Source organism: Lygodium microphyllum, chromosome 4, assembly GCF_053477565.2.
Source record: "Lygodium microphyllum isolate KBCC chromosome 4, Lygodium_microphyllum_v1.1.10, whole genome shotgun sequence".
Classification (NCBI taxonomy): Eukaryota; Viridiplantae; Streptophyta; class Polypodiopsida; order Schizaeales; family Lygodiaceae; genus Lygodium; species Lygodium microphyllum.
In genome coordinates, this window is record NC_141138.1 from 1156930 (window position 1) to 1229018 (window position 72089).

At 41.0% G+C, this 72089-nt stretch overlaps 1 protein-coding gene across 1 annotated transcript; it reads right to left on the reverse strand.

Annotated features, from left to right (window-relative positions):
• Window positions 1-504: 504 nt before the first annotated feature.
• Window positions 505-40840, reverse strand: LOC148036726 (PRKR-interacting protein). Its single transcript, XM_087675607.1, has 2 exons — window positions 40422-40840; window positions 505-1135 (listed from the first exon to the last, which is right to left on the reverse strand). Exons 1-2 carry the CDS (start codon window positions 40677-40679, stop codon window positions 803-805), a joined length of 591 nt encoding a protein of 196 aa, XP_087531733.1. The 5' UTR covers window positions 40680-40840; the 3' UTR covers window positions 505-802.
• Window positions 40841-72089: the final 31249 nt, after the last annotated feature.

The window sequence follows — 72089 nt, forward strand, 5'->3', positions numbered from 1 at the left end:
ATAGAGTTTGAACATCAAACATGATTGGAATAAACCTAGGCACTTTAGTTTACCTTTCCACAACTAGCCACACAATCATACCCTCTCAATGTCCCAGATAATCCAAAAACAAAAGCAATTAAGATATACCCCATTTTCCTAGAATTCCATGAATAAAAGCTTGTTAGTGTGAGCAAGAAATTTAGGATTCTACAAGTACAAAGACAAGAATAAAAGACGTGTGAAGACCATGTTAATTGATGAGACATGGCAATTGTGGTTCTCCTTACCGTTATATACTTTCGTAACATCATGTCTACGATAATGCATGTGCTACTATGTGGAGCTACAAAGTTTGATGTGTATACCTTAACCTTGTCTAGTCTTCTGAATGAACCTTTAAAAGTCATTCATACACGAGTATGAACATCGTCCCGATTTTGTTGTGCACATCCAAATTGAAATTCAAGATGGGGTTGAGATTATGCATGTTGGATCTTTAATTTGTATGCCTATTATTGACTAAAGGCAAGTACATAAAGCACAATACATTACTTTATATGCATATATCCTTGACTTGCCAAGCTAATTGTCCAACTTTACTAGGTTAAGCCATTTACCGATCCGAAGGTATGAAGAAGTTTGTAATGAGCAAGATATTGACACGGAAATCAGCAAAAGCTTAACACTAGTTCTACAAACTCTGATAAATCTCTATAAAATGGCACACACCACCTAATATATTGTAATTTACATGTTGACCCAAAACTAGGAATTCCTTAAAAAACTCCCCTCTTGATGGTTGGAGTGTTATACAAGGCAGTCAATTGCTGTCCAATTGGACTCCTCTATTCTCATCACCTACTGTCCTCGCTTCTACTCCGCCGCCATCCTCATCCTCAGAAGAAGAGCCTTCACCCCCTTCATTAACTGTTTGTCTATCGTGTCCCTCTCCACCAACAGACGAAGGATTGGACCTGCGCAAACGCTTCTGCTTCTTTTTCTGACGCTTTGCCCTCCTCTTTGCAGTGCGTTCTTCTGCAACCTTCAGCCTCTCTTCTCTCCGAGCTAAAAACTCCGCTTCTTCCTTACGTTTTTTATGATCTGCCTCCATTCGAGCAAGTCGATCTTGTTCTCTGCGTCTCATTTGCCGGTACTGATAGCACAAAAGAGAGACCAACAGCAAGAACTTGAGGAAATATCAAAATCAAAGATAATTGCATAAGAAGAGAATTTAACAACCATGATATGATAGCAATCTATTTTACTAAATACCCTCGGAAGTTGCTTAGGTAATGCAGGGCCCCTTGTGTGAAAAGTTGTTTTTCCTTACTTTCTGAAGCATGCAGCAGAAACATACATTGGAGACAAGCATCCAGTCACAAATAACATTTATAACACCAAGAGCACCAAGTAGTTACTTTCTGAATCATTGTTGCAAGAGACAATGTTGCACTAACATCTTGCAGAAACTATAGAAGGCTCGGATGAATTACTTTAATAAGCCAGAACTTCAATGACAAGGAAGCGCCCTTTACAAATTCGCCAACCCCAGGACACGGAAACCAGCAGAGTTTGCAAAATGAGTGACCTTTTGGCTGTCCATGATGCAATAAACCCAGCCAAATGCAGAGACTATCAGCTGACAAAATATGGTCAACTAGTGACACAATACCACAACTATTAATGCTTTAGTATAGGACTTCTAGTCTTTGTTCACACATCACCACTAAAGGTATACAATCCCCTCCCTGCAGTCAAATGTAGCTAGCAACTGCTGCTTGAAGCCTTTAAGCACTATTCTACATGGGTGCATTTAGTGCAAAATGTGAAACATTTCACCGCTGAAGTGTTACTTTTCACCCCAAAACGTTTCACCTTAGAGCAAGTCCCAAGAGAAACACCAAGTGAAATGGTTGAGTAGTACATACAAGATAATTTTCTTTATAAATAATGAATTCCACCTAACACATTTATACTATCCAAATCCTTTCATGTCCACAAATGATGTCTTTTTTCCGGTACACAAGATCAATAAGGACGGTATCTAATATACAAAGTGTGCAAAACTCCTAAAAAAGCAAGATAATACAATTTTTCCCATTTAAAATCCATGTTTCAGTCAGCCATTTCACTTAGGTCATTTCATGTTTCAGTGAAACATTACAGCCATCTCAGGCATGTCACATTTCAGCCATCTCAAGCATTTCATGTTTTAGTGCTAGCAAAACGTGTTTCATGGTTACCATGGTGTAAGGGCATTGCGGAGTGATAATGCTCGTGAGGTTGTCTCACACAAATTTTCCAAGTTTTTACAAGAGCATAGCATCCAACACCAATTCATCTCTACCAACTGTCCTTCAAAGAATGAAGTGGTGGAGTGTAGGAACCGGACAGTAATGAACATGGCACACCCAATGCGCAGTAGAGGTCCATAAGCACCTTTGGTCAAAAGCAATTAACACTTTGGTGGACCTTGTGAACACATGTCCAACGGCGGTGGTCCTTCACAAGACCCCTTCTGAGGCATTCCATGCACTCGTCCATCTATTTCCCACTTTAACATCTTTGGGACTAGTGCATAAGTGCAAACTCCGAACGACAAGATAGATAAGCTCATGCCCAAAGGCAAAGCTCTTAATTTTGGTAGGATTCTCAGTTGTAATGATCCATCTATGAACCACATCCTAACAAAGAGAGGCATCATGCAGCCCCCTACACAAATAGAGACCTCTCTATCTACTTCTAAGAGCATGATATCATGTGGCCCCCTACACCAATAGAAACCTCTTTATCTACTTCGGAGAGAGGGATATCATGCAACCCCCTACACGAATAGAGACCTCTCTATCTACTTCTAAGCCTATGCTTCCAAATGTTGGGCTAACTAAGCCTAATATAAAGAGTTTTCAACCCCACAGTCTCCTCCCAAGGCCCCATTATGTCTCCAATACCAACAAACCATGCAAGCTTTGAGGATCCTTGCACTGAATATCATTTCGGAGGCAACGAGAAGATCTACTAGGCTCACGCCTACTACTTTATCCACATCTCCCTTTATGCAAATTATATCGTGCATTCTAAGCCGAATAGTTGGCAAGAAATTGTAAAGCACCATGAGTGTGATTGCTGGAAAAGGAGCTAGAGAGCATTGACTAGAATCAAGGTAACCGCGAAACGTTTCACCTTTGGGCAAGTCCCAAGCGAAATGCTAAGTGAAATGGTTGAACACTATATGTGATATAGTTTTCTTTATAAATAATGAGATGCAACTTGCATATTTATACCATGCAAACCCTTTCATGTCAATAAATGATGTTTATCATATATACAGAGTATTTAAAAACTCTCAAAAATGCACAAAAAAACAATTGTTTTTTATTCAAAAATCTTGTTTCAGCCAATCATTTCACTCTGAGCGTTTCGTGTTTCAGTGAAACATTTTAGTTGTTTCACGTTTCACTGCCAACGAAACGCATTTCACGGTTACCATGACTAGAATGGAACCTAGACCTTGGTGGAGCATCTAGACCACAAGAAGGTCATTGGGACCAATAAGATCTTTCGCACTAAACCAAAAGCCAATGGAACTTCTTCATGTCAAAGCTGCCATGAAGACTTTGCTTCATGGAGTCCAAGGTATGAGTATCCCTTCCAGCAATCAACATGTCATCAACATACAAAACCAAGATAATCAAGCTGTTATCTGCTGCATTCTTGGTGTACAAGCAGTGATCCACTTGACTTCTATAAAAGCCTTGAGACTACATGAATGTATGAAACTTATGATACCATTCTCTTGGTGCTTGTTTCAACCCATACAAACTCCTTTTGAGTTTACATACCATCTTTTCTTTCCCTCTTTCCACAAACCCTTCAAGCTCCTGCATATATATGTCTTCATGCACATCACCATGTAAAAATGCAGTCTTTACATCCATCTATATGAGTTTCATATCTTCAATTGCAACCAAGCCCAAAATGGTTCTCAATGTAGTCATCTTAACTATAGGAGAGAAAATTTCATCAAAGTCAATTCCATGCTCTTGCTTATACCCCTTTGCAACCAATCTTGCTTTGTACTTAGGTGAGAAACCAGAAGTGACCTTCATCTTGTAGGAATTGATTAGGTACGGAGATCGAGGCAGACTGTCGTATGCACAGTGAGTGACAGAGAGAGAGAGAGAGCGAGAGCAAGCAGTGTAGAGTGTGAGCACGTTTTTGTTACAATGACGAGTGTACCACTTTAGGTTTTAGATAGATATATATATGAAAGTACAATGTGCTAAGGGTGTGTTCACACCCGTGCACGTATAAAAGGCACGATGGCCCTTTATTCCCAACAACCTTCCATCTAAAGGCAATGTACCTTAAGAGGAAAAAAAAATCATCTAAGTCTAAGTATGTACAAAGCTGAAATAAACATATCTATCCAACTCCCATCATCTGTCGACAATGAGCAAACCGCTCTGCTGGAAGACCCTTTATGAGAGTAAACACATACCCAGAAGTGGACTTCCTACAGTCCGCATGACCAGCATAGTTTGCATCTGTAAAGCCAACAACAGATGCTTTCTGCTTTCCAAAGTAGATGCACAACTTCTTTGTGCCTTTGAGGTATCTCATAATATCTTTCATTGCATCCCAATGCTTCTTGCCAGGGGTTGCCATGTATCTGCTAGCCACTCTCACTACAAAGGCAATGTCAAGACGTGTAGCAAACATGGCATACATCAAATTGCCAACAACTGAAGCATATGGTATCTTGGCCATTTCAGCCTTCTCATCATCAGATGTAGGATTGTTCTTTACACTCAGTTTCACATATGGAGGCAATGGAACCCCAATTGTTTTCTCCCCCTCCATATCTCCAAAGCGATTTGCATGCCAATCTTTCTCTAAGTATTCGCATGCCAAGAATGCGATTTGCATCACCAAGATCCTTCATGTCAAAGCTGCCATGAAGACTTTGCTTCAATGAGTCCAAGGCATGAGTATCCCTTCCAGCAATCAACATGTCATCAACATACAAAACCAAGATAATCAAGTTGTCATCTGCTGCCTTCTTGGTGTACAAACAGTGATCCACTTGACTTCTATAAAAGCCTTGAGACTGCATGAATGTATGAAACTTATGATACCATTCTCTTGGTGCTTGTTTCAGCCACCATGGGCAATAGCTGGCTGATCATTTCCACCATCATTTTCTGCATTTACAAGTTCATTTACAGCAGGTATTTCCTGCTGTACAGCGGGCACATTTTACTGTCCAAAAGGTATTTCTTCCCGGAATACAACCCTACGAACCTTCTCAGTCTTTTCGAGTTGTTTAAGCATGTGATCTTCTCGAAAGATAACATCATTGCTGCGTACTACTTTCCTTTTCTAGGGATCCCACAATCTATACCCCATTTCACCCTCGTCACCATATCCTAGGAAAATGCATTTACAGGACTGTGGCTCAAGTTTGTTGTGTTTTCCTTTACGAATGTGCACAAAAGCCTCGCAGCCAAACACTTTCAAGTGAGCATATAAAGGTGGTTTGCCCAACCACGCTTCGTGGGGAAAACACCCCCCCCTCCAAAAGACCTATTTGGTGATCGATTAATTAAGTGAACGGCTATCATAATAGCCTCTGCCCAAAAACCATGGGATACTGCAACATGAGACAGCATCATACGGACCTTATCCTGTATGGTCCGATTTATACGCTCTACAACTCCATTTTGGGGGGGATTATGAGGGACAGTGAGCTCCCTCTTGATCCCTTTGCTATCACAAAATGCCTGAAAAGGCCTTGGACACATATTCCCCACTATTGTCAGAGCGAAGACACTTAAGTGTCTTATCTGTTTGATTTTCAGCCAATACCAAGAATTTTTTAAACTTGTCAAGCATTTTATCCTTGCTACGAATAGGGTAAACCCATAACTTCCATGTAGCATCATCGACAAAGGTGACAAAATATTTCTTTCCCCCTAAAGATAATCCTCGCATCTGATATACATCTAAATGTACTAACTCTAGAGAAGAAGATTTCAAAGAGAGAGACTTTTTATGAGACGTTTGTGCATGTTTACTATAAATACAATGATCACAATGCCCCAAACGAGAAAGCACTTTCATTCATGTTTGACTCATGTGTCCCAACCAGCCATGCCACAAAGAAACGCTTGGCTACACGGTCACGGCAACAACATGGTCACACACACTAGATGCATGAAGTGGATACAAGGTATCACTCTTGCAACCTCTTGCAATCACTCTAGATCCCTTACACATCTTCCATTTTCCATCACCAAAGGTGGTATGAAAACCATCATTATCTAGGTGCCCTCTACTAATCAAGCTCTTCTTGAGCTGAGGTAAATGCCGTACATGTTGAAGTGTAAAGAGAGCCATGCTGAAACTGTAACTACACACTACCAATACCTACAATCTCACATGCATAGTTGTCCCCAAGATGGACAACACCATGGCGACCCCCTGTATAGGCAGAGAACCACTCACGATGAGGGGTAACATGAAAGGAAGCGCCTGAATCGAGAATCTAGGTATGCATGTCATCATCTGTATCTACAAGTAAAGCATGTGCACCAAAGTGTGAAGAGATAAAGAGTACGTCACTCCTACTATCACTGTCATGAGTGACTATATTCACCTCTTCAATTTTACACTGCTCTTCTTAGGCTGACTGCCCTTTTTCTCTTTCTTGCTATCATCTCTCTTCTTAAACTTTCCTTTCTCTTTCTTCCATTTGTAGCAATCATGTTTAAAGTGATCCTTCTTGCCACAATGATGGCATTCAACATCTTTGCCACGTGATTTACTGCGCCCCTTGCTATCAGATTTTCCTTTCTACTATGATCTGCCTCTAGTGTGCAAAGCACTGGAAGACTTACTGATGCATTGTTCTGCCGATTCATCTCTTCCACAAGTAGAGCACTCTCTACATCCGCATACAAAAGAATCACATTAGAATTGCTCATAGCAGTCCTAAAGGTATCCCAACTCTTTGGTAGAGTACAAAGCAAAAAAGTAGCCTTAAATTCCTCATCAATCATGAACTTCAAGGCAGCCAGCTGGCTGAAAATGGAGTTAAACTCACTCAAGTGAGTAGACATTGCTGTACCTTCTTTCATACACAAATCCATAAGGTTTTTCAGCCAATACACTTTGCTTGCAGCACTCTTCTGTGCATATAGTTCTTCTAGTCTAGTCCATATAGCATATGCAAAGTCCAAACCTTCAATGTTGAAGAGCAAGGCATAAAAAATCGATAGCTCTATGGTTGAGCGTGCAAGCTCATTCGACTCATCCCAATCGTCCCGATCCATGTCCGCAAGCTTTGCCCCTTTGGTTTTGATCGGCTTTGCCTGCTTCTTTTGTAACAGGATATTGTAGCACTGTTTTTGCCACACTGCAAAATTATGTGCGCCGTCAAGCTTCTTTATGTGCATCAAATTACTGCTGTCATTGCCGCCAGCCATGATTTTCAGCCCAAATGTGACCAAAAAACCAGCAAATGCAGACCCAAACTGTCACCCAAGTGACCAAGGTACAAACAAGTACCAATCAGCAATAAATGACCACGCAGAAGTACAGATTTCAAATCTGTAATTAAGTTTTCAGAAGCACCAAACCAAGTGCTACAGCATTATCCAACTGATTACAGTTGTTCAAGGGCATGTGCATCACATTACATGAGAAATCCCAAAATTTCAGCTGCAATTTCTGTTGTATATGTACCCACGGGCATAAAACTTGACACGAACGGTCAAAAGCCCCAAAATTTTGTGCTCAAAGCATCAAACACACACTGCATTTCTCTGTCATGCATAGGACTGTCCAATTTTGCCAAAATAAAGCAATTTCAGCAAAACCCCCAAATTTTACCAAGTGTTGATGTCCAAATTGCACAGAATTCAACCTGCATGTACATAAAATGACCAAATGCTGCACAAATTTTGCCCAAATTGCATGGGGTCCAATGTGCCTCAATGTCGAGAAATTGGGTAAATTTCAGCCCAATTTGTGCATGTACATGAAAACCCCCAAATCTCGAGGGTTAGAATGTCACAATTTCCTGCAATTTCTGATTCCGAAACAGATTTACTTGTCCTGCATCAAATTTCCCAAATCTGGGAAAAGCCCCAAATTACAGGGCCTAAACTTGCCCAAAATTATGATTGTGCCTACACACACAAACGCCCGTCAGTGGACAAAGGCTTGTTTGCAGGAAACCTTTGAAAAAATTAAAAATTTTTGCAAAGTAAATGACGAATCTGCTCCTCTTGACTAGCCGCAGTCGTCGTGACATGTCGCCTTACAGTCGCGTTGCAGAAGAGAAAAGTGCTGCCTGATGCCACGAGAGCTGTCGCCTGCCAGTCGCCATGGGAGCTATCGCCTGCCAATCGCCTGCAGTCGGAAACTGCCACCAGTCAGTCGCTAACCTGCCACGAGCCTAAAAGTTGTCGCCTGGTTCACGCCTGCTTGCCAAATTACGAAACGACCTGTTGTCTATCTAGAGATGACGTTCTTGTCCTGCACCTGCACCCTGGAACCGTCGCCTGGCAGAGACGTGACCTATTGACCTGCACGAACTTCAAGAAGTACAAATGCCTTAACCACAGCTCTAATACTAGTTTGTAGAAATCGATTAGGCACGAAGATCGAGGCAAACTGTCATATACGCAGTGAGAGACAGAGAGAGAGCGAGAGCAAGCAGTGTAGAGTGTGAGCATGTTCTTGGTACAATGACAAGTGTACCACTTTAGGTTTTAGATAGATAGATATATATATATATGAAAGTACAATGTGCTAAGGGTGTGTTCACACCCGTGCACGTATAAAAGGCACGATGGCCCTTTATTCCCAACACATCTTGTAAACCCATTTGCATGGAAGTGTTTTCTGCCCTTTAGGCAATTGCACCAAGTCCCAAGTGTCAGAGTGCAGTGATGCGGAAGCGTAGGACAAAGACTGAGAGAGAGTGAACACAGAGAGAAGAGAGAGAGAGAGAAAAGGAGACAATGTAAACGCAGAAAATTTGCGATGTAGTATGCTGTATAAGAGTGCAGAAATATACATGGGGGCAAAGGAAATATCTACGTATGTCTCTGACTTGACGACCTTAATCTCCGTCAGCCCGAGCACAGTCTGTCTCAGTCAACATATCTCAAGATCAGAATCTGAAAGATGAATACTAGGCAACCATACCTTGGGGTGCAAGGTCTTTCCACAATGAGGACACACGGGATATCCTCTATGCTTCCAAAAAAATTGGTATTAGAGTCGGAAGATGACTCTAACTTCTTCCTCTTCCCTTTCTTCTGCTTGGTTTGTCCTATACCTAGAGATAAGGCTACATAAGCACGGCCATGTGCATGGGCTCTGCAAGAATCGGTCTCACTATGACACACATCCTACTTAAGCACCAATGGGACTAGCTCCTTCCAAGTGAGTGTCTCCCAGCTCAAGAAGTGAGAGACTAGTGTAAAACACATCATATGTTGATGATGGATGTGAGAAAAGTATGACAACTAGGTCCTTCGAAGAAATGTCTATACCAAGGTATGCAAGCTCATCCCAAAGCTCCTCCATCCTGTGGATACAATCCCTAATCATAGGGGAATCTACAACAAAAAATTGGCGTAGCTTCAACTCAAGAGATAATCGATGCCTAATTGTCTAGATCCTTATTGGTTGAGGTAGACATTCATAATTATCAAGAACATTCATTATGAGGCAAACATTCATTACTCACAATGTCTGGATTCTTGAAATGCACAAACTCAAGAGGACATTTGTAGCGGTGTGGATACATCTAACATGCATGAGCACAAAATCTGTACAACTCAAAAGGAGAAAAGAGCAAGCTCTAGCAGTCAACCAATCCCAATGCCGATAAAGCTGCTAAATCGGCCGTCACACCATTCTGAGGATCCACAATAGGTCGGGGTATAGAAACAATAACAAGATACTAAAGATCTACAACACAACCATAGAGAGTAGTTTGTCCCATCTAGCTTGTCAGAAGCAAGTAGAGAGGGTAGGACTAGCACCTGCTCAGGAGATACCATCAATGCCAATCAGGGACTAGAAGCCCTGAAAGAATATAGTAGGAAAAAGTGATAGGATGGTGGTCGATCTAAATAGTCCCAAACCACGCAATCCCCCAAAGTATACACGTTGGCCATATCTATCCTTCAAGAAATGCTTGCAAGAAAACAAAGAAGATGCAATTGGGATATCCTCCACTTGTACAGGGTCGATGTGCTAATCAAAAAAAACCGATGGACAGCAGTGTAGACGGGGAGTATCCGAGGTAATGAACACAAGTCTTCAACCTGTTAACGCAGCCAATCCAAGGGCTAATATCATACCAGGAGTGCCCAGAAGTACAATACCTGCAGTAAACGCAGATCTAACCTGCGTTAGGCCTGACAAAGAGGCCACCCAGTACCAAAAAGAAGTCGCCCTAGTAGGATGGTCCCAGCAGTGAAACACAGCAAAAAAATGATTCTGTCCACCTGTAAACAGGCCGCCCAACTGCACAACACTGGAGAGGATTGCCTACGGGAAAAGGCAGGGCAAAGACAGCTGCCTGCTCTATAGCACAAGCCTATACCTGTTGTAATGATGCTGCCCAACTCACAAAGATGCCACCAAGCTGTACCTGCTATAATTATGCTGCCCAGGCTATATAGTGGCCGCCCGGGTTGGAGAGGGTTGCCTGTGGGAAAATACAGGGCAAAGACAGGCCCAGCTCACAAAGATGCCATCCAGCCTTAAAAACTGTCACCCAGCAGAAAGGAAGCTTCCCTGCAGCAAAATGCGGATGCAGGGGGGGGGTTGCCTACAAAAAATGCAGGTTTGAACCTGCAACAAGTGTGCCAAGGGGCTACCTACAGAGAACACAGGTCTGTTCCTACATAAAGGGTGCTGCCCATCCTGATAGAAGTAGCAGAGTGCCAGAACGCAGATGCCCCTGTTGGATGCAAACTGAAATGGGCTGGAAACAGGCCACCCTATAAGGTTTGACTCCAAATGCAAGGTCTGCAACGCATATGGATGGTGTCTGGCAAGCTTCATCATGGACAGCATGCTTCTCTTCAAGATCTCTAGCTCCCATGCATGGCTTTGATACCATGTGAGAGTGTACAATGGAAAGAGGAAAGTGAACACGGAGAGGAGACAATGAGATAACGCAGGTGAGAGAAGGAACAATGTGACTACAATGGCTGAAACTACAAGACTGCAACGGTCAACCCCAACATGCAACTCTACACGTCAGTGTGGGTGCCAGACGGTAGCAAGAGGATGAGAGAATGAGCGGGACTTGGCTGATCACAAAAGATCATTGATGGATAATGAAAGTGGGAGGGCAGACTATTGGGAATAAAGGGTCATTGTGTCTTTACGGTGTTCAAGTGTGCACGTACCCTTACACATGTACTATATACATACATACATACATACATATATCTGTATATATCTACACACATACATACATGATATGTATATGTATATATATAAAATATTTTGTGTGTGTGTGTGCATATACATATACATGCATGCATACGTGTGTGTGTGTGTGTGTAATATTAAAAACCTAAAGTGCTACTTTGAGATTGTACCCACATGGAGTCTTGTGCTCTCTCTCTCACTCTCTACTCTGCACTCACTCACTCTCTCACTATGTGAACCACACCATCGCGTATCTCGATCCTAATGCACTCCGCTGTCAAAGCATTTGGGATCGAAAGTCTACCATGGGGATAAGAGACAGTAGGATGAAGGGAGATTCAAGGAGAACAATTGATGAAAGAGAAGGGGTTCAAAGAAATAGAAGATGTAGAAGAATACTCATAGAGGTGAAGCCAGTCATTTTATTTCTGCATCCTAACAAGATAAATCCCTTGTAGACCAAATGTCATGAGGACGTGAAAATTTGATGCTTTGCTTATGTTTAATTGACATTTGATTAAAGGATTAATCAAATGTGCAATTAAAAGATGCACATGTGTTGCACATGTGAGGTGCAAGCTACTTTTTCACAGTTGAAGGCCGAAGGACCGTGTGCAAAAGATGGGTATCAAAGGCAAAAGTTGTAACAAATTATACTTGTTAGATTCTAGGTGAATTTTGGTATCAGTTTTTCCCTAGGACCATTAATTGACCGTTAAGTGTCAATGGTGACACTAGGGACTAGGCATTAATTAATGGATTAATGCTTGTCCAAGGGTCAATTAATGCATGGGACCACTTTGGGTTGCAAATGGCCTAGCCAATTAATTTTCAGATGGGCAAAGTCAATTTTCTGGGCATGGATTAAGGGCTGAATTAATTAAATGGCTAGAAATTGCTGAAAATGGTTTAAGAAAGCTGCCACTTGGCAAAACTTTCCCATGCAAGTGGAGGAAAGGTTAAATAGGGCTGAAGGGAGAGGGAAATCTCGTTTTTTCATTTTGGAGCTGTTGGGAAGAGGTGTTGGACTGTTGCTGCCAGCTTCTGGGGCCATTTCCCAGCCATTGGAGACCATTTTGGTGATAGAGATTGCATATTCTTGACCTTGGGAAGCTAGCAATTGCTGCTGATGCACTTCCTCCTAAAGATCACAGTCTCTGATGCTCCTATTGTTGTTGAAGCATCCGTTTGGGGCTGGTACAGCAAGGCAGCAGAGCTGATTTTGGTCAGTTCTTCGCAACAAATCTCAAAATTTTCTCTCTATACAACATTCTCTCATCTCCTTGAGCCTATACTCAGCCATTCTCAGCAATTCTCAGTCATTTGGAGGAGATTTCAGCCATTGATCTGTAATTTCTGTAGTAAACCCTAATTTACAACAGAAGTTAGGGTTTAGTAACCACCTTGGGATCCGTGCCAGAGATTAAAAGCTCAAGGGACTGAAATCAATTGCTAATAATTGAAGATTATCAAGGGATTTTAGGAGCCAACCCATCCCGAATTGATTTGGGGCAACATTTGGCCAACCAAGGGTCAAATTGGAGAAGAAGTCCTGGGTGAATCAAGGGGCAAATGACCCAAAAGGCTTGCTGGTCATTTATGACAGCAAGAGCAATTGGTTAGCAGGAGGAGATTGAAGAATCTCAAGTTGTACTCCTTCCAATTGAATGAAGCTAAAGAAGTACCGCAAGGGGCACCAGTTTTGGGGCCAACAAGGAGTCTACTGTCCAAGAATGTTATGGTAAAGTGTGTATTTTATTTTATGTGCATTTATTTATTGCTGTAATTGACTCTTAAATCAGGTTATCACCACCCATTCCAAGAAAGAAGGCTAGTTTCACCAAAAACATGCATCAAACAATAGCTTCTTCTCTGCTGCCTAGACCGCCAATCCGATGCTTCCATTCGCTCCAAAAGGGAGGTAAAATACCAAGACACCTCGTTAGAATTCTCCCAGATCACTCCTCCACCCAATTCGGAGTGCTGTTTGCTGCCTATAAACTACGATCGCGCGTTGCGCAATTTCGCCAATCCTTCTTTTTGAATAAAATCTCCCAAATTTTGCTGAAAGCTACTTGCTTTTTTTACATGTCATCCTATTCTAGAAGTTTTTTACCGCTTTTGAATATTTACAAGAAATAATATTCAAAATATCAAAAATAGGCTAAACTTGTCCAAAAATCTAGTATTTTTAAACCATCCACACTACGGACACTGACACTAATGACTAATATAGCATTGAGACTCTAGATCAATAAGAAAGCCAAATGACAATGCACTCTAGAGTTTTTCACACTGTGTCCGCATAGCGACATGACATCCACCCCCTCTTAACCCACATCCTCCAACATGTGCCTAAGTCTTATGGATCTGCAGTGTCAGAAGAAATATCCTCTGCCATGTCAATGTCTTCATCTTCTACCTCTTCTTCTTCCATATTTTCATGTTCATGCTTAGTATCCAACTCCCTCAACTCATATGCTGAAGACTCTCTACGTTTAAAGAGAGTCTTCAGCCACTCGAATCCAGAGTTGTCCCATCCATCTCATTTAATGCATAGGTAGCATTGTCAAAAACAAACCTTACCACATATGAACCAAACCACCGCTTTGCCATCTTCTGACTGGCACTATGTTGATTTTCCAAGCTGCTATCATAAACTAGCACCTAGTTGCCTTCTTGTATAGCTCGTGGTCGAAGTCTATGTCGCTTGTCGAACCTCTTATTGTTCTTAATCCTTGTAGTCTTCAACTTTTTCATGGCTGTCTCAATGTCTTCAGGACTTCTTTCTAACTATCTAATGCGTAGGACCAGCAACTCTTCTCTATTCAAACCCTCTTCCCATGGTAGAACACTCCAAGTAGCAGTAGTCTCCTCAATAGGTATGATTGGTTGTTGTCCATACATTAATTCAGCAGATATATATCCTGTAACTGCACACTGAGTATTTCTATCAGCCCATAAAGCAAAGGGTAACATTCTTAGCCACTCTTTCATCCTACCCTTGCATAACTTTGCTAATGCCTTAATGATAGGCTGATGACCTCTTTCACTTTTACCATTTGCTTCAAAATTGTAGGCTAAAGTTTAAGCCAACTTGATACCCAATCGTGAAAAGAAGTCACAAGCCTCATCTGCATCCAATTCTCCTCTATCTACAACCACTTTACCAACACAACGATACCTACAAAAGACTTCTTCCAATAAGAACCTGCAAACTGCTTGAGTAGTCTTTGTACTAAGAGCTCGACCTTCCACTTGATTTGTCAAGTCTTCTCATGCAAGCACAAGATATCTCATATTCCATAAACCTGTAAGCACGGTAACCAAATCAACTACCCATTTGTAATGCATAGACAATGGATAGGTCGGTTGCAACCCATCTCTATGCTTTACCATGAAATACATCTGACAATCACTGCATGATTCCACATAATACTCCACATCTTTATGTGCCCCAAACTCCTCTATGTCCAGCTCATAAACTTTCATGAAACTCTTACATCACCTGTTGTTGAGAAGCCCTATCTCCCAATACACGTACTTGGGCTTCTCTCTTTCTATTTGCATACTTTCATAAATATCCGTCTTTCAAGAAAAACCCATAAGCTTTTCTTTTAATCTTTTTGAATTTAGCTTCAGACCACTCAGCCTTCTTTGTCATGAGGTTGAGATATTGGCCCATTTTTAGCCAATCATCCTCATACAACTCTTCCAAAAATTGTGTTCTCACTGAAGCATAACACTGATGATGCTTTCTCTCTACTGCCCATCTCTTCTCCATGGCTGTAAATTCTTTTCTTACTGCTGAAATCCCTGTTACAACAGTTATACCTGATGTATTTGCTGTTATGGCAGCTGTATATGCATTAATGACAGCTGTACTTACTATTTTCAGATCTGTATCTGCAAAAACAGCAGATACATACTCATTACCTGCTGTCATAAAGTTGTTTTCAGCACCTATCACATCATCCTCTTCATCTTCCATCAACTCCTCTTCATCTTCAAACCTTGCTTGTGAAAGCATATCAACCACGCGGTTTTCTCTACCTGCAATATGCTGAAAATCAGGGTTAAGTGACTTTATATATGTAATCCACCATAACATGGCAATATCGGGAGTTGAACAATTTACTATCATGCCCAATAGCGGTAGACAATCAGTCTCTATCACTACATGAGCTCCCATAAAATACTCCACATCGCACTTAAGAACTATCACTACACCCCAAAGCTCTCTTTTGACTTGAGAATACTACCGTTGCCATTCATTGAGGACCTTTGCTCCAAACCGAATGGCATACCTATTCCCATCAACATCATCCTAACCCACTACCCAACCAATGCCAATTAGGCTTGTATCCACAGTGAGAATAATAGGCTGGCCATTCTCATAATTTGCTCTCTTTAGTGTTGGGGCTGAAATCAATAAGCTCTTTAACTTCCGAATTGCCTTTGTATGTTGTTTACCCCACCGAAACTTTTGCCCTTTTCTCAAGAGCTAATATAAACTTTCAGCCACATAAGCAAAATGTGGAATCCATATCAAGTAAAAGACACATGCATCCAAAAATCTTCTCACCTCAGATACATTCGAACATGTCTCCCGCATCCTGCTCATGGCATCAATCTTTACTGGAGTGAGAGCTTTCTCCCATATGGTCCACACATGTGCCCAACAACTAATACTTCCGCCACTCCAAAAACCGACTTTTCTCCTAACAGAGTCAAATGCACTTCTTAAAGACGGCTCAAAATCCTGTCACAATCAGCAATATGATCAACCACAAATCTTCTACATCTATGATCATTCAACTCTTCATTCTTCTCATAGATATCATATCCTTTGATCAGCACATCATCAAGAAAGGGTAAAGTCAACTGAGGAATATACTCCCTCAAAACTATATGCATAGCATTCATCATATACGCCACTAAATTGGTTGCTCCTTGTGGAAGCATACACATCCAAACCAATCCAAGCCGTGTCTTCATGGTAGTAATATCCTGGCTTTCCAATGCAAGCTAAAACTGATCATATCCTAAATATAAATCACCCATAGAGTAAATTGCCTTGCCTGCAAATGCTTCTGCAAATTCATCCACTATCGGGCCTGATCTAACATTCCTTATGGTGACTTTATTAACTGGTGGTAAATCCTGTATAAACCTCAAAGCACCATTCTTCTTTGGAACAGTAAACCACCGATTCGAATATGGAGTTGAAGGAGGCTCCAAAACAAAATCTGCATTCTAATCTTCTCGTTCAAAAGCTCCAACAACTTAGGCAAATATGTGCGAGGCGTTGGAACAAGCTTTAAATTCCATGGCATATAAGGTACTATAAAGATCACCATGGGTGCAACTATGGTCGAATCAACACATCCAATTTTATCTCATTGAAACGCAAAGGCTTTCCCATGCCTTGCTAACATTTACAAGAAACAAGCTCTTTCTGTAGGCAAAATGAAGCTTGTATCACCAATTTTCAGCTCTTGTAAAGTTTCAGCAGTAAATTTATGTCATACTCTACGTGGATCCCGTAAACTAGGCTGTTGAGTCACTTTTTCAGCCAACCCATCCCTTTCAGGCGGTAAAGGCAAAGCCACAAGCTTAACCTTCTTTGCAAAACTATTTTGTACTTTGTATCCACCCTTGCTTCAGCCCTATTCTGCAGCCCATATTGCAACCCATAACATTCATGCTCAGCAAACTCTTGAATGACTTCATACATCTCTAAAGTAACAACATAAATAACCTCTTTTTCTGCCCTCTTTTCAACATTAATTGCCATAGAAATTTCAACCACTGTAAACATCAACCAGCCCTGAAAACAACCGTGAAATACCTTCCTTTACAGCCATCAAACCATATGTCTTCATCTCTTTTTCAGCCCATCCTACATATTTCTTTTCAGCCCTGCACATGGTTGAAGTATTCTTAAAACTGCCAAGACTATATGCTGTCCATTCCTGCAATCCAAACACAAACACAATTTCCCCCTTTCTTGAAGGCATAATCATCTTCCTAGAGACACTACCATAGCCTCCACTTACAGCAATGTTGTCTAAAAACCCTTAAACTCTCGTGCATTAGATGGCATGGGATTATCCCGCAACCTATCCCGATTGCGGAAATGGTTCACACAAACAGTGAGAAATTGTACTGCCTTTGTATTGTCTTTACTCCGAACCCAAGCATATGAAGAACCATCATCCAAGGCTTTTGTTTCCAACCTTGATTCTGAAATATAGGGTTGCCCCAAAATCACCGGATAGCTACATGAATCCTGCACACAAAAAATGATATTAACATCTCCAATAGTCACGGGTACATTCGAACAAGCTGCATAAAGATCCCCTGATGAATTGTTCGTTGCCCGCATGCGCCATCCTGAATCTACATCAATCGGCCAAGCTCCATTCTCATACAAGCTGTGTGCCATAACATTGATTTCGGAATCATGATCCAAGAGAGCTATGCAAGGTGTCTCTCTTTCTCCCACTTTAACAATTGTCTTTGTTGTATCACGAGCCCAATGCGTTCGTGAATAATGACTGCTTGGAATAAAATGAGCATCTTCTTCATGTACTTGTTGATGGACATCCCCATTATACATAGCCTTCTCTATATGCTTACTTGGAATAAAATGAGCATCTTCTTGGAATAAAATGAGCATCTTCTTCATGTACTTGTTGATGGACATCCCCATTATACATAGCCCATAAGACCAATTTCAGCCACAAGCTTGCTGTCTACTGAAACCAGCCTTCCTTCTTGGAATGGGCGGTGATAACCTGATTCAAGAATTAACTACAGCAATAAATAAATGCTCATAAAATGAAATACACACTTTACCATAACATTCTTGGACAGTAGACACCCTGTTGACCCCAAAATTGGCGCCCCTTGCGGTATTTCTTTAGCTTTCATTCAATTGGAAGGAGTATAACTCGAGATTCTTCAATCTCCTCCTGCTAACCAATTGCTCTTGCTGTCATAAATGACCAGCAAGCCTTTTGGGTCATTTGCCCCTCGATTCACCCAGGACTTCTTCTCCAATTTGACCCTTGGCTGGCCAAATGCTGCCCCAAATCAATTCGGGATGGGCTGGCTCCTGAAATCCCTTGATAATCTTCAATTATCAGCTGCTGATTTCAGTCTCTTGAGCCTTCAATCTCTGGCACGGATCCCAAGGTGGCCGCTAACCCCTAATTTCTGCTGTAAATTAGGGTTTACTGCAGAAATTACATATTAGCCCACCAAAAATGGCTGAAATCTCCTCCAAATGGCTAAGAATTGCTGAGAATGGCTGAGCATAGGCTGAAGGAGATGAGAGAATGCTGTAGAGAGAGAAAATTCTGAAATTTGTCGCAAAGAACTGATCAAAATCAGCTGTTGCCCTACTATACCAGCCCCAAACAGATACACCAACAACAATAGGAGCATCAAAGACACTGATCTTCAAGAGAAAGTGCATCAGCAGCAATTGTCAGCTTCCCAAGGTCAAGAATATGCAATCTCCATCACCAAAATGGTCTCCAATGGCTAGGAAATGGCCCTAAAAGCTGGCAGCAACAATCCAACACCTCTTTCCAACAGCTCCAAAATGAAAAAACGAGATTTTCCTCTCCCTTCAGCCCTATTTAGCCTTTCCCCCACTTGCATGGGAAAGTTTTGCCAAGTGGCAGCTTTCTTAATCCATTTTCAGCAATTTCCAGCCATTTAACTAATTTTCAGAATTAATTAATTCTTGAAAATTAATTTAGCCCTTAATCCATGCCCAGAAAATTGACCTTGCCCATCCAAAAATTAATTGGCTAGGCCATTTGCAACCCAAAGTGGTCCCATGCATTAATTGACCCTTGGACAAGCATTAATCTATTAATTAATGCCTAGTCCCTAGTGTCACCACTGACACTTAATGGCCAATTAATGGTCCTAGGGACAAATTGACACTAAAATTCACCTAGAATCTAACAAGTGTAACTTGTTACAACTTTTGCCTTTGACACCCATCTTTTTCACAGGGTCCTTAGGCCTTCAACTGTAAAAAAGTAGCTTGCACCTCACATGTGCAACACATGTGCATCTTTTAATTGCACATTTGATTAATCCTTTAATCAAATGTCAATTAAACATAAGCAAAGCATCAAATTTTTGCGTCCTCGTAACAAACCACCCCCATTTAACTCATTTTCAACATCAACCTGCTCCAAATCAGCATTACATGCATCATCATATTTTCTCTAAAGTTGTTCCTCTATGTCTTTGTCAACATGCATCAATGCTTGCAAAACTTCACTATCAAACTATCTTTTTCGTTTTAGCATATCAATGAGTGCATCATGAAATTCACGCTTCGCAATTCCAAGAACCTCGCCAAGTGTGAATTCCACTCTACTGCCAAGTATGCGATCTTTCAGGACCTTAGGTTTGTGGCAATCTCAAGATCCGATTGTAACCTATAATTGGGCTACTTGTCCCTTTTCTTCCCTTCTTGTCTCTTCTCTTGAGATGCATCCTAACATAATCAAGTATGGCTTTTTCAGCCTCTTTCTGCTGCTCCATTTTACTTCGTGTTATGCATTTAGATAGGCCTAAAGAGGAAGGACCAGAAGTGTCCTCATCTCTTTTTCTCTTTTCTTCCACAAGAACTTCTTGATTATAAACCTCAGCCAAATAAGCATAGGCTGAAAATGAATCCACTGGTGCACTCCATCCTGTTCTCCTTCATATAACTTGCATCAGCCAATTCAGACTTTGTTGTTTTGCCTTTTTCCATGCAATCTAATGCTTGCATTCAAACGCAAGATTTCGCTTCAGCCATGCCTCCTTTACGAGCTTCTTCGGTCCTTTCAATTCTCAACCCATATACGACTGCATCTATGGCAACAAATGTTGTCCTTATTGCCATCTCTTCCAACCTCTTTTGCATGCTACCATTTCCAAAATTTGGCTCTATTAGAAGACCAATTTCTGTTGCATGTATTTTGCCATCTTTCCAAAAGACTAACATTTTCACTTCCGCTTCACGATAGGCTGTACAATCTCGCTTTTCATGCTATAAATCATCACAACAAATGCATCTCCTCTTGTATCCTTCTTTGTACTGTCTTTGGGCTGTTGCCCGACCCTTCTCTTCTACCTTATCATCTAACTTTTCAACCTTTGCAAAGATTTCTATCAAATTCAACCTCAAATCACACATACCTTTGAATAATTCATCCATAGCATCACCTTTAAGAGCTGGACCAATAGGTATAGCCGATTGTTTTGCCATGGCCACAGGCGCCTTGGCTTCAATTTCAATCCCCCTTCTGAGCACTGGCAGGTGTGGTACCTGTACTCCATCTTAATTTCATCCACTCTCTATTCACCAACATATGCACTGCCTCAGTTACATTAGTCCAATCTGATTTCAGTCCCGTTTCAAAAGAGACATCTTCTAAAGGATCAATCAGCTTCTCTTGCAAGACAAGATCTACAGCTTTCAAAAACAAATCAATTTTCTAACTCTCTAATGATTGCTACTCATTGGCATCCAACTGCACATATCAACTTACAAATTCACAGAGCAAAGCTGTAGCAGTCAACCCTTTATTGGGCTTTTCAATCTAATTTGTAAATGTCTTTTTAGTTACCAATCCTGCATTTTCCAAGAAAAACTCTTCTCTCAAAGCTTTCTTAAATCTCTCAAAGCTTTCTTAAAAGCGGCCCAATCAGCATCTCTTCTATGTAGCTCATCAATCCAATCATGCAGCAATGCATGCATGGCCAAACGAGAGAAATACCGACTCCATGTATACTACGATAACCCATGAAACGATATCTTTTCTTTATACAACAGGATGAATGCCAAAACATTTTGACCCTTAAACTACTTCAATTCCTGTCCCATGGCCTGCAATACATTCACGCTAAGGAATCAATTATTTCTACTTTTTGCCGAGTTTGCATTTGTTGTTGTAACAACAACTACTATTATTGTTGTTACTGCAACAAAGCAATCGTATATTATAAAGCATCACTAGCACTTGAACCCGCGGAACCCCCCATCTTTACATACTTGCTGCCGACTTGCGTTGGGTTCACCACTGTCGGAGCGTTTGGGATTGAAAGTCTACCATGAGAGTAAGAGACAGTAGAGTGAAGGGAGATTCAGGGAGAGCAATTAATGAAGGGGTTCGAAGAAATAGATGTAGAAGAATACTCATAGAGATGAAGCCTGTCAATTTATTTCCGTATCCTGAGAAGATAAATCCCTTGTAGACCAAAAACGTGCATCAAACAGTAGCTTCTTCTCTGCTGTCTAGACCGCCAATCTGATGCTTCCATTGGCTCCAAAACGAGAATCAAATAGCAGGACACCTGCTCAAAATTCTCCTAGATCACTCTTTTTCCCAGTTTGAAGTTCTATTTGCTACCTGTAAACTCGATCGCGTGTCGTGCAATTTCGCCAATTCTTCTTTTTGCATAAAATCCCCTAAAAATGACTGAAAGCCACTTACTTTGTTTACATGTCATCCTATTCTAGAAGTTGTCTACAGCTTTTGGATATTTACAAGAAATAATATCCAAAATATCAAAAATAGACTAAACTTGTCCAAAAATCTAGTATTTTTTAACCATCCGCACTACAGACACTGACACTAATGACTAATATGGCATTGACTCTCTAGATCAATAAGAAAGCCGAATGACAATATACTCTAGAGTTTTTAACATTGTGTCCGTGTAACGGTACGACACCACTGACAAACTGGTAAACAGTCTATCAAGCTACATCAATCCATCAACACTGCATTAATCTGTCAGGCTGTGTCAAATACTCCCTCAAACTGCATCAGTCCGTCAGACAGCTCGCACTGTAGGCAACAGTCCAATCAAGGTACCGGGACAGATTTTTCATTATTTTCAAAGTTTCAAAGATTTTCTAAATTAAAGCTTTGGCCCACTGACAAGCTTCACATGCATAAGCATAGTGTAAATTTTTGAGCAAAAAATAGGGCTTTTCTCGGATTTGGGGATATTGATACAGAACGGAACAATTTGATTCAAAATTTGCAAATTTGGTGCACATTTGCCCAAGAAATTTGGGGCTTTCACATTTTAGTGAAATTTTGATAATTTCATTGAAATCTCCGCACACAAGACTCAAGAAATTGGAGCTTTTGCAAAATTTCATCAAATTGTGCAAGAATTGCCTGGTATATGCACTTGGGTACATGTACTGATGCAATTTGGATGGATTTGTCTTTGAAAATTTGGGCCTTTTGACTACAATCATTAAATTTGTGTCCGAGAATGCATTTGAAGCTGAAATTGCAGCAAAATTTTGGAAATTTCACATACAATTGGTGCATTGGCCTATAAATCTAACTGTAATTAATTATGGAGTGCAGTAGCAAACATTCTCTGATTTTGGAAATCAATTTGCAGATCTAAAATTTCTGCAATTTCTTGATTTTCACTACTAGTTGGTACTTGCAACGTACCATGGTCATCTGTGTGGCATTTGGGCTTGCATTTGCTAACGTTTGTGTCAATTTAGTGCTGCAAATTATGGCTAGAAACAGTAACAACAGCAACCTTTTTCACATCAAGAAGCTTGAGGGTGTATACAATTTTGCAATATGGCAAAAACAGTGCTACAATGTCTTGGTGTAGAAGAACAGGTGAAGCCCATCAAAGCGAAGGGAATAAGACCAGCAAGTATGGAACAAGAAGAATGGGATGATTTGGATGAGCTTGCATGCTCAACCATAGAGCTCTCAGTGTCAAATAACTTGCTCTTTAATATTGTGAAGTTGAATTTTGCATATGAAATGTGGCAAAGACTTGAGGAATTGTATGCTCAGAAAGTGTAGCTAGTAAGTTTTATTGGCTGAAAAAGTTGATGGACCTTCACACGAAGGAAGGTACAGCCATGTCTGTACATTTGCATGAGTTCAACTCAATTTTCAGTCAGTTGATTGCTTTGGATTTCCACATTGATGATGAGTTCAAGGCTACTTTCTTGATATGCACTTTGCCTGAAAGTTGGGATACTTTCAGGACAGCTTTGAGTAACTCAAATGCTCAGCTGTTATATTCTGATGTGGAGAGTTCTTTGCTAATGGAAGAACTCAACAAGCAAAATAATTCAGCAAACAAATCTTCTAATGCATTGCACACTAGGGGGCAGATTTCAGCAAAAGGGCAGTTCTGAAAATAGAGTACGCAGCAAATCTCATGGCAAAAATGTGGAGTGTCATCATTGTGGCAGGAAAGGGCACTACAAACGGGACTGTTTTCAATTGAAGAAAGAGAAAGGCAAAAGCAAAAACACTGAAGACAACAAGGCTGAGAAAAAGGACAGCCAACCTGCAAAGAAAAGCAGAGTGAAGATAGAGGAGGCAAATGTAGTCACTCATGAGAATGACAATGATAGTGATGTACTCCTTGCTGCTTCTTTGAGTACACATGCATTGATTGCAGATTCTGATTGTGAGAGTGTGCAACGGAAGAAGGAACACGAACATACACAGAGAGAGAGAGAGAGAGCAGAAAATGAAAGAAAAAATATTGCACTGACTGAAATGAATGTTGAATACAAAGCTGTGGACTGATCAGTCCTTGCACGCAGCCCAGGGCGTCAGTGAGGGCACCAGATCAGGCTGATGATGACGGCAGCACCGAGGACGGAGGAAGATGACAAAGTAGGAGTGTGCACCTGCCAAGGAAGGAGGAAAGATGATAATACAACTGACAGCCAAGTGGGAAATGGCTATAAATAGTCAAAAACCCCAAAAATTGGCCAACCTGAAATTTGAGGCCAAAAATATGTCCGCCAACCAGCATTTAATGCTGGTAAAAATGCCAAGAATGCTCAAAAAAATCCCGAAAAGGGTGGACAATGTTCGGCAGGTGTGGCAAAGGGTGTATAAACTACCCCGAGAAATGCACATAAAATCCCCACTAGAGAAGAAAATGCACTGAAAGGCAATAAACTGAGTGCTCTAGAATGAGCTATCTCCTCCGTCAAAACAAGTAATAGACAAGTCAGAGCTCCTAAAGTCCTCGTCTAACTCAGACTAAGGCTCACAGGCAAGAGATGACAAGGCATGACAAACATGACTGCTAACACCCCCTCTCAGATCTTGGATGTAGCGGCAGACCAAGGGAGAAACGAATCTTGGGGTGGCAAGAGGAATGCCAATGTCGATGAAGTTCATCAATGAAGATTGCCAATGAAGAAGCTCCTCACGATCCTGGAAAACCCCCTCTGAAAACCTAGGATGAAAGGGATGGGGGGTACGAGGGAACCACTGGAGGAGTGTCAGAGTGCAGCGGTGCGCAAGCGTAGGACTGAGAGAGAGAGAACGCAGAGAGAGAAGGGAGAGAAAGAGACAGTGTACACTGAAGATCTGCTGTATAAAGAATGCTGAATACAAAGATATACACGGGCGCAGTGCGCTGGACTGCGTGTCTCCACCTCGACGATGCGACCTGCTGTCCACCTCGAAGTCTGCTGCAGTCTGCACTGTCTGCTGTCTGAAATCTGTGAACAGAGACAGAAATCTGCACGGCACCGGTCTGTAATCTGCGACAGAGAATAGTGGCCAGACTGCTGAAAACGTCAGCAATAAATAGGCGAAAAATCACCTAGAACGGGGCGCCAAAATAGGGCGCAGCCTGGAATAAAATGGCTGCAGGCAGTCGGACTGCCACGTGGCAGTCCGACTGCTGCAGGTCCGACTGCAGCAGTCCGACTGGACTGCACCTGCCTGGCTGTACCTGCCTGGCTGTGATCCACTCTAACACCCCCTCTCAGAGCCTGGGCAGGGCAGAAGCCTGAGGGATCTGGAATGTTGCCGAAGTAGAGCCTGAGGAAGCGCCTTCGTAAACAAATCCGCAAGATTGTCCACCGTCTTGCAATACTCCACAATGGTGGTCTCATCCAAAAGCTTTTCTCGGATGAAGTGGTACTGGATCTCAATGTGCTTCGTCCGGGCATGAAAAACAGGGTTCCTTGCCAAGGCAATGCAACTCTCATTGTCACATCGCAGCAATGTAGGACGAGTCTGGGGGCACCCAAGCTCCTCCAACAATCTCCGAAGCCACACAACCTCGCATGTGGTGGAAGATGCGGCCCGATACTCCGCCTCAGTAGACGAAAGGGCTACCGTGGGCTGCTTCTTGCTACTCCATGAAATAACACCTGCACCCAAAGTAAAGCAGTAACCTGTTGTAGACCGCCTGTGGTCCACGTCACCGGCCCAATCCGAGTCGCTCCAACCTGCAAGTACAAGATCTGACCCATCTGTCCCTGCGGGGTAATGAATCCCCAAATCAAACATCCCCCTCAGATACCGAAGTATCCTCTGAGCAGCCTGCCAATGCACCGTCTTAGGTTCACTCATGAACCCTGCCAAGAGCCCAACAACAAAACATAGATCAACCCTGGTGTTGAGAAGCCAAATCAAAGACCCTATCAACTGTCGATAGCGGGAAGCATCCGCCAAAGGAGAAGCTGAGTGGGAAGTGGCCTTCCAGTTTGGATCCATAGGAGTAGAGAGGGCCCGACAATCTTCCATCTCAAAAGACACCAAGAGCTCCTATACATATCTCTGTTGGGAGAGAAAGATCCCCCTCTGAGACTGAAAAATCTCATGTCCTAAAAAGAAATGGAGTAGCCCCAAATCCGTCATCTCGAACGTCCGATGTAAAGCTGACTTTGTCTCCTGGACCTGCTGTGCATCATCACCTGTGACAATCAAATCATCAACATATAATACAAACAGCACACAACCATCCTCGGAAGTGTGAACATACAGCTGCGGATCGGCCTTGGACCGCCGATATCCCAACTGAGTCTGGAAGAACGAATCAATCTTCTCGTTCCAAGCTCGCGGGGCTTGCTTGAGACCATACAGGGCCTTCTTCAACCTGTAGACTTTCCCATCCGAAGAACCAAAGCCAGGAGGCTGCTCAACGTAGACCTCCTCCTTCAAATCACCATTCAGGAAGGCCGACTTCACATCCAGCTGGTAAACAGGCCATCTCCTATGGCCAGCCAAAGCAAGAACAGCTCTAATGGTTGCCATACGAGCTGTAGGGGCAAAGGTGTCATGGTAGTCAATCCCTGGGCGCTGGGCAAAACCCTTAGTAACAAGGCGAGCCTTGTGCTTATCCAAAGTACCATCACTGAGATATTTGGTCTTAAAGACCCACTTGACTCCAATCACCTTCTTCTTCGGGGGGCGTGGCACAAGTGACCAAGTGCCATTCCTCTCAATAGCCTCCAACTCAGCTTCCATAGCTTTCTTCCATGGGGCGGACTGTAAAGCCTCCTTCACGGAGGTGGGCTCTCGATCCTGCATAACTCGGGACATCAAACAATAATTGGAGCAAACAAGCTCCGAAGAATGCGCCTGGTGCCTCCGTGACCGCCGCGGACCATCCTGCGGTCCCCACTCCTCAGGAACCCCCTCGATCCCTGAATCACGGAGTGTGTCACGGGCCCAGCGAGGAGGAGGCCGAACCTCCCCTCGTCGTTCTCCATCAGTAGAAGACTCTGGAATGTCCACCGGTGGTAACTCCTCAGAAGGATCCGGTGGAACAGTAGACTCTGTGTCAGAAACAGAATCATAATCAAACGGCACAGGCTCCAGTGGAACTGTAGAAGGAGCCAAACTCTCCCCTGGATCTCCAAGAACGGGATGCTCCTCACCTGTTGAAGAAGCCGGAACCTCCACAAACCGCACATCACGGCTAGTATATACATCCCGCTTGACGGGATCATACAGTCGGTAGCCTTGGGACTGGGAGCTGTAGCCAACAAATACCTGTTTTCGGGAAGCCGCTTCAAATTTGTCACGGTGAGCCTTGGGAATGTGAACATAGGCATCACACCCAAAGACCCGAAAGTAAGAAACATCTGGCTTCGTCCCAAAATAAGCCTCAAATGGAGTCATCCCTTCCACGGCCGAAGTAGGGGATCGATTAAGAATGTGGACTGCAGTAGCCACAGCCTCGGCCCACAGAACCTAAGGGGTCTGTCGGTGCTCCATCATGGTGCGCGCCATCTCGATCACACTGCGGTTCTTCCGTTCTAGAATACCATTTTCTTGAGGAGTATTGGTATTGGCAAACTCCTGGTGAATTCCTCTATCTGCACAAAACCAAGCAAATTCATTAGACACAAATTCACCTCCCTTGTCGGATCGCAAGGTCTTCAACGTCCGGCCTGATCGGTTCTCCTCAAAGAGAAGCCAATCCTTGAAGTGCGAGAAAGCTTCTGACTTTAGTGCCAAAAATTAGGCCCATGTCATCCTGCTATAGTCATCCACGATCAGCATGAAGTACGAGCTCCCACGCAGGGACTCATTCCTCATAGGGCCACATAGATCCGTAGATACTAACTCCATCGGTGAAGTAGACCGCCGCGAAGCGGTGTGGGGAATGGCATCCCTATGCTGCTTCCCCCTTATGCAGGAGGCACATGGCTGCTGGCTCACCACTATATCCGGCAACCCTCGAACAAGCTGTCCCCGTGACGCCTTCCGAAGATAGTCATAGTTCAGGTGACCAAACCTAGCATGCCATAATTCAGACTGTGACTGTGAGGTAAGAAGAAGAGTGGAGAGGGCAGTGGAAGACTTCAGTTTGTAAATGCCGTTCTCCTCATATCCAGATGATAGAACCTTCCTCAATTCACGATCAAGGACTCGCACTGTAGAACTGTCAAACTCCACCAGAAGACCAAGGGAGCAAATCTTATGGACTGAAAGGAGATGGTACCCCAATCCTGGTACATGCAAAACCTCTGAGGTATGGGTGCCACCTCGTCCATCCGGAATAAGCTGCATCTTACCCCGACCTGCAATAGAAACTGAAGAGCTGTCTCCAATGAGAACCTGCCCACGCGAAGGTCGCAGCTGGGCAACACCATCTGATGAAGGAGTCATGTGCCGTGAGGCACCACTATCAATAATCCACTCTCGAGATTGGGAAGCCGCCATCGCAGCATCAGAAGCATTCGGTGAAGCGTCCTCAATGACAACTAAATGTAGAAATGCAGCTGATGAGGGTGCAGCCACCGCTCCAGAATCCTTGGTTTCCTTCTTCTTGGTGTCCTTCGAGTCTTTGTCAGGGCAATCCTTCTTCCAATGGCCAGTCTTTCCACAAATATGGCATGTGGAGTCTTTGTCCTTGTCCTTCTCCTTGTCCTTCTTGGACTTGTTATCCCCCTTCTTCTTCTTTTGTTCCTTCCCCTTCTTCTGAGAGGCTTGACCTGTCAACGCCTCCGTCTTGGAAGCATTCTGTCCCTTTAACTGTTCCTCTTGGTCCAAGACCATAGGAACCAACTCCTCCCACCGAAGAGTAGACTCTCGCCCCGAAGCAATAAGGGCAGAGTAAAATGTACCGAATCGTGGCGGCAACTGGGACAAGTCTTCGGAGGAGATCGGCTTCCCCGCATTCTGAACCTGCATCTGTAGCTGCCTTAGCTTGTTAATGTGTTCCCTTAGCGAAGAAGACTTATTGACGGACAAGGTCCGCATCTGTACCTCCAAAGAAACCCTCTTCATCAGGGTCATCCGATTGTACATTTGATCAAGCTCCAGCCATATCTCACGAGCCACCGTCAAGTGCTCGATGTGAGCGATCACGGCTGTAGTGCATGATAGAAAGAGAAAGGATCGAATCCTGGCATTCAGTTTGTCCCAATGAGACTAGGCCCTGGCCAACTCCGCACGAGCATCGGAAGAGAGTTTGGACTCATCTCTTACCGAAGGCCGATCAATATCTTCCTGTACCAACTCCGCCAAATCATAGGACTCCAGAATGGCCAACATCATAACGCACCAAATGCGGTAGTTGTCGCCGTCGAGCTTCTGATCTGTAGGAAGAGCCGGTAGGACAGGCACCTTCCGGTCCATAATCGCCTGGAACTCCAAGTCCATCTCTGTAGACATCTTCACCTGCAATGCCTTCTCAAACGCAAAAGCAGCCCCCTCTGACTGGGTAAACTCAGCCTGCTAAGGCTCTTCCGCGTCCCGAAGCTTCTTCACTCGCCGGAGGCAATGAAAAAGCAAAACCTGCACTTTTAGGTTGAAAACTCAAACTTTCTCCGCGTCAAACAGCAGTAAACAGCAGCAAATCCACCACCTGTACTCCTTTCCTGTGCGCCAACACTCGTTTCAGCCTTGTTCCAAGGCACAGCCCTCCTGTCTGCCCTTAAACGCAAAAAACGCAAATTTGTGTCGCGATGGAAACTCCTCTTCAGGTTGATTCTGCACTCAGTCAGCCCTCAAACACTGCTCTGATACCATGTCAGAGTGCAGCGGTGCGGAAGCGTAGGACTGAGAGAGAGAGAACGCAGAGAGAGAAGGGAGAGAAAGAGACAGTGTACACTGAAGATCTGCTGTATAAAGAATGCTGAATACAAAGATATACACGGGCGCAGTGCGCTGGACTGCGTGTCTCCACCTCGACGATGCGACCTGCTGTCCACCTCGAAGTCTGCTGCAGTCTGCACTGTCTGCTGTCTGAAATCTGTGAACAGAGACAGAAATCTGCACGGCACCGGTCTGTAATCTGCGACAGAGAATAGTGGCCAGACTGCTGAAAACGTCAGCAATAAATAGGCGAAAAATCACCTAGAACGGGGCGCCAAAATAGGGCGCAGCCTGGAATAAAATGGCTGTAGGCAGTCGGACTGCCACGTGGCAGTCCGACTGCTGCAGGTCCGACTGCAGCAGTCCGACTGGACTGCACCTGCCTGGCTGTACCTGCCTAGCTGTGATCCACTCTAACAAGGAGAGGGTGGGGGATGGGAAGGAACTTGTGGAAAATAGGGTGCACAAGCGGGAATGGGTGTAGCAGTAGATAACTGCCTCAGAGAACCCTGCATAAGAGAAGGGGAATGGAGCCTATAAAGCCCGCTCTCCTGCCAACCTATCGCAATAACAACCCCTGTAGAAGAATCCTCAATACAAACGGCCTGCTCGGTGACGACAACCCGGATACCAAGTCTAGTAAGGCCATAGACTGAGAGGAGTGGAAAGCCCACATCAAGAACATAAAGAGCCTGGGAAAGGGAGTTCGACGTGCAGTCGGGAAATAAAGGCAAAATGCCAACACCACAAATAGGCACTGAAACAATGTCACCAACAGTGACTGAACCCTCAGAAGGGTATAGATCCTACAAAAATCACCTCGTGGAATCATCTGACTAGAAGCTCCACTATCAACCAGCCAAGGCCTCTCAGAAGATGAGGCACCACTAAAGAAGGCTCCTCCAAGTCAACAATATGAAGGAACACTGACTCATGGGTAATCGTTGGAGTAGAGGTAGAAGGCTTGGATGTTTTAGCTCCATCCCTCGCTCCCAAACGAAGGTGAGGGTACTTCTTCCAACATTTCTCCTCTCTTCCCACAGTATGGGCATTTAGGCTTCTCCAAGTCGGAGTCAGAACCTGAAGAACTCTCCTATCTTTTAGCCTGTGACTTCCCTTTCTTTTGTGTACCCCCTCCCAAACCTGCAACAAAAGCTTTAGTGGAGGTGGATCCACTGGCTCCTCTTTGGCGCGCTTGTCATGCTCCAAAACAAGCGAGGCAAGCTCCTCCCAAAGAAGCTTCTCACGGGTCCTTGATGTAAGAAGGTTGGTGTAGAGGACATCAAAACAGGGAGATGGAAGCTGAGTCAAAAGAGTCATGGCCATATCCTTGGAAGAGATCATCCTGCCAAGGGATGTACGCTCATCCCTCATGTCCTCCAACCTGTTGATATAATCCTTCATGAAAGAAAAATCATCAACAACGAGCATCCGTAATTTCTTCTTGAGAGTAATCTGATGAGCAAATGTCTTCCAATGGTACAAAGAAGCAAGCTTTGTCCACAATTCTGCTGCTTTCCGCAACCTGCGCACATACACTAGGACAGAATCTTGCAAGCTCATAAAGAGAGAAGATCGAGCTCTCGAGTTGAGCCGATCCCATAAGGCCGCACGATCGATCGATGATCCAACGGTGGGATCCTCCACTGGACGGGGAATAGGATAGGTAACAAACTCCCAAAGATCGAAGGTATCAAAGATACACTCCACCTTACACAACCAAAGCGAGTAGTTGGAACCATCAAGCCAGTCTTCTTTGGGTAAAGAAGGAAGTACGGGCACCTGTATAGAGAGTGCCATGGAAGGCATATGAAGGCCAGCAGAACGAGTCTTCCGTGAAACATGGAGAGAACAGGGAATAGAGGGATACTGTACAAATGGGCTAGGTGACCTCCGGTCGTCGCGTGAACTAGCACAAAAGTCTCTCCGTTTCTCATAGGAAGGAATAAAGACCTCATCCTCTGAATCAGCAAAGGACTGGCGATAAGACATCTTCGTATATATCTGCAATCACCAAACAATCTGCAACCAACAGACAGTCAAGATGGAGCCGCCTGTGTCAGAAAAGACCCAAAAGATACTATCGCATGCTGCAAGAGGAGAGAGAAAATGCTGCCGCCTAGAGAGAAAAACTGATGCCTATCCTCCAGATGATGACACCTCCTCTGCTGATGTGAATGACCTCCTGTTGGCTGCGTTTGATGCAAAGGCAGGCTGCAAACACCTAGAAAACTGTCGCCTACTCCTCCTGATATTGCAAAACAGTAAAACACAGGTATGGAAGGCTGTGTTTTAGCCTGGACAGCACCACCAAGGGCTGGAAAGGAGGGAAGAAGGGATGCACTTGATGGTGTCCTCTTCTGCAATGGAAGCTCTCTTCCGATCTCTCAGGCAAGCTTTGATACCATGTGAGAGTGCGCAACGGAAGAAGGAACACGAACGCACAGAGAGAGAGAGAGAGAGAGAAAGAAAGCAGAAAATGAAAGAAGAAATACTACACTGACTGAAATGAACGCTGAATACAAAGCTTTGGACTGATCAGTCTCTGCACGCAACCCAGAGCGTCAGTGAGGACACTAGATCAGGTTGATGATGACAACAGCACCGAAGACGGAGGAAGATGACGGAGTCGGAGTGTGCACTTGCCAAGGAAGGAGGGAAGATGATAACACAACTAACTTTTGAGGCCAAAAATATGTCCAACCAGCATTTAATGCTGGTAAAAATGCCAATAATGCTCAGAAAATTTCCAGAAAGGGTGGACAATGTTCGATAGGTGAGGCAGGCTGAAGAATGCAGAAACTACCCCGGAAAATGCACATAAAATCCCGACTAGAGGAAAAAATGCACTGAAATGCAATAAACTGAGTGCTCTAGAATGAGCTACCTCCTCCATCAAAACAAGTGATAGATAAGTCAGAGCTCCTAAAGTCCTCGTCTGACTCAAACTGAGGCTCACAAGCAGGAGATGACAAGGCATGACAAACATGACTGCTAACACTGATGATGACATGCACACTTGGATACTTGACTCAGGTGAGTCTTTTCATGTCAAAGCTCTTAAAGTCCTCGTCTGACTCAAACTGAAGTTCACATGCAGGAGATGACAAGGCATGACAAAAATGACTACTGACATTGATGATGACATGCACACTTGGATACTTGACTTAGGTGCGTCTTTTCATACCACACCACATCATGGGTGGTTTTTTTACTACAATGGTAGTGCACATGGTATTGTCCACTTGGGGGATAACTGTGCATGTCAAATTGTGTGAAATTGGAATTTCAGCATGGCTCTGTGTTTGTTTTGCATAATGCGAGGCATGTACCTTAGCTCAAGAAGAGCTTGATAAGCACAGGGCAGCTAGATGACGAAGGCTATCATACCACCTTTGGGGATCGAAAATTGAAATTTTGTAAGGGCTCTCGCATTGTTGCCAAGGGCTCCAAAAGTGATACTTTGAATCCTTTATATGTATCTAGCATGCGTAACTATGTAGTCGCCATAACCGAGCAGTGAAGTCTTTCTTTGTGGCATAGCCAATTAAGACACGAGTCAAACTGAAATAAAAGTGCTTTCTCATTTGGGTTATTTGTCGTATTTGAGGTATGTTGATTTTGAACAATGTGATCATTGTATTTATAGTAAGCATGCTCAAACGTCACATAAAAAATCTCTTTCGCTAAAGTCTTCACCCTTAGAGTTTGTGTATTCAAATGTATGTGAGATGCTAGAGTTATCTCTAGGGGAAAAGAAGTATTCCATTCCTTTTGTTGATGATCCCACATGCAAAGTATGGGTTTATCCAATCCGTCGTAAAGACGAGGCCTTGGATAAATTTAAAAAATTTCTTGGCACTTACCAAAAATTAGACGAGCAAGACATTAAAGTGATTTTGCTCTAACAATGGTAGGGAATGTGTGTCCAAAGCCCTTCATGACTTTTGTGACAGCAAAGGGATTAAAAGGGAGCTCACCGCCCCTCACAATCCACCCCAAAATGATGTTACAGAGCGTATGAACAGGACCATTCAAAACAAGGTCCGTACGATACTATCACATGCTGCTTTGCCTCATGAATTTTGGGCAAAGGCTATTATGACAACCGTACACTTGATAATCGATAACCAAAAAGGTCTTTGGGGGGGGAGGGAGTCCCTGAAGAAGCATGATCGGGCAAGCCACCTTCGTATGCTCATTTGAAAGTGTTTGGTTGCTAGGCATTTGTGCACTTTCACAAGGAAAAATGGAGCAAACTTGAGCCAAAGTCCTACAAATGTATTTTCCTAGGATATGGTGATGAGGGTGAAATGGGATATAGGTTATGGGATCCCGAAAAAAGAAAAATTGTATGCAGCAATGATGTTATCTTCTGGGAAGATCACATGCACAAATAGCCTGAAAAGACTAAGGAAGTCAAAAGGATTGTATTCCGGGAAGATGTACCGATAGGACAGCAAAGAATGCCTACTGGACAGCAGAAAATACCTACTGTAAACGGCCCTAAAAATGCAGGGAACGATGTTGAAAATGATCAACAAGATAATGTCCATGATGTACCACAATCTCAGTAAGAATAGATACCTTTGGCACAACCAGAACTGGCTATATAGCATGCTGAATATGCAGAACAGAAAGCTGTTAACGCAGATTTGCAAAATGAATAGCCAGTAAATCTTGATCATTGAGTCCATAGGTCAACCAAAATGCAAAGACAGCCAGATAGGTTTGTTCATGGTGTCAATTATATGGCTGATTATGTCATGTTGACAGATTGTGGTGAGCCATCATGCTTCAAGGAAGCAATGGACAAAAAAGACAGTAAGAAATGGCAGAAGGCTATGCTGTCAGAGATGGAATCTCTCATGAAAAATTGCACTTGGGATTTGGTGCATTTGCCTAAAGGGCAGAAATTGCTACCATGCAAATGAGTTTACAAAATGAAAGTCACTTCTGGTTCTTTGCCAAGGTACAAAGCATGACTAGTAGCTAAAGGGTACAAGTAGGAACATGAAATTGATTTTGATGAAATTTTTTCTCCTGTAGTCAAAATGTCTACTTTGCGAACCATTTTGGGGTTGGTTGCATCCGAAGATATGAAACTCATACAGACGGATGTAAAACAGCTTTCTTTCATGGTGATCTGCATAAGGAGATCTATATGCAGCAGCTTGAGGATTTTGTTGCAAAGGGAAAAGAGCACATGGTATGTAAACTCAACAAGAGGTTGTATGGGATGAAACAAGCATCACGATATTGGTATCATAAATTTGATACATTTATGCAATCTCAGGGATTCCATAGATCTCAAGTTGATCACTGCTTATACACCAAGAAGGCAACAGATGGCAGCCTTATTCTCTTGGTTGTTGGGGTAAAGGCGCCTCCGCCGTGCCGCCCCGTGTATTACTACACTGACAGTACCCGCCACTGCACACTGCAGGTGGCGGGCACCCGTCACGTCACTTTACTCTTTACATTCATTTTTTAGTGACTAGTAAATAAAGGAAGGCCCGGTCACACATTGTGACTGTTGGAGTTCCCATTTCTTGTCTCTCTCTTTCTTGCTCTTGCTCTCCCGCCATAGCTCATGTGCAAGCTTCGATCCTTCTCACCTTTCAACTGGTATCAGAGCTTGGCTTCCTCTTGCTCGAGCTCGACTCGGTGCTTCTCTACCTTCACATCGACTCCCTTCACGCATTGGATCTCCATCCCGACAGCCATATCCGATCTCCCTGAGCTCCCGTCACTCCCCGGCTTCCCGAGCACCTTCCCGGCCTATTGAGGCACCTTCAAGGCATTGATACCGAGGTATTTGATCATTCTTTCAGCGTTTTATTTCAGTCTACAGGTTGCAAACATCAAGGGCAGCCATGGCTTCAAACCCTTGAAGCTTATTCCCCTCATATTGTGCCTTACACCTATCAAGGCTCAAAGAGGCTTGTCATAGGCCTTTGATAGGCCCTTCTTGAGCCCCCATTACCCCCTTTTCAGCCCATGTGGAGCAGCAGCAAGTTCAGCACCAACAGGGCAGATTGCACCATTTTTTTCAGGCTGTTAGCACTCGTCTACTTCAGCTCCACACTTGGCCATTGCTTCTTGCTCTCTACCTTGATCAAGAGGGCTATAGACTTCATGTTTGATGTCATTCAAGCTTTGGGCATTGGTCTTGATCATTCGGAGCTGATTTTTTCAGATTTGGGACTGTCATAAACTGTCATAACAGGCTGAAAACAGGGCAGCACCATTGGCATTAGCATTTGTTGCTTATACTCCATCCTAGAGCTCCTGCACAGCCAGTTGGACAAGCCTACAGCTGCAGCAGATGCTCATGGTCAGGGTGTTGGACAGGCAGCTGGGCAGGCAGCAGAGCCTGCAGTGAGACGGTCTGCTAGAGATAGACGTCCACCTGATAGATTTCAGCCCTCTATGCATTATATTTTGGTTACAAATGCAGGAGAGCCTTTCACTTATGATGAGGCTATGCGCAGGGGTGACAGTCAATCCTGGGAGAGGGCTATGCAGTCTGAGATCGACTCCTTGCATAAGAATGAGACTTGGGATTTCGTTGCCTTGCCTAAGGGCAAGAAGGCTTTGCCACGCAAGTGGGTGTACAAGCTGAAAAGTACCCCTGGACACCCCAAGCCGGCATACAAGGCTAGATTGGTAGCAAAGGGTTTTAAGCAGGAGCATGGTGTAGACTTTGATGAGGTCTTTTCTCCTGTGGTTAAGATGACCACCCAGCGCTTAGTCTTGGCTTTGGTTGCTCAGCTTGACTTAGATCTATATCAAATGGATGTCAAGACGGCTTTCTTACATGGAGACTTGCATGATGAGATCTATATGGAGCAGCCTAAGGGCTTTGCAGAACCTGGCAGGGAGCACCTAGGGTGCAAGTTGAAGAAAAGTCTTTATGGCTTGAAGCAGACACCTAGGGAATGGTATCATAAGTTTGATGCCTTTATGCAGTCACAGGGCTACAGCAGGAGTGCTATGGATCCGTGTCTTTACACGAAGAAAGCCCGTGATGGTTCATTGCTTATTTTGGTACTCTATGTGGATGATATGCTGATAGCAGGGAAAGCTCATGATAAGCTAGATGCTCTTAAATCTCAGCTGAAGAAGAGCTTTGAGATGAAGAATTTGGGACAGGCCTCACATACTTGGTATGCGCATTAGACGTGACAGGCATCAGGGACTCCTCTACTTGTCACAGAGGGAGTATATTCATAAAGTCCTTGAGCGCTTCCGCATGCAGGACGTAAAGCCTATTGGCTGTCCATTGCCTTCTTCTGTGAAGGTATCACAGGCCGATTGTCCGCAAACAGATGAGCAGAGGGCCGAGATGGCCCAAATCCCTTAGGCTTCAGCCGTGGGTAGTTTAATGTATGCCATGATAGCCACTCGTCCAGATATTGCCTTTGCAGTTGGTGTTGTGGCACGCTATATGGATACACCTGGTAGGAAACATTGGGATGCCGTGAAGGGTATCATGAGGTATCTAAAGGGCACCACAGATATGTGTATTTGCTATGGCAGCCAAGATACAGGGGTCGTGGGGTACACTGACTCCGATTATGCAGGACATACAGATAGTAGGAAGTCCACTTCTGGCTATGTATTCACCTATGCTGGAGGTGCTGTCTCTTAGATGTCCAGGGTTCAGAAGTGTACCGCTTTGTCTACCACTGAGGCCGAGTATGTTGCAGCTACTGAGGCTTGCAAGGAGGCCATATGGCTAGGCCATCTAGTTGCTGACCTTGGGATTGATGCTATACCTACACTGCATTCGGATTCTATGAGTGCCATTCAGTTGGCTAAGAATCCGGTCTTCCATGCGAAGACAAAACACATTGAGGTGAGGTATCACTTCATGCGTGGTGTCGTGGAGGACAAGTCTGTTGACCTTGTCAAGATCTCCATTGACGAGAATCCTGCAGATCTGCTCACGACAAGCCTCATTACTGAGCGCTTTGCCTTCCTCAGGAGATTAATGGGCGTTGGATGAGATGTTGCCTTTCCTCATCCCTTGTACCTATGTACAGTTGTACTGTCTTTTACTTTTCTCTCTCTCACTGGGGCAGATTCGCCTTTAAGTGGGAGGTTGTTGGGGTAAAGGCGCCTCCACCGTGCCGCCCCGTGTATTACTACACTGACAGTACCCGCCACTACACACTGCAGGTGGCGGGCACCCGTCACGTCACTTTATCCTTTACATTCATTTTTTAGTGACTAGTAAATAAAGGAAGGCCCGGTCACACATTGTGACTGTTGGAGTTCCCATTTCTTGTCTCTCTCTTTCTTGCTCTTGCTCTCCCGCCATAGCTCGTGTGCAAGCTTCGATCCTTCTCACCTTTCATTGGTTTAGTATATCGATGGCATGCTGATTGCAGGCAAGAATATTTGTGCTTTGGACTCCTTGAAACAAAGCCTACACAATCGCTGATATAAAGAAACTTGGTGAGGCCAATCATATTCTTGGCATACGTATACTCAAGGACAGATCGCGGAGTCTTCTCTATCAATCACAACAGGAGTATGTTACTAAGGTTTTGCAGCATTTCAATATGGACGGAAGGAAGCCATTGGTGTACCATTGCCTCCATATGTGAAACTTAGTGCAGATGACAGCCCTACATCTGATGATGGAAAGGCTAAGATAGCCACGATTCCTTATGCTTCAATTGTTGGTAGCTTAATGTATGCTATGGTTGCTGCACGCCCTGACATTGCATTTGCAATGGAAGTGGTTAGCAGGTACATGGCATATCCTAGCAAAAAGGATTGGAAAGCGGTGAAGGGTATCATGAGATACCTTAAGGGCACAAAGGACTTGTGCATTTGCTTTGGAAAGCAAAAGTCATCTATTGTTGGCTTCACGGATGCAAACTATGCTGGTCATCCTAACAACAGAAAGTCTACTTTAAGATATGTGTTCACGTTCACAGGGGAAGCAGTCTCTTGGATATCCAAGCTACAAAAGTGTGTTGCTTTGTCTACCACAGAGACAGAGTATGTGGCTGCCACTTAGGCATGCAAGGAGGCTTTATGGCTTGCACGTTTAGTGAGAGAACTTGGCATTACAAAGGTTCCTATTCTCCACTATGATAGTCAAAGTGCCATCATGCTAGCACGAAATCCTGTCTTTCATGCAAAGACAAAGCACATACAAGTGAAGTATCATTTTATTAGGAATGTACTTGACAGCAAAAGCATTGACCTTGTCAAGGTACATACCGATGATAACCCCACAAACCTTCTCATGAAGGGTCTTTTGGCAAATCGGTTTGCTCATTACTGCCAGATGATGGAGATTGGATTACATATGCGTATTTCAGCTTTGTACCTACATAGACTTAGCTAATTCTTTTCTCTATCTTCAAGCACATTGCCTTTAGACGGGAGGTTGTTGGAAATAAAGGATCAACGTGCCTTTTAAGATGTTCGGGTGTGCACACACCCTTACACATGTACTATATACATACATACATACATACATACATACATATATATATATATATCTCAAAAACCTAAAGTGGTACTTTGAGATTGTACCCACATCTCTCTCTCTCTCTCTCTCTCTCTCTCTCTCTCTCTCTCTCTCTCTCTGTGTGCTCTGCACGCACTCTCTCACTATGCGAACCACAATATCGCATGTCTCAATCCTCGTGCACTCCGCTGACACAGACTGCCCTATGGCCAAAAGTAGCAAAACCCTAAGAATGGCCAAAAGTGCCCAAAATGAAATGCACTAATGTGTCCTCCAACTAAAGTGTCTAAAACATATAAAATGACAAACAAATACAATGTCAGAGCTTCTAATGTCCTCGTCTGACTCAAACTGAGGCTCACAGGCAAGAGATGGATACACAAGAGATACATGACTACTAACAGTCACATGATCAAGAAGGTTGTGATTTGCATAGAGCATCCCTTTTAATGCTCTACTCTCTTAAAAGTGTTAATTGCCTAGCTGAAGTGGTGGTGGTTAGTGAACTAGTGTCTATTTTATTGCACCTCAGAGCGGAGCTCCATTTCCATAGCAGAAGTGATTTAACATATTTGTTTGTCTTGCTGCTACTTGCATCTCTATTTCCCTCTACTCTAGTACATTACAATATTTAGAAATCAATCCACATCATTGGTGGTTCCAACACTTCTTGCAAGTGTTATTGGTACTTGTGGCAACTTATAGTCAATGCAGGGAAGCATATGAGGTGTAGCAGAATGGACACATCGATGCTGGAGCAAAGGGCCTAGAATCTTGCAATTATAGATTCCCAACATAAATCTCCAATGTGTAAATTAAGAGTTTAGTATTCAAATTTCCTTGCATATCTTGGGAGTAGGAAAGCCGACAGAAATCATGAGCGCCAATGAGCTCTCATGAGCTACAAAAATTGAGTTCTATTGAGGCTAACCTAAGTAACCTTCTCTTAAGGAAATATGAAGGTGCTGCGTTATTTCAGCGTAAATTGAAGAAGGATTTCTTAACACTTCCTTGTACCTTGAAAACTGCAGATAGGTCAATGAGATCAACTGTCTTGTTGCCGTAGTAAAGATTGTGTGTGACCGTGCCTTTACCTGGTGGAAGTCTCCAGAGCCAGAGCCAGCAGAGCTGCCGGAGGTGTTGCTAATGCGGACAGGGACGTGCTCGAGGATGCGCCGGAGCTTGACTTCTAGCTCCTCGCTTTCTGGCTTGGCGGAGGAAGCAGCAGAGGGATCAGGAGCGGCCACTGCCAGCTGCATGTTGTCCGCTGCAGGCGCGGAGGAGGAGTCTGGCAACGCCACAATCTGCGTGTTTCCATCGGTGTAAGTTTGAGACGTCGTGTAGCGCGGCATGTCGGACGATCATGCGTTCGCGAGGATCGATGTAGCACAGATAGCTATGGCTGTTGCTGCACCTTCGTCTTCATGTTGTTAGCCATCTTTCTGCAAAACGTTTCGGACCAAGAGCAAAAGGCGCTTAACTCCACAAAATTTTTGCACTGAAGTTAATGTTTAGCCACTTGCACGGAGTTGTCACAAATTCGTATGTCTTGAGTGAACGTTCTAGAAAAGGTTTAATTACAAAGTTGTAACGTTTTAGCTTTAATTACAATTAAAGTTGAATGTTGCTAACAAACTAGAGAGAGAGAGAGAGAGAGAGAGAGAGCATCAAAACTCCACTCGTTTCACAATCATGCAATGCATTATGCAAGTTTGAGACTTGAGTTTAGACTTAGTTGCTCAATGCTCATTGCAATTGATCATTGAGCGATGAAGCTCCTGCCCTCTTGTTGCATGTGTGTTGCCTATCCCTACACATGGGTCTTCCACAGCTGTGCCTCTTGCATCTTACACCTTCCAATGATCAAGAAAACATGTTGTTATGCTGTGATCTGGGTGTTGCATGCTCTGGTACAACCTCAAGAAGACCCCGCTTGCATATTGCATAATGACTTGCTTGTTGTGGCCAATGGTGTTGTCTTAGTTGCATTACAGTTTGCATTACAGCCTACAAGTTGCTCATTGTCATTTGCAGGCCATGATGCTACCTCTCACTTTGGTGGTGGCTGCAATATTGTTGCACCCTAGGTCACAAGACCTACTCCACATGGAGTTAACAATAGCTTGGGCCTTGGGTGTAATCTACTGGATTCTAGAACATGGGCAATTAGATTACTGAAGCCTAGGAGGTGGGCAATTGTGAAGAGAGAGACCCCAATCAGCTGGAGTCTGTAGTTGAAGTGGACTCTGCTAGATTTTTAAGTTTAGGTGGTTGGACTTTTTAAGCCTTTGTGCAGCTTTGGGGAGAGAGAGAGAGAGAGAGAGAGAGAGAGAGCTCAATCTCCTAAATTCGGATTTGAGTCTACAATGCAAGGGTTGTGTAGTGTGTCGAAACTCGAGCACAAGGACAATAATAAAATCAATCTCCCAAGTCCCCAAGTACAGATTTGCTTCTCCCTCTCCCTCTCCCTCTCCCTCTCCCTCCCCCTCCCCCCCCTCTCTCTCTCTCTCTTCATCTTTGAATGTAAAAAATATTGATGATAGGTGCAAGGCAAAAGATTAGTAACAAAATTATTTATGCTATATGATTGTTAACATGTAAGTTGGTGGAGTCTAGAAACATTGTAGTTTGAAGATAGAGGCTAGATGATCTTGGATTTTCAAAGGAAACAAACACAACAAAAGGTAGCGAATTTCAAGATTATAAAAAAACAAGATAAGATTGCAACCATACTTTATATTTTTGAGAAATTCTACCTAAATTGAAAGATAAGAGACAAGGAAACATCATTGCATTGGCTCTATACTACTAACACCATGTTTCCTGAAATGATAAGCTTATTGCAAGATTGCCATGCACCATATACTATTGGCCTTTATAATGATGATAAGGCATGTGTTGAAATGATTTTTTACATGGCATTATATCTTATGAAAAGTACAATAGAGAAGGTTTTAGCTAGTCCATGGTTTGGTGTTTTGGTTGATGAGTCCAATGATTTCTCCTTGCATGGGTATATGGTTATTTATTTATCATATCTTGAGGTTGATTGTGTTCTTAAAACAAGTTTTTATGGCATTTTACATGTGCATGATGGCACTTCAAGATCTTTGTTTGAGGCTATTATTAGTGAGCTAAAGAAATGTAAGCTAGATTTGTCTAGATTCGTTACTTTTGGGTTTAATGGATGGATGCTTGTCCAAATGCTCTTACTCTTTGTCAAGTGGCTCTTGTTTAATGTTCGAGCATTGCTATTTGTGAGAGAGATTTTAATGCTCAAACTATACTAAAGAATAAGCTACATAATTGTTTGGAGATTAAGATTTTTGATGCATTATTGAGAATCTTTATTGAAGGGCCTTTCAAGTTCACTAATATGGACTTCATTGAGAGTATGGGCTTATGGGCTAAAAATGCACATCGACATTTATAGATAGCACAAGGAATTTGCTCATTGATTTTGTAGTAAATTTGCAAATTCATAGGAGCAATTGACTTTTTATGGCCTATGATGATATTGAAGTCACTTGCAATATTTGCACTTTTGTTGTCTTAAAATATTTGATTTTTTTCATTGGCACAAATTTGTTTCTTTTTTAATGTATTTTTTAAATGTACAGTTTGTGTTTTTTCTCTATGTTTAATCCTTTTTATATGCTAATCTTATTTGTCCCTTAGTTGCTTCTATCTTTTGAGTACAAAGCTTTCGCATTGTTTTTTAGATCTTGTTGCTTTGAATAAAATGTCATTGACTTTTTAAAAACATTTTTGTTTAAAATTTTGGTTGTATTTCATTGTGTTCTTTTTCATTTAGTTTTGTTTTTTCTTTTTGTATCATGGTTGCTTTCGATAAATTATGCTCAACTTTTGTTAAAACTTTTTTATTTTCAGCTTTGCTTGTATTTCATTATCTTCTCTTTCATGATGTTAGTTTTGTTTTTTTCATTTTGTTTCTTCTATGCTTTGACTCTTTTTTTGGGCTTTTGTTTTATACTTTCTTTTTTTCTTTATGCATGTGATATATATACTTCTTTGAGGGCATAAACCCACTAAAAGAGATAGAAACCGCATGCATACATTTGTTCTTGATTATTATAATTTTAGATAAGTAATGTAGTCAAGTTGCTTAATGTTAATAAGTGTTTTCATTTCTAAGGTGTAAGATATAATTAATTAAAAAAAAGGTAATGAAAACTTTAAAATATACACCCTTTCAAATAATAGAAAAATAGATCATTATCCTTTCATTAAAGATTTAAAAAGGAATTGGGCCAATTCAATTCGTAGCATAAAGGGAATAGGACTGGTTCAATTTGGAACATAAATGTTTTGGATGGTTCAAAATTTACGAAATTGCCTTAGGCTAAGACAAGAAGGATCTATGTCAAGTTCAAACTTCACCAAAAAAAAAAATCCTGAACACTTGTATATCTATACTATACTACATTTATACTTCTATTCTACATTATAATTAAAAGATTTCCCTGACCTAATCCCAAATTTACATGGCATCTATCTATCTATAGATTATTGCCAAACCTCATTTTTTTATTATGTGGTTTTGTATTGATAGAAATGATAAAATTAGTGATAGCATATTTTGATGCATCAAGGTCTTAGATCAAAGGGGTTAACTTTTTGGCAAAGCAATAGAAATTGTTATTATCTGTACTACATTATAATCGAGAGGTTCCCTAGACCTAAACCCAATCCTACATGGCATCCATAGAATGCTACTAACCCTCTTTTTTTTCTTTTTAATATTGTTCTTTTTTTTCCTTTTTTAATATTAATCTTAATCTTTTTGTTCTCTACTCTCCCTCCCTTATGTTTGAGACATGGACATCATTTTGTCTCTCTTTTTTCATGATGGGTAATTAATACAATTACCAAAACACAAAATTCGGAAGTACAACATGACTATAAGTATAAATGGTCTATATGATCAACAAGGGAATCAAATAAATTGTTGTGTGTAAAGAAAGAAAATCCCTATCAACAAAGAATATCTACTAGCTCAATGATATTAAGGGGCCAATGGAGAAGGCCTCTCAAACAAGTGATATAACTCTACATTCTAAAAGCAAAAATAAAAAATGAAAGCATTCCACATAGTCCATCAATGCTAGCAGCCACATAAGTGCAAAAAGAGAACCTCTTTGATATTCCTCTCTCATATATTTGAGGCTTTTGTTTAAGGGAGGCCGCACTCAGGGCTAGTGTTGGGGGACACCTCTTAGATATTTCTCTCTCATATGTTTGAGCATGGACCTTCCCACAATGACTCGAGTTATCTCCTAGCATATGAGGCTAGTTTTAATAGCATTGATATGAATAACCATATTGAGGAAAATGTGTGCCTAATATAGTCACAAATCTTAACCTATATTAGTGGTTCATGGTCATGTTAGTTTTCTCATTATTTGGTCTTTGATGGAATGACTGTAGCATAGGTATACCTTGATGTGCAATGCATGTAGGTTGTGAGGCAATTGTTGGTGCCCATTGTTGCTAGCATCACATATTGTTTCCAAATGGAGGAAGGGTGTCAAGAAATAGAATTGAAGAAGATAATGAAAATAAAGAAAAAGAAGAAGGCAAACATTGCAAGGAGAGAAGTAAGGGGGGGGGGGGGGGGGGGGGGGTATAGGGAGACACCTTTTTTATCTTCCTTTCTCATATGTTTGAGCACGGACCTTCCCACAACGACTCAAGTTATCTCCCAACACATGAGGATAGATTTAATAGCATCGATATGAATAACCATCTTGAGGAAAATGTGTGCCTAACATAGTTGCAATTTTGACTAGCATAATAAATGTGCTTGCCAAAGGCAAGGAAGATTCAAAAGTTTGATTTATTGAAAGAGTATGCATACTATGCTTGCATGATGGTATTTATTGTTGTATGATTCCTCTCTCTCAACATTGGCCTTTGATCAGGAGCCGAACAATAGCTTCGTTAACTTTGATATTACTCTTTAACATATATTAGTGGTTCACAGTTATGTTAGTTTTCTCGTTATCTAGTCTATGATGGAATGACTGTAGCATAGTTATACCTCAATGTGCAATGCATGTAGGTTGTGTATTGATTGCTGGTGCCCACTATTGCTAGCATCACATATTGTTTCCAAATGGTGGAAGGGTGTCAAGAAATAGAAGAGGTGAAGAAGATGACAATAAAGAAAAAGAAGGAGGTATTTTGTGGAGAAGTGAACATTTCAAGGAGAGAAGTAATTCTCTCTCTCTCTCTCTCTCTCTCTCTCTCTCTCTCTCTCTCTCTCTCTCTCTCTCTCTCTCTCTCTCTCTCTCTCTCTCAGCATCTCTTGCATGAGATATACAAGTGCTGGTAATGTGTATTCCCTCTTTCTTGTCTAGATGTCCAAGTTAGTCACACACACACACACACACAAAACTGGAATAAGCAAAACCCTAAACACGTTACTTTATGCCACCCAATTATTGACAAGTCATAGGACCACATACATCATAATGCATAAGAGCTAGAGGCTCACCCATGCGTGTAATGCTAGACTTCTTATGAGACTTGCTTGTCTATCTACTATAAAGACAATGGTCACAAGAATCAAAACATTTGTAATCAAAAGGTCAAAGATACTACAAATGAGTAAGCATTTTCATTCCCTTTAAGGACATGTGCCCAAGGTGATGATGCCATAAAGATCCATGTGGTATGTTAGCCACAACCAAAACATGGTCAATGGATCCAGATACATATAAAGGATAAAGGCTACCAATCTTGGCACCTTAAGCAAAAATAAAATTTCCATCAATAATCTTCCATGCGGAATCACCAAAAGATACATAATAGCTTGCATCATCTAGCTAACCAATAGATAGAAGGCTTTTGGAAAAAGTTGGTACATGGCATACATTATGCAAAGTGAAAGAGCTACCTAAAGGAAACTACAGCTTATATCCCCAATGCTAATACTATCTAATGCCATGTCATTTCCTAGTCTAATAGAACTTGTCATGCTGTGATAATTGAAACCTATCCCTATGCACAGTAACATGAAAGGAACCCCCAAGTCAAGCAAGCAACACTAACAAGAAGCATCTGTCAATTTAGAAGTATCAAGAGAGGAAGCTGCTAAGATGTATTCATAATTTGACTTAGGTTGCACTATATTTATCTCTTTAATCTTTACACTAGACTTATGAAGGAAAATGTTGTGATCATCAAGTTTTTCTTGCACTTTACCCTTGCCTTTCTCTTTGCACTTATCATCACACATCGTATGGCACTATGGCAGAAATATGACCTTGCTTCCCACAGTAATGACATGTAAGAGAGGACTTAGACCATGTGACTTACTATGAGACTACTTGTGAGACTGAGACCTCTGTGAGTCTCTACCATTCCCGCTCTTACCATTGTGTCTACCCCTAATAGTCAATGCATGAGAAGTGTAGGCTATATCTATGTTCTTTCTATTTATCTTCTTTGTGAGTAAAGCACCCTCAACATCTTGGAGTTTCAAGCTATCCTTAGGCATATTAGCACACATGGGAGTAGGGAAAGTGTCCCATGACTCAAGAAGCATCACAAGCAAGAACAAGGGGGGGAGATTATCCTTGAACTCAATGCCCTACAAAGTCAACTGGTTGAAAATTGAATGAAATACATTCAAATGTGTGGACACACTAGTCTTTTTCTTCAAGTGAAGACCCATGAGTTGTTTCAACCAATACATCTATGATGGAGAACTTTGACTTTTTTAAAGATGGCACATCTTTTCCCATAAGTGCCACACATTATCTTTAGGTGCCATAGCATTGAAATAAACACATTTAGGTAATGATAATATAAGAGTGGATTTACATAGCTCATCTAACTCATCCCAATCATCTTGATCTATGCCTTTAGGATTTATACCCTTGGTTTTTAACAGTCTCTAACCTGCTTCTTTTGAATTGGTATTTTCCGTACCTGTGTCTTCCAATAGGGGAAATTAGTGCCATCAAGCTTTTCAATATTGAAAATAGCATTGTCATTGGAAGAACTAGTCATAATGACAGTATACCAATGCAAAATCAAATGGGCACTTGTACATGATTGCAGATCATCCCAAAAAACTTAGCCAAACCAAGGGCAAACCAAGAGGGAATACCAAAGTAGAGAGTTGATCACCAATCGCAAGTAATAGACCGCCAAAGCACAATGTCAGCTCTCTAAGACTACTAAAAATTGTAATCACATCAATATTAAAATATATGCAACAATATACCAAGACCATTGTGGGCAAATAATAAAAAAATATCAAGCTCCCACTACTAGGAATATCCTGGTAACAATTGGGATATGTAAAAGCAACTAGAAGTGTGAGTAGGCATACAATCGGTACTAAAATTTGTCATAAACTCAAGAGAGTTAGTAACCAATACATCCCATACACATAAAAATTGTGCATGTAAGGTATCTCAAGATTAAGTGCAAAGATCATACACAACTAACTAAGTAGAAAGTAATGAATCTCAATACATAACCAAGAAGCATGTATACATCATTGAATCCTATTGATAGAGGTAAGTGATGGTGTCCAAAGCATGTAAATCAAATCAGGCTACTAGTGGGTGTAACTACATCCAAGAATATCCAAGAGAGCATGAACATAAGGAAAGAATCCCATTGTCTCTGTAAACCAAGCTCAACTATGTAGAAAACCCCAAGCTCTAATGCAATGTATTCGAGTAAATACAAATATCTCAAAAGCACATCCACTTAAGCATATCTAGAGCATGAAAAAGCAATGCAAGGCTGAATATAAAAGTACATGACATCTAGATGCCCATAGACATCAATCAATACATCTAGGAGCATAAAACTCAAGTAGGTCTTCAAACTCATATTGTCAATCACATTGAAGTAACTAAAGCATATAGGCAAAGCTCTAAGGCATCAAATGTAACTCAAATTTGACTCCCAAATCACTCCATAATCGTATGTGGGTCAAATATCAATGGTAGACATCAATACATTCAAATATCTATCAAAGAACATGAGTGAGAATAGAGGAGCAATGAACAAAGGAGTGAGCTCTCGTTGTCTTTTTCCTTATTATTCTTCATGGTCTTCCAAACTCTTATTGTAACACACACAAGCTTTGTAATCTAAGTCTATAGCTTACTAAGGTTCTAACTATGGTTGAGTTACTAACTCAACTTATTGAGATCACACACACACACACACACATCATACAATTAAGCTATAGTTGGATAAGTCGTGTAAGCTTATGAGCTTGATCTTCAACACCCCCCTTCAAGCTCAAGAAGAAATACTACGTATCGCAAGCACCTCTTTAAAGTGACTAAACTTATCTTTACCTAGTGACTTGGTAAAGATATCAGCTACTTGGTCTTTCATATTGACATGTAGGAGATCTATCTACCCTACAAGTACCATCTCTCATATGGAGTGATAGTATACCTCTACGTGTTTTGTTCTAGCATGATACATAGGATTCGTAGCCACAAGTAAACTTCTCATATTGTCACAATACAATGTGACTAGAGCGTCTATTTGCATACACAAATCTATCACCAACTTTAGTAACCAAGCAATCTCACATGCTACTAATGCATCACCTCTATACTCTGCGCAACTATCGGTTGCTTCTTGTTGCTCCAGCTAATCAATCCATTGCCAAAACTGAATGCATACCCACCACTAGTAGACCATCTATCATATGGACAACCTGACCAATTTGCATCAGTATATCCCATGAATTTCAAGTCTTACCACTCTCATAGAAGAGTCCATAGACTAATATAGCCTTGACATAGTGCATAATTCTCCTTATTGCATCCAAGTGGGGTTTTCTAGGCTTCTACATGAATTGATTGGTATTTCCAATTGAGTAACTGATATCAAGCTTAATGATGGTAAGATAGATGAGACTTCCTGCCATTTCCCTATATATAGTAATATCTAAAATTTTAGCTCTACTTAGTATTCCGATCCAATGGAGTATCCAAGGGTTTGCAATTTGTCATACCATATTTCTTCAACATCTCCAATGCATATTGTCTTTACATCAGCCACAATCCATTAGCTGAATTTACAACCTCAATACCAAGAAAGAACTTCAGTTCTCCCAAATCCTTCATATCAAATTCAATTTTCAATATGGTCATAACATCTTGTATCCTAATATAATCATCTCCTATAATGATTAGGTCATCTACATAGATGACTAATACCACAAGTCCTGCATCTATTTTTTTCATACATAGACTATGATTAGCCATGCTAATTGGAAATCCAAGACTTTGCAAGTAAATACTAATCCATTCATGGCTCTTGGAGCTTGTTTTAGCCCATAGAGTGTTTTTTCATCTTTCAGATATAACTGGAATACTAAGGGTGCACATAATCTAGACCATATTGTTGTGCATAGCCTTTGGCTAACCTAGCTTTGTACCTTTCGATGTTGCCATCACACTTGCACTTAGCTTTGTAAACCCTTTTATAGTGAATGGACTTCTTTTCATCAAGTAATGCAACCAAATTCCAAGTCTAATTTTCAGCCAGTGCATTCATCTCCTCATCCATTGCCTTATACCAATACTTGTCCATGATAGCTTCATTGAATGTAGCAAGCTCTTTGTATTCCATGACCTTTGTCCTATATGTAAAATGCTTTGCTGAGAATCCACTATACATAAGCTTGTCAATAGGGTATCTCACACTATGAGTTTCTCAATTGTGGTGGATTGCTTGACTCCCCTCTTTGATGAGGCGGTACATGTCTAGTTTGCGTAACTCCAGGAGTATACATAGATGGAATTCCAAGCTCATTATCAAGATTGTCCATCGAGTCATATCTAGAAGTCAAAATCTCAAGAACATCATCAATAACTTTTTCTTTGCCTTTGCCTTTTGTCTCATTTCTCCCACTAACATAGTGTTGTTAGTGGATGGTGATGCATGAAAGTGTAGCTTGCCAGTCCAAGGTGAAACACTCAGAGATACATCACTTGTAGGCCCAGTCATAGTAGTAATCTGTTGTGAAACCTTAGTAGATACATGATCTAAAGATACATCATGTGGAATGGCAACATGCGAGCCATACCAAGATGCCAACTCATCAAAGATAACATCTTTGGTAATTACCATTTCTCGTGTAGATGGATCAAAGCATTTGTATCCTTTCCACTCGTGTACATAGCCAATGATCACATGCTTATGTGATTTAGGATCTAACTTCCTTCTTTTCTCATTAGGAATGTGTACATATGCGATACAGCCAAAGACTTTCAAATGGCTGATGTTAGGCTTATGTCCATACAACATCTAATATGGTGTCATGTCACTTCGTTCTTTATTCTTTCAGTGACATTTGAATAAAGGGAAGGCCAATCACACATTGTGGCTATTAGAGTTCCCACACATTCTCTCTCTCTCTCTCTCTCTCTCTCTCTCTCTCTCTCTCTCTCTCTCTCTCTCTCTCTCTCTTGCTTCTTCCACAATAGCTTTTGCTTCCACTTGTGTCCTTCCACTTTAGGTTCACTCCCTTTAGCTGGTATCAAAACCATTGCACTTGCATTGTGGAGCTCTTTCCCTTCAATTTACGTTAGCCCAAATTTGAAAAGCTTCAGCTCTTCAATAATGGTAGCCATGGATTCTTCACCCCAAGGTATTCATTGAGTTCTAACTTTTACCTGGCTTCTTCTCCCCCTTTGAGGCTTGTTCCAGGACATCACTTGGCCTACTTGAGCACCTTAGAGTGCTTTCGATGCTCCATCATCACTAGTAGCAACATCCACATTAGTAGGGATAACTAGCATGATTTACACCTTGCTTTCTTGCTCTTTCTCTTGCTTCATCCCACCTCCTTCCAATTAGAGGTAGTGCTTAGCAACCTTTGTGGACTCTTTCTCAACATTTGTCTTGTGATTCTAAGTACCATTTGAGCTCCATACTCTTTGCTCTCTATTGTATATGGTAACAAACCTACTGTCATACCAATATGAGAGGATCTACTTCAATGTTTGGAGCTTGTACATACTTCCTGAGATACTCGTCATCTACACATGTATGGATGTCGAATACTTGGGGATGATATAGCATTGATGTGAGATGCTATTAGGCTAATTTGAGCACACATCTGGCTTAGTTTTCTTAGAGATTTCGTTGTTGTAATAACAAGGTTGAATGTCATTTATCTAGGAAAACCATATGCCTCTTGCCATTTAATGCTTTCAGGGCTTGGTATTGATGCACGAATGTTAGCCTAATACTTGGGGATGCTTGATACATGACTTGGAATGCTTTTGAGGTTTGATTGAGCTTGCATTGGATTGATTTTAACATAGACTTTACAACTATAAATATAGTGGATAACAACCTTTTCTTAGGGAACACTAAATGCCTATTGCTCTTGAATGTCATTCGGGTGTTTCAGATACAGGTACTGATACTTAGCATTGGTCTATGCACTCGAACATGCTATGGGATGCTCTTGAGCTTTGATTTGAGCTTGGAAATATTCATCTTGATTGTGGTTCAAGCCTTGGTTGCTTCAATGGCTTATGCCATTACGAGCTTGAAGAATGCATATTGGGTTTTATGCTTTCAGATTTATGCTCCATGGATCTTGGACGTTTGGATGTTATTTATATGAAGTTTGAGCTTTGCTTTTTCATTTGGCATTTGACTTTTCCTTTAGTGGGAGCTACTCAACTTTGTGTATTGAGCCACATTGGCACTTGGATGTACTACTACATAGCATTTGGTTTATGTAGTTGGAGCTTGAGCTTATCATAGTGAGACAATGGGACTCATTGTGACATGTACATGCTTTCTTGATCTTTATTGGATGTAGTTACCCTATTGTGGGTTGAGTTGATCTCTTGGCTTGGACCTCCTACTTATGTTTGTCAAGGTGTTGTTAGTGGTATTTATATGTTTCTAGGTTATGTATTGAGCTTTTGCTCAATGGGTTATGCATCTAGCAATTCTCTTCATTTACCCTTGAGACCTACCTTGTGCATGACGTTTATGCCTATTGCATATATGGTTTTTGACACACTACTGTTGTGTTATAGCCTTCAGTACCGGTTGTCCCTAGCTTCTTCCTTCTTGGTTGCTCACATTTGGTTATTGGTATATTGCTGCAATTTATTATATTAACCTACCATTTCATTTTTATGCATTCTATTTGAGGGCAGTCACCTAGACTAGATAGTCTTTTGTTTACAAGTTGTGGGTAGCTCATTCCTTTGTTGGCAGTCTCTTCTATCTCCTAGTTGATTTAGCAATGGTTTTGGGGCTAATTTGTAGGGTATAGTAGCAGCCTGTCATGCCCCTTTCTGTACGCCTTTCAATAAACAATCAAGATGTCGCCATTCCAAGCCTTGTATGGGCAAGAATGTCATACATCTCTAAACTTCTCAAATCCCACTCTCAAAGTAGAGGCTTCTAAGGCTATGGTTGAAGAGATGGACTAAAAAATCCAATTGATCCGGCATGACATCCAAGATGCTCAAGATCGACAAAAGTCTTATGCACATCTTGAAAGATTCATAAGAACATTCAAGGAAGGTGACACGGTGTTTCTAAGGGTAAGACCCAAAAAGAGCTCATTATCCTTGGGGAAATACAAAAAGCTTAGTCCAAGGTACTGTGGACCATATGAAGTAATCAAAGTAATGGGAAGGCAAGCCTACAAGCTTAAATTGCCACCCCATCTCAAGATTCACAATGTATTTCATATAAGCCTACTGAAACCTTATGTATCAAACCCTGATCATGTGCTTAATGATGAACAAATAGTCATGCCTATCCAAGGAATTCTGGAAATGAAACCTGAGAAGATTCTAGATACAAGAAAGAAACCTCTAAGAAGCTGAATTCTAAGAGAACACCTAGTACAATGGAAGGATTATCCTGAAGAAGATGCCACTTGGGTCGATGAGGCAACCCTTATGAAAGAATACCCCCAATTTCTCTCGAGATGAGGACATCTTGATTTCTCTAAGGAGGGAAGAATGTAATGTCCCCATTACTTAGTTTATTTTAATAAACAATGTGCGTATACATTCCAAAGAAAATTGATTTATGTTGCATATTTTTAAAAAACTAGCTCTACTTATGAAGATAATAATAATTATTAATGAGGTATTATATGCCAGTTCAAGGAAGAAAGACTTGGGAAACTCCCCCAAGAAAAGCTTATTAAAACTATGTTTCTGGTATTGAACAACAAAAAGAACTAGCCTAGTGGATAGTCACTTGGCAATTAAGTGTACTTAGGTGACGACATTGCCGGGATGGGTGACTTCCCGGGAAGATTTTCCTACAAGCTAGTGGGAGCTTCTCATGCATAGTCAATGATGCCAACAAAGCCTTCGTAGCCCGTTGCCAAATATGCCAAGGCCAAGATGCCAAGGTCTATGCCTTGGTTGTCGCCTTGGAGTGACGCCTACCCTTGACAACACGACACGCAATGCGTCCTCACCCATATATTTGTCAATTTTTATCTTTGCGCTGCAAAAATGTAGCCCCCTCCCTGACATCATCAATGACATCATCAAAAAGGCTAAAAGAAAAGTGTTCTCTCTTTATCATCGATGACGTCATCAAAAACACTAAAAAGCAAGTGCCCTCTCTTTACCTCTCTCCCCCTCCTCCCCTCATTACTATATAAACAAGGGTAGAGCGTCACATCAAAAACAACAACGACCCGTGCATAAGTCTCTTTGCTGTTGACACGACGAAGCTCTGCTGCAATAAGTTGAATCTCTCCCTCTCTCTCTCTACACTTACGTAGAAGCATTGCTCAAATCCATCCGCTTTTTCCATGGCTCCCAAGAGACGTCGAGATGCTGAGCAAGGTCACACTTAGAGAGCTCCCCAATGCGAGAAAGTGGCTGCTGTTGCTAAGAGAACTCAACACAATGCTGAAGTGCAAGCGAAAGTTAGCCCCGAACCCATTCAAATTGAAGAACTAGCCATCCCACAATAAATCGAGGTTGTGACTATAAACCATAATCACGATGGATGGTCGAACGGAGATAATCAGGTTTAGTACATTAAAAAAAAAAGGATTGCTTTTTAAGCTATTAACTCTACAATTTTCTAATGAGGGATAAGCTAGTTTGTTACATACGATCAATTAGAATGTAATTAAACTTCCAAAAACATGTTAGTTTTATTAATTGCTTTTTAGGAAGGAACACAATAATTGATGGAGGGGATAGATTCCATGCATCACATACATTGACAAGTGTGTTAAAAATATCTTATGGTTATGACTGCTTTTGGATTTGTGAATGATGAATTATGGCTCTTATGATTTCGTGCTTGCGTAGACGGACGAATTATGGATTACGGTGGTTCGAGACATTGGGATCCCCAACCCAATGCTCCTTAACACTCTGCGGAGTGTGGAAAAACTCACTTGTGGGTGGGGGTCCTATGCTCCCGAGGGAAGTACGTGTTTTTTATTTTTGATCACTCGAGCCCTTGAGAGGGAAAAGGGTTGAGTGGTAAGTGCCCCTATTATGTATGATGGCTCCTAAGGCTCAGGGAAGCTTAAAGGAACTTTGAGCCAATAAATTCCCTGTTGATGTGGATGGAGTGCGATCACATACAGCCCAATCTCGAGGGATTGGAAGGTCCTATCCTAGGCTGGACTGTGTTTTTCTACGGAAAGACGATTTTGTACCATTCTGGAAGTGATGATGAAATAAAGTATCTAATTTTCGAATTGTTTGTTATGTGCTAAAGATTGAGTTCAACAAACCCAGTTTAATGGAGTAATAAAAGGAAGCTGATTTTATATGTCCAAACAGTGTGATAGTATGCTTTGCTAATTAGAAAACTAAGCAAACCCCATTGAGGAAAGTGGGAGGCTTCGATGCTAAAGATTAGACACCTATGGTTGGGTGGACCTGATAAATCGGCGGGTAACTTTTCAACATTAGATAGAGTTGATTAAATCGTGACCCTGCCAATACCGGATTAGTTACTAGGTTTAACACTGTTTTAGGGGACCGAAGTTGAGATTTTACCTTATGGGTAGGGGAATTGAGTTACACTCACCCCCGTCTCTCACTCTCTTTGAACCAAGTGTGGTGTTAACCTCACTCCTACCTTTGATTGCAAAGTGGTCTTTCTTAGGTGGGCATTAGATTGCTGCTAGGGGTGACTTGTCCACGCTTCCCCTGTGAAGTAGAACTAAGATTCCCATGTTAGTTCTACTTGGGACACCTAAAAACGCTAGCTATAGGTGAATTTGATCTTGGTGACATGTAGATGCGTCGGATGAGGTAGCACATGAAATTGTAAATTTTCTCCTGTATGGGTGGGAGGACCCACATTATGGAACATAATCAATGAATTTGTTTTATTCTCATTGTATGTCCGTGAGTAAATTAAACAAATGAACAAATGTGTACAAAAGGATTCTTTTTAATTAATGAAGCTATTTTTATATGTTTCACGTAATGTGGTAGGTAATTAGATAATTAAGAACTTCCATAGAGGAAAGTAGGTGGATAGATTTGAGATATCCTTTTATTATAGTAGGATTTTCTAATGGAATGCTTTGCTATCTTCTTTATATGGTTCAAACTTTCTTAGTTTTCTTTGAAAAAGTAGCAGATTGCGAATATAATAGGAGAATAAGGTGAAAACTTACTTTTATTTTTTCTCCCTCATATGGAGTTAGAATTTTCTACATCAACTACAACAAGCTACAAGATGCTAGACTCACCATTTGTTCCATTTTGCAATAGTTGATTCAATCTATTTTGCTAGTTGCTGCTAGTATGTCCCATACCACGACCTCTAAAAGAGGATCTATTGCATCTCCTTCTTAAACTTAAGTAGAATTTTTGGATCTATTCACTATTTTTTTAAAATGATTCACCTTGTATCTTAATCTCTTAAGTAATCATGGGACATGAAAACTTATCATAATTTGTAAATGGGTTATGTACATACATCAAAGCAATAAAAGATTTCAATGCCTTTTCATCATTATGTCCACCCAAAGTAGTAGAAACCAAAGCATCATCATTTTATCAATAGCGATCAAAGCATCTGCAATGCTTCTCACCTTCAAAATATACTCATTTACATACATTTTTCCTTTTTTCAAAGTGTTGAACTCTTTCTTTGAGATGAATTTTTCGTGCCTTTAAATTTATTGAAAACATGTTTTCAAAGGTAGTCTAAGCTACATGTGAACTCTCTACATTTCAAATATGTGCTAGCATCATGTTATCAATAACCACAAATAATCAATATATCACTTTTTTGTCTTGCATTCCATTCTTTTCATGTCTTTAGTACTTCTGGAGGAACAATTAGCTTTGGTTTCTTTTCTTCCCTTGAAATTTAGGTGTACTTGTCCAACTTCTCAATGATAGGAATCCATTGTTCTTAGCCATTATGAGAAAACTCAATACCAAATAGCAAGTCTTCTTCAACCTTTCACAAGAAATAGAAAATCTAATAGCCTTTCTTTACTGACTCCTCAATTATACATATAATCTACAACCTATTTGTAGATTAACCTTTTGTTTGCTTCTTGATAGACAGCTTATAAATTATAGATTTAAAATTTGTAAATTATGCATTTGAGAATGATCAACACAACCAAAACTACCCTATACCTTGAAATTATTGAACAACCTTAGGAAGGTAAAATGGGGCTCAAAATGGCCTCAGATGGTAAAAAACAAAGTGGTAAAGTTTGAAAGGAGCCATTTGCAAAATATGCACCATTCTACTTGCATACCAAATCTTGTAGCAATTTGAGATTTTTACTTTGTCTTGTTTTTGGTGCCTTTACAAGTACTATTTAAGGGAAAGAGTGAGAGAATGGGAGAGCTTCTTACCATGCTTCCTTACTCAAATTCTTGATCCTTCTCCTTCACTAATGCAATCTCCAAAACCATCCTCTCCCAATGGCATTGCTCTGATACCATGTCATGAATTGCATGGTGGGGGAATTTGCTTGAGTTGCTACAAAAAAGAAGCTCACTCAAGAATACAAGAAGAGAGATGCAAGCTAAAATATTTTTTGTTTGGTTGTTATCTCTTTTTTATCATATAATACACTATATGCAAAGTATAGATAAACCACATCATAGAGGAAAGTATCCTACTTAGTCAAATAGTATATGACTGGCTATAATAATCAACTAGCACTATGACTATGCCAATTATAGGTAGGTGCAAGTAACGGGATACAATAAATGATGAGACAATGAAAATGTGAGGATCATAATGACCATCAACATACTAAGTGTAGATGTGTGGACCCACACATGTTGAGCTTGCCATCTTGATAGAACAAACTTGAGGTACTCGGCACACTACTAGAGACAAAGGCTTATGTAACACTTTGAGGTCTAGTCGTGTGCTTTCAATAATCTAGGAGGCTTTTTCAAGGTTATGCTTCCCTCTTGAGTGTAGTTTGGTCTTCTATTGGACAATGGGTCATCTCGCAATAGACTTAAGGTCTTCAAGCAAGTCTTTCAATCTCATTCAAGGAATACTCTTGAAAGTTACTTGTGACCATGGTTTCTTTTGCCACTCATTAACTTATATTCAAATGGATAAATGCTATGTGTTTGAGGGATTCACCTTTGTAATGAAGCTAACCTCTAACCAAGAAATATATCTACCACTTTCAAGAAATCAAGAAAATGAGTAGCCGTAACCAAGTCACATTATACATATGACTCAATGTTCCATGTACTTCATCTTAAAGCTCTTCTTGATCCGACCTTTTAAGGCATCCAATTGAGCATGAGCACTCCCAACAATCAACATATCATCCATGTAGAGTATCAAAATTGTAAGGCTTCCACCATGAGCCTTCTTTATAAATAAACACAGATCCATGTTACTAGTGATTTCATCTACATGATGTTAAGCCTATTGGCTATCCTTTACCTTCTCACATGAAAGTTAGTCAAACCAATTATCTGGAGTTTGATGAGTAGAAGGTCAAGATGGCCAAGATCCCTTATGCATTCGTAGTGGGTAGTTTGATGTATGCCATGATAGCCATTCACCTGCCCTAACATAGCATTTGCAGTGGGAGTTGTTGTACGCTATATGGCTACACCTAGCAGATGGCATTGGGATGCCATCAAGCGTATCATGAGATACTTGAAGGGCACAATAGCTATATGCATTTGTTATGGTAGCCAGGATATAGGAGTCATGGGGTATACTAACTCTGATTATGCAGGACATGCAAACAATAGGAAATCTTCACCTTTGCTTGAGGTATTGTTTCTTGGATGTCTAGGGTGCAAAAATACACAACCCTTTCTACTAAGGTAGAGTATGTTGCAACCACTGAGGCTTGCAAGGAGGCTCTTTGGTTAGAAATTTTTATGAGGTCCCTACATTGCATTTGGATTCTATGAGTGCTATTCAATTCACCAAGAATCCGGTCTTCATGTGAAGACGAAGCATGTTGAGTTGCATCACCACTTTATTAGAGAGGTCATTGAGGATAAGTCCATTGAGCTTATCAAGATCTCAACTGACCAAAATCTTGCATATCTACTTACCAAAAGTCTCTCAATGGAGCGTTTTGCCTTTCTTAGGAAGTTGATGGGCGTTGGATGAGATGTCATATTTCCTCATCCTATTGTACTTATGTACATTTGCACTTTATCACTTTTTTCTTATTTTCTCCTCACTAGGGGCACATTCACCTTTAAGTGGGAGATATTGATGTTATGAATTTGAATGCAATGTACTAGCATACATTGGTATCAAGACCAATAAACAAGGCATGGAGATATTGTATGTTCAGTACTACAAAAGAATATTGGTCACAGAGGTATTCTTAATATTATGTCAAAAAAAGGATGGTCTTTTACCACATGAGAGGGTACTAAGAAGTATTCATATATGCTTATCACTTTCTTCTTGTTTTGAGTTAAGAAGCTGTAATAGCGCATCATGCCACATAACATATGAATAAGGAATCTTTGAGGTTTCACCCGCTAAGAGAGCAAAGGAGCTATGGAGGGAGCTTGAAATAGTAAATCAATATTCTATATGTTGGAAAATGGTAAAACAAAAAGACATAGCAATATGAAAGAAGAGAGGATTGATTAGACCACTTATTCAAGAGGAACAAAAGTATATAAAGCAATATTGGTCCGTCGAAGAGGATTCTCTACAATCCCAACAAGCAACAATATATAAAAAGATATTGTTCAATGGGGATGTTTACAAGCTTGGGGATGATGTAGTAGTCAAAGTTGATGGGCCTAATACTATTGTTGAAAGTATGGGTCATTGGAAGGCTCCGATTACACCATTCTTTTCAGTACAATGGAATATAGAGATCGTGATTTTCTTTGGGAAGAGTATTATAAACAATGTGTCACAGTTAAAGATGATAAACATTACTTACTTATCGAGGCAACCATAGGAATGAGTGTGTTACAAAGAGAACGTCTTCCATTTGATTGGGATTGTGTAAGACCTATAAGCTCATTTTTGCACAAGTGTATGCTTCTCCCTTTCACAAATAAGCTTATTGCATATAAAATAAAAGACCTCTTGCCAAGGATGAGACTACTTCAAGTGGGTGAAGATGGATGTGTTCTTGTGGTGGCTAGAGAAAAATGATATTGTGTTAGCATATATTGATATAAATAACAAAATAACCAGACATACTGTGGTATGTGACATAGATAGAGAGAAAAGAAAAATGCAAATTAGGATATCAAAATAACTTATGAAAAGTTTATATAGATGATGATTACACCAAGGATTGACATTGTTGTATCACAATAGTAAATAGATGGTTGGTAAGGAAAAAAAGAGGAAAAAGGTTACCTTCTAGAGAAATACATGATTTTTTAGTGTCATGGATATCCTAAATCTATATGAAACATAAATATTTTCATGGGCTACATACATTTCTATGTGTAAGCCATTTCAATAAAGTTTGTTTTATAAAATTAGTCCAAGTTTCACATGCCTTTAAAAGTAATATTTACAATTTCATAAAATATTAAAAATTTGAATATTGTATCTTATTGATATTTAAACTACACTTATATTATTTTCTTTTCATATTTTAATGTCAATGCTAAGAAAATATAGGGATTAGAACCTTAGAAAGGGCCTCTAATGAAGTAAAAGTTATAGATACACCTACTTATGGGCAGATCTTTTCACCTCCACGATCAAACAGTCGTAATTCTAAGAAAAAGTATGGGAGAAAATATTTGATTGCATACTTTCATAGTGCATAGAATCAAATTTATTGTGCAAATCAAGCTATTGTAAGATGGTGGGTGAAAGAAGTAGAGAAAAAGTATAGAGATCTACAACACAAGCTTGATCTACAACAAGAAATAAAGGATCACATTCAATCAAATAATCATGAGATTAGGCCACTCCATGAAGCGAACTTAATGACAGTGGTTCTATCCAAAAAAAGTTTGGGATGCCTTTTATATCAACTCTAGATGCAAGTTATATTTGGAAAAAAAGAAGATATCTATGTATATTTTCTTTGGCATATACAAATAGATAAAAAGTTCAAGAAACAAAAGATGAAACATTTGATGGAGAGCTCATGTATGGAACACTCTTTTACAAGTATTATAGCTTAATTTACTTTTTATTATGGCTAGAGAAGTTATAAAGGTGATCTCTTAAGAATAAGTTCAACATGCTTATTTCAAGACTTTTATTACCTTTTGGAGTGATGTTTTCTTAAATTATGATTTTGACAACATAATTGTATTAATAAAATTTATATTTATGTTTTTTTGTATCTTTTTATATTGTAGCAAGCCCAAGCTTCTATCGATGAAGAAAAGGATGATTTGAATCATAATATATGTAATACGCAAGAGGTTTGTCAATGAAACTGTGACACCTCTTACAATGATGGAGGATGTAACTCACTACATGTTGTGGTGGGAGATCCAATTTAAGAGATTCAAGAAGAGGTATTATAATTTGATAATGGCAAAAAGATCCACACAATGTTACATCTCCACCTTTTATACTTAGTCCTAGTTTACATGATTTAAGACTAAAATTAAGGTAATGAGAATGCTTTCCAAAATAATGATGATCTTCATCATGCTGTCTATATTCACAATGCCCAAAAGAACTTTGGCCTTAGCTAAAGATATTATCATTTTCATGCTTTGCCCATACTCATGCTGCCCAATGAAATTGCACTTTTTTTTGCAAGTGTTGTGAGAATATCCTTTTGCACAACTTTACTTTTGCAAAAGATGTGTTCACTATCCTCCCAAGTAGTCTTCCAACGGCACACGATCTCACTCCTTCATTTTCTATAATCGAGATCAAACATCTTGTAAGGTCGAGTGATTGTTCCAAAGGTAGCATCAAGTTGAATAAAACAATCAATCATCGAAAGACTAGTTTAGATGCCATTTGATATATCAATCAATGAGTGGCAATTGGTTTTAATCTAGTTGGAAATCTTGGTTTGGTGACACTTAGGCATTGTAAGTTTAGGTATTGGCTGCATTTTAATGACAACTTTGATGCTATCTACAAGCTCTTCATGGTCATTCATGTGTTTTTGATCCTCTCGTATACATGGAATGTGAGCTTTGAGTTAGGGACTCATACAATAGGTGCACAAATTAAAGCTTTCTTTAGGGCTTCATAGACCTTTTGACATTTATCAATCCACTCCCAATTCACTAAGAGCTGATACAAGGGTCTAGCAATGGATGTGCAGTTCAACACAATGTCTATAGTAATCCATGTGTTCAAGAAAATACTACGCTCCTTTGGCATTTCTAATGGCGGCAGCTCTGTGATGACTCAAATATTTGAAGTGACAGTTGCAATTCCCTTCTTGGACATGACGTGCCCAAGTATGATACTATGTTTCACAAAAAACTAATAGTTGAGTGGATTTAATGACAATTGATATTGCGACATTGTTTGAAGACGTCTTGAAGTTTCTCTAAGTGTTCATCCCAAGAAGAGTTCACATGGTGGTCATTGACAAACACTTCAAGATCCTTGTGAAGCATGACTTCAAAAATAGTACACATTAAACACTTGAAGGTTGTCCATGCATTCCTCAAACCAAATGACATGACAATGTATCTTAAATCCCCCCACTTAGTGATAAACATAGTCATATGCTTGTCATCAGGGTGCTAACCTAAAAATCATTGAGAAAGCTATAAGCCTCCTTACCTACCACGTGTTCAATCATGTGCTTAGTGTAAGGTAGCATGTATTTGTGGTTGCATTTAGTTTTCTTGTAATTGACACACACTCGAATTTTTCCATTCTTCTTGAGCAGTACCACGATGGGAGATACCCAATTTGTGTACTTGATTTCGCAAATGAACCCCATATTGAGAAGCTTGTCCAACTCTTCTTACATAAGCAACTCATTGGATATGGTCTTTGTTTCATTGTTTGAATCTATTAGGATGGTGTGTGTAAACACATGTGGCATCACTTCCTTTAGATGGGCACAATTCCAAGCAAACATGTCTCAAAACTCTTCAAGAAGTGAAATTAGTTTTGCTTCATCTTCTTTTGCAAGGTCATTGGTAATGTAATTTGGTTTAGAAGGTGAACCTTCCTCATCAAGATTTACCTCTTTAACTTTTGTGGGACCTTGATCGGTTTGCTTGACTTTCCTTCACGTTTTGTTCCCAATAGGATGACCATATGGTCCCCCTTCTTGAAGTAGGTAAATCTCTTCAAGAGATCTTATAGCTTCTTTTGATTGTCATCCTCAAAGCCCTAGTTTCCTTGATCACTTTGCTTGACTTTCCTTCATATTTTGCTCCCAATAGGATGACCATATGGTCTTGCTTCTTGAAGTAGGTAGATCTCTTGAAGAGATCTTGTAGCTTCTTTTGATTGTCATCCTCAAAGCCCTAGTTTCCTAAGCCTCTTTTTTCAACCTCAAATGTGTTGTTAGTTTTATATGAATCATTTGAATGGAATGGGCTTGGAATCTTTGGGTGGAAGTTGCGGTACTCTTGTCTAACTCTAAACTTGTTTTGTCAGCTTCATTACTTGAATTCTTATCTTCATTTGTTTCAATTTTGAGAATGTTAAGAGCTGGGATGATGTTTGAGAGTTGAGTTCCTATTTGCTCGTGATCAAGCACTTCCAAGTATTCCAACAATTCAAGCTCCAACTTAACTCTCATGACTCTAGTATCCATGAGCAATTTATCTACGTTTTTGAGTTTGGGATTTGCCAAGTTTTTCTTGATAGTCTTGTTATTCAAGACCTATTATCACCTTGTTGTTCCAATTCTTCTTCCTTCATCAAAGATGTGACCAAACCTGCATGATAATCAAACAACACGTGATGCAACTTTGTCCACTTCCACTCTCACTTTTGAAGCAAATATTCAAATATCAATAGGTTTGTGTTGGGTTTGTCCCTTAAACACTAGTGACATTGAGTGAGAATTCTCCTCAACTCCCAATGGTTGACAGGAACATGGAATTCCACAACATTAGGTTGGTTCATTATGAGGACAAGTACTCTAAGTTTAGCATTGCTAGACTAGACCACGGGGGCAGAAGGGTTGTTCTCACTTGCTTGACTTAGCATCTCATTTGTCTTTCTATATTGTTTCTCTTTTGTAAAGGGTAAGTCAAGCATGCTAGGATGTGTAACCAATCTTGCTCATCATTTGGGTATGGAATATATTTATTTAGATATTTTATTGTGGTAGCACATGTTATATCTCCTCTAAGTACATCCCATATGGCATCAAGAGACGATAGGCATGTTTTTCTAGCTTTCCATGTCCACCCTCAATTTATCTCATTGGTTTTCCAAGAAGACTAGTCCATTACCCCGGTCCTCCATGAGTTGGGCATTTTGCATCCAAAGGTGACCTAGGAGCAAGTCATAGTCGACTCCTTTCATCACAACAAAGTTTACACCAAAGTTAATGCCCATGATTTCAACTGGCCAATCTTTTAGCACATCGAGCGATCTAACTTTGTAGTAGTCATTAGTCACTACTATATTGAAATGTACACAATGGTTTTACTTGTATTGGTTTTCCCTTCTAGGATAATTGGGGTACATGTGAGTTATCCCACATTTGGGGCACTACTGGTTAGGTTGAGTATTCTTGGGAGGTTTGGTTTTCTGAGGACACCTTGAGGATACGTGTCTCAGTTGCTCATAGTTCTAGCACTTGATAGCATCCTTGTGCTATGTCGTTGCTCTACCTCTTCTTCTCTCTAACACCATCATAGGGATGGTTTGGTAGTCCATGAAGACTATGTTATTCTCCTCATCATAAGTTACATAGGGATTTGAATATTCCTCTTCATCGATGGGCTCCTTTGATGTAGCGGGCAGAAGCATTATAGCGAGGCTGGAGGTTGAGGTATTCTAGAGGGGTTAATCTCCACTATTTGTGCCATTGGTTTTTGGTCATTAGATACTGACAATGCTAATTGCTAGGGCCTAGGACTGTATGATGCCCTATTTTGTTGTTGGTATGGGTTGTTGTTGAAAGGTTGTGCATAGGATAGGCGCCTAAGCGCTTGGCAATAAGTTGCAGTGTGCGCAATACACCCAGAATTTATGCAAGCTTGTAGAGGTCTAAAAAACTTTGAAGGAAGATGGTTTTCTTTGCAATGCACACACTGAATGTTTGAACAATATGGTTGTGGTTACTTTAAGGCACTTGTGAGCCTTGCTAGCTCAATTTGTTGTTGTTTGCAATGCACACATTGAATGTTTGAGTAACATGGTTGTGGTTACTTTAAGGCTTTCGTGAGCCTTGCTAGCTCAATTTGTTGTTGTTTGAAGGATATGAGTAGGTCTTGTGCATGCTTTGATGTATATGTGTTGAGCTTTGCTTGCTCACTTTGCATTCGTGATTCAGTTCTAGTGGGAGATGCTTCTACTTACTTGGCAGAGCTTGGTTCTTTGAGATAGTGGGACTCTTGGTTCATGTATATACTCTATTGTATGCTATTTGACACTGTTACCTCTACTTGTGGACTTATTTGATTCTGTATGCTGCTTTAGACACTGGCACTTATCTTTGTTAGTAGCTTATCAGTGATGTATATGCTTATGGGATATATGGCTTAGTGATAATTTAAGTTTGTGACAATCTTTTTGGTACTAGTGGTGTATGCTTAGTCACCATTAGTTGCATTCTTTGTATCCCGGTTGCTACGAAATTCCTTGGCAGTGGGAGCTTGCTTTCTTGGCTATTTATCCACATTTGGATTTACATATACTTTTATCTTTATTCCAACATTGTTGCAATTACAATTTTCAGCATTATCTCAAATAGCTAGCATTGTACTTTGGTAGTCTATTGCTTGCAGTTTGATGGACATCTCTATACTTGGTATTCCCTCTTGTTTTCACCTTGTTTTGGTTGAGTTAAATGGGCTGATTTATTCTCTTGGATTTTACATTGGTATGCTGTCACTATGGTGTTAACAATAATTTGTGAAGGTTAAGGTCATGTTAATAGTATTTTGTGAAGACTAAGATCAAAGAAGGTCAAAGCAAAGTCAAAGTGCAAGTGCTGGTGTTAACCCTAGTGCAAAGAAAGCAAAAAGAAAATTAAAAAGACACACGGCAAAGTGGAAAAAGATAGTCCAATTGAAGAAATAGAAGGAAAAAAGGCCAAAAGCACAAGGACAACCTTAAAAGTTCAAGGCAAGCACAAAACAGGAAAGACACATTTTAAATATAAAAGCACAGTCTACATCTTTGTAAAAGAGTGCCAGGATCCCTCCTGTGCAATTTGTAAATGTAGATGGGCATGGATGAAGGCACAATGTAAATAGGGAGGGAATAGAAAAAGAGGACCTAGGCTAAAATGGCCGGGCATGTAAAAAGGGGATGGGTGCCCAAGGGGCTTAGGGTTTTGTATAAAAGGTAAAAAGTGAATAAAAAAGCTCATTCTTGTGTGTGGCCAAAACTAGCCCTCATCTTTCTCTTCTTCATCTTGTTCCTGCTTGCTTGAGCTTGTGCTTAAGAGAGGGAGTGAGTGTGTGAGGGTGAGGGACTATGGTGGAAAAGCACTCCATCTTCTCCTTTATTCTTCTTCTCTTCTCTTCTCTTGTGTGTGGAAATTAAGCATGGAGCTTGGAGCTTGAGGATCGAGCTTGCATCTTGGATCATGGAGCTACCGAAGTGCTTGAGGAAGGAGGCAAATCGATCGAGCATGAAGGTAAGCTCACTACACTCGTAGGTGTGGGAGCGCATATAGCTATATGAGAGATAGCCATTGCACTTGGCTTGAAATGCTTGAAACAATGAGTGATCCATGGGTCTTGGTAGTCGAGAGGGAAGCTCCCACATTTTGGTTTCATTGTCGGGACTAACGGATTCAAGCTTTGATTGCTTGCACATTTCGAATCAAGCATTGAAGTAGGGTTTGCCCTGAGGTGGTACTTGAGATAGGTAGAAAGAGAGGGAGTTGAAGAGGTATTCGATCTCCAAGTAAGTTTTTCTAGTTTTTTTTGATTTAGGTAAGTAGGTTGCTTTAGTGTAAGTGGTTGCTGGTGATTTGGATGCATTTAGGTAAGGAAAAATCAAGAAAAACAAAGAAACAAATAGTAGGGTTATTGATGTAAGCAATGTAGAACAAGAAGAAAAAGAGAGCTTCAAGGCATTAGGATAGCAAAGAGAGAGAAGGGGGAAGTAATAGGGCAAGAGAGAAAGGGTTTAAGAAGCCAAGAGAGTAGAGAGAGAGCTCACTTGGGTGCATTCAGTTAAGAGAGATCTTGATAGAGAAAGAGAGCTACATAGCTAGAAACCATTTTGCGCTTGGCAGTCTTCACCAATGCGCCTTCAAGCCCCGTATGTAAGCTATGAGTGCACCTTTGTGTTGGATAGTTGCTTCCAGGATCATATTTGAGAGATTGATTAAGATGTGTGTGAGATTCGAAAAGATTTTTGTTGTTCTGGACCCCCAACCACCGCTGCAGTCGGAAAAATTCCACAACCCTGGACCTAATTCGATAAAATTTGGATGTCCCAAAACTATCCACTCGAACGCTCACATATTTGGGCTCGGATGCGGTCGAGTGCCTATTCATTAGGACCAGTCGGACTCAAACGGTTCGAGTTAGGCAACTTAGACACATGCACTCCGACAATCGATTCGGACTCTGATAGAACCACTTAGACTCAGATGGGTACTCGACTTGGACATCTGAGTTTGAGACTCGGATGCTCCAACTCGGATACTATCACTCGGATGAGCTATGCAAAACCCGAATTCTGGAAAATTGGACCCACCCTAGGGCATGCAAAGGCTAAGCCCAATCTAAATGACCCCCCATAAACCTTCAAATGCATAGAATGACTCATAAGGCCATCGGACTTACGAATCGTGATCTAACGACCCAGAAAGGACCACGGCATTGACTCTTAACCCGAACACTCCAACTCGGACACTATCACTCAGATGAGCTATGCAAAACCCAAATTCTAGAAAATTGGACCCATCCTAGGGCATGCAAAGGCTAAGCCCAATCTAAATGACCCCCCATAGGCCTTCAAATGCATAGAATGGCTCATAAGGCCATTGGACTTACAAATCGTGATCTAACGACCTAGAGAATGACCATGGCACTGACCCTCAACCCCATGTCCCAATAGAGACCCGAACTCATTGACCAAATATGTTATCCCTCAGATCACACGTCTAGGATGTCGTAGAGACCAAAACGAACCAGCAAGAGTGGTCGTTAAACAAATGAAAGAATCAGGAAAAGTGTATGCTGCACTATATTGTTTTCATTGGATTCCCACACTACATCAATAAAACACTTGATGTGCATAGAAAAGTTGATAGCTTGATTTCACATACAGTCAAAAGGACAACCAGGATATCCGAGACTACGTCACCCACATACAGAGTCTCTTTAAGAGAATCCTAGCTACAAAGTGACATAGCAAACAAGCGATCTCCACTGTGTTCATAAGTGAGATCCAAAGTGAAGAGCTATACAAGGCCTTGGTGGAGCAACTCAACCCTGTAAAAAGGAATGTGCTAGCTAGGGTCTTCGAAGAAGCCATACAAGTGGATGACCTATTCAAGGAGAGAAGCTTGAGACCCATAACTTGAGATAGCATTATCTCTAAAACCTCAAAAAGGGCTACGACCATTGGTGAAATATCTAATGAGAGTACCCAAGACAAGGTTGCATTGCTCATTCATGAAGAGGTTAAACTAGGCTTGGCTACAGGCTTTAGCAGTTCCAAGAGCAAGGATGTTGTATTTTATTCGAATCAACACGGCCATGGCAGCCATGGTAGAGGTTATGGTTCTGGCAGAGGAGGCAGCAAAATGTATCTTATGACAATAATAACTAGCAGGGTTTAAATCCAAGAGAAGGTGGAAATTTTAGAGGCAGGGGGAGATCTAGCCCTAGAGGTAGAGGCTCCTAGTAGCATCAACGTCCATCCAACAATCCTAATAAGTATAAGGATTATCATTACTGTGGAAAGTATGGTCATATTGCCAAGGACGGCCAGAAGAAGCAAGGCAATCAAAAGGGCAAGCAGCATGGACTAATGTGCATCGTCCAGTCAGAGAAATGATGCATCTAGGGATAGACTGTTTGCCATGACATATGTGAAAGACAGGGCTGTTGAGAAGTCCACTGAGGATGATGTTTGGTATATTGATTTGGTGGACATTGAATCATATGACCCCTCATGGTGACTACTTTATCAACATGGTGCCTGAGAGGAATGGCTATGTATGCACAAGGGATGACATGCAACATAGCATTGAACATAAAGGCAAAGTGCCTTTGGTAATCCATGATGGCAAGAAGAATAACTAACATGATGTATTGCATGTACTGTCAATTACTAAAAATATGTTGTTTGTGGGCCAGATGACTGAGCATAATTTGCAGGTGAGGTTTAATAAGCATGGTTGCTTCATTGAGGAGTTTGGTAATGGCTACAAATTGATTGCTCATGGTCATAGGAATGGCAAGATGTTTACTCTTGATGCCACTTTGCCACAATTGAAATCAGCCATGTTTGCCCATGGCTCTAGCACAGTTAGATATTTAGAAATATGGCGTAAAAGAGTGGGGCATGCTAATCTTCAGCGGTTGCAAATAATGCAAAAAAAATAGCTTGTTACAAGTCTACCCAGGTTTGCTTACATGGATATTGGTCATGTTTGCGATGCTTGTCAGTTTGGTAAATAGTCAAGGTTGCCATTTGTCAAGCATGTAAGAAATAGTATGCGACCATTGCTGTTGGTTCACTCTAATGTGTGGGGGACTAGCCCATAATGCATCTATGGGAGGCTCTAAGTATTATGTGACATTCATCGATGACATTAGTTGCTATACTTGGGTTTATATACTAAAAACAAAGGATGAGGTGTTTGTTGTTTTTCAACAATTTAAGTAGCAGGTTGAAAATGAAATTGATTGCTATATCTCTTGTTTGAGATGTGACAGTGGTGGGGGGTACGTGTCAAATGAGTTTGACAGTTTTTTGGTTGAAAATGGCATACGTAGGTAGCTTACATGTAGCTACACTCCACAATAGAATGGGGTAGCTGAACGGAAGAACAGGGTCTTAATGGAAGCTACACGTGCAATGATGAATGAGAAGAAGATGGTGCTCTATTATTGGGCTGAGGTAGTTATGACAACCATGTATATCTTGAACAGGACTCCCATTGCAAGTATTCATGATATGACACCATTTGAGAAGTTGTATGGCTACAAGCCTGATATCAATCACATGAAAGTATTTGGCTACCTTGCTTATGTGCACATCCCTGATGAGAAGAGGAAGAAGTTGGATTTGAAAGCACATAAGTGTGTCTTTATTGGTTATTCGCAAGAGAAGAAGGCATATAAATGCTATGATCCCTCTATTCAGGAGACACTAGTCAGCAGAGATGTTATCTTTGATGATATGACCTCTTGATATACATCACCGGTTGGAATGCCATCGGATATGTCTTCTACACAGGCTTCTACAATTGATTCGTAGCAGAGTACTGCATTGACAGGCCCTAGTGGTACAACGGATCTCCATGGACAGGGAGATTGTGGAGCTCTGGCTCACTGTCCACTGACACCACTATATGTCGGTGAGGGGGATAAATGATGTGGTGGACAGCAAAGGGAAAGAGCAAGCTTCTGATGATACATCTAGTGTGATGACACTTGGCATGATGACTTTAGGCTATGGCTCAGTTGATAGTCTAGACAGTGAGCTTGGTATTCCGACTATGTATACACCTAGCACTAGGCAAAAAGATATATTTTGCCTCATGAGAGAGGGGAATTCAGTAGTGCACCACAGCTTAGACGCTCACAAAGAGTCAGGTACCCCCTGGATAGGCTGACTTACAGTGGTTACTTTGAGAAGCATTATGCTTATATGACAAAAGTGATGGAGGTCAAAGAACCTGCTACATATGCTGAAGCAATGATGGATAAAAATTAGTGCACAACTATGGATGAGGAAATATCTATATTGGGTAAAAATAGAACATAGGATCTTGTACCACTGCCAGAAGGAAAGAAGACCATTAACCACAAATGAGTCTACAAGATTAAATGCAAGTCGGATGGTGATGTAGAGAGGTACAAAGCCAAGCTAGTCGCTAAAGGATATGCTCAGCAGTATGGGTTAGACTATGAGAAAACATTCAGCCCTATTGCCAAGATGGCAACCATATGAACAATGATCGCATTGGCGACCGCTAAAGGTTGGAAATTGTAGCAGATGAATGTTAAGAATGTGTTTCTCAATGGTGATTTAGAAGAGGTTGTTTATTTGGATCAGCCTGAAGGGTATGTACACCCTGATTTTCAGCATTATGTATGCAAGCTGAAAAAAGCATTGTATGGGCTCAAGCAGGCTCCAAGAGCTTGGCATGCAAGGATTAGTAATTACTTACAGAGTTTGGGATTCACTGTTGGCAGGCTAATCATAGTCCATTTACGAAAAAGACAAACAAAGGTTTGGTAGTGCTGGTTATCTATGTTGGTGATTTGATAATCATAGGTGATGATGACTTAGTGATAGAATATGTTATGCAGATGCTGAAATTTGAATTTGATATGAAAAACTTAGGTGAACTGAAGTATTTCTTGGGTGTTGAGGTGATCAAGGTTGAAAATGGTTTATGGCTGATGTAGAAACACTATGCCATGGAAATGCTAAAGAAATATGGCATGGTTGAATGTAAACCACTAGATACACCTCTTGATCAGAATGTCATGTTGGATGTTAGCACTAGAGCTAAAATTGATGATGTGACTATGTACAGGCAGATGGTGATGACCATCACTAGGCAGACCTGACTTGAGTTATGATGTTGGGCTCATTAGTTAGTTTATGCAGAAGCCTAGAAAGCCACATTTGGATGTTGTTGGGCAAATTATGAGATATGTAAAGTCCACCGTAGATTATGGGCTGTTTTATGTGAAAGCTAAGCCCTTAACACTAGTTGGATACATGGATGCAGATTGGGCAAGATGCTCATGAGACCATACATCTACAAGTGGTTATGCCTTTGGATTCGGAAGTGGAATGATCAGTTGGAGCAGCAAGAAGCAACCTACGATTGCATTGTCTAGCACTGAGGCAGAGTACAAGGGTGCTGCATTGGCAGCATGTGAGATTCCATCGTTGCTCAAGCTTATGGCTGATTTGGACATACATGTGGATGCTCCAATGACCTTATTATGAGACAATCTTAGTAGTGTACTATTGGCAAC

What these genes read in the sequence shown, in the direction of transcription:
- LOC148036726 (XM_087675607.1), bottom strand. Translation starts at nt 40,679, where the DNA reads ATGCCGCGCTACACGACGTCTCAAACTTACACCGATGGAAACACGCAG. An exon ending in GCTCTGGAGACTTCCACCAG is followed by an intron (nt 1,136 to 40,421) that starts GTAAAGGCACGG and finishes TTGTGCTATCAG; the next exon opens with TACCGGCAAATGAGACGCAG.